We start from the raw sequence: 72,089 nt of genomic DNA, 5'->3' as shown, positions 1-72,089 counted from the left end.
CACTCTTCTCCATACCTCTCTCTTCTGTCTTTTCGTATCTGACTCTAGTGCTCCCTTTAGTATTTCTTGCAGAGCTGGTCTCTTGGTCACAGATTCTCTCAGTGACTTTTTGTCAGAGAATGTCTTAATTTCTCCCTCATTTTTGAAGGACAATTTTGCTGGATATAGGAGTCTTGGTTGGCAGTTTTTCTCTTTTAGTAATTTAAATATGTCATCCCACTGTCTTCTAGCTTCCATGGTTTCTGCTGAGAAATCTCCACATAGTCTTATTGGGTTTCCCTTGTATGTGATGGATTGTTTTTCTCTTGCTGCTTTCAAGATCCTCTCTTTCTCTTTGACCTCTGACATTCTAACTAGTAAGTGTCTTGGAGAACGTCTATTTGGGTCTATTCTCTTTGGGGTGTGCTGTATTTCTTGGATCTGTAATTTTAGGTCTTTCATAAGAGTTGGGAAATTTTCAGTGATAATTTCTTCCATTAGTTTTTCACCTCCTTTTCCCTTCTCTTCTCCTTCTGGGACACCCACAACACGTATATTTGTGTGCTTCATATTGTCATTCAGTTCCCTGATCCCCTGCCCAAGTTTTTCCATTCTTTTCCCTATAGTTTCTGTTTCTTTTTGGAATTCAGATGTTCCATCCTCCAGTTCACTAATTCTAGCTTCTGTCTCTTTAAATCTACCATTGTAGTTATCCATTGTTTTTTCCAGCTTTTCTACTTTGTCCTTCGCTCCCACAAGTTCTGTGATTTGTTTTTTCAGACTTTCTATTTCTTCTTTTTGTTCAGCCCATGTCTTCATGTCCTCCCTCAATTTATCGATTTGGTTTTTGAAGAGGTTTTTCATTTCTGTTTGTATATTCAGCATTAGTTGTCTCAGCTCCTGTATCTCATTTGAACTATTGGTTTGTTCCTTTGACTGGGCCATATCTTCAATTTTCTGAGCGTGATCTGTTATCTTCTGCTGGCGTCTGGGCATTTAATCATATTTCCCTCGGTGTGAGACCCAGCAGGTTGAAAGATTTTTCTGTGAAATCTCTGGGCTCTGTTTTTCTTATCCTGCCCAGTAGGTGGCGCTCGTGGCACTCATCTGTCTGCGGGTCCCACCAGCAAAAGATGCTGTGGCTCCTTTAACTTTGGAAAACTCTCGCTGTGGGGGGGGGTTGCCAGCCGAAGCGGCTTGGGGGAGCGCCTGTCCAAATTTCCCAGCCAGCCCGGGGCGCCAAGTGTGGCGGGGGGGCACCAGCCACCACGGCTTGGGGAAGTGCCTATCCACCATTCCCAGCCGGACCGGGAAGCTACGTGTTTGGTAGGGACCCCGGTCGCCATTCTCCGCGGCTTGGGGATCTCCGATCCAATTCTCCCAGCTGGTCCGTGGGGCTGCACGTGGGGGGGCGGGGAGGGCGCCAGCTGCCGCAGCTTGAGGGGACTGCCTGTCCAATTCTCCCAGCCAGCCCAGGAAGGAGGGAGGGAGTGACTCCGGCCGCCTGCCGCCCCGGCCTGGGGAAGCCCGCGCCCCTCGGTGATCTCACCGGAGTGGGTTTTCCCAGCCAGTCAGCCGTTCCAGAATGGGGTATGCTGTCTTCTTGGTCTCTGTCGTGGCTCCGGGAGCTGTTCTGTATCGTTTCTACTTCCCTAGTAGCTGTTCTGGAGGAGGAACTAAGACCCGCGCATCTTACTAAGCCGCCATCTCTTCCGGAAGTCTCATCAGCCTTCTTGAACCAAGGTATCTTTCCCTGGATGCCTTTGATTGGACATTTCTATAGACTTGTTGTAATTGGGACATTTTCTCAGCCTTAGAACTGTAAACTAGCAACTCATTAAATTCCCCTTTTAAAAAGCCGTTCCATTTCTGGTATACTGCATTCTGGCAGCTAGCAAACTAGAACAGGAAGCTTTCCCCCATTATATCTTCAACTACTCTTCCTAGCCCTTTACTCCTCTCTTCTCCTTCTTGGACACCAATGATTCTTATATTTGTGCGCTTTTTGTCAATCATTTCCTTGAGATCCAATTCAAATTTTTCCATCTTTTTTGCCATTTGCTGTTTTAGTCTTTGAAGTCAGTTATTTTGTCCTCTATATCACTTATTCTTTCTTCTATCTCTTCAAATCTGGTGTTGTGTGCCTCTAGTATGTTTTTTATGTGGTCACCAGAGTCTTTAATTTCTGTGATATCTGCTGTTTTTCTATTTATTCTTTCAAATTCCTCTTTATGTTTTTCTACTGTCTTCTTGATCTCCTTTATGTCATTTGCTATCCCACTTATTTTATTAACTAGAGTTTGTATGAACATCCTTGATTAGTTGTTCCATTGTCTGTGTCTCCTCTAGTGTTTTAATTTGGTCATTGGGCAGGGTTATATCTGTCTGCATTGTGATATGCTTAGTGATCTTTTACTGTTTTCGTGGCATGTAAATATCTTGCCATGGTTGGGGGCAGATGTCACCTGGCTGTTCAGGTCAGCACTTTCTCAGAGCTGGGAAGGGTGGCTGAGAGCCATGTGTATGCATGATTCTAAGACTGTTGTAAACTGGGGTTCCCATACCTGAATGATGTGACTGGGGGCCCATGCACATGCATGTGTCTAGGAGTGCCATAAACTGATGCTCAGAGCTCAAGGGGGCAGGGTGAGGCTGTGCAACACTATGGGCAGGGGTATGGAGGATAGCGCCCACAGCCTTTATGTGCTGGCAAAATCCTGCAGGGAACAAGGAGAGGGAGGTAGTGCTAAGGAGTACTGCAGGAGGGGTGGGTTGGGCTGCACTTGGGGTAGGGGTGTAGGGTAGATATGTGCACTGGGGGCTGGTGTAGTGGGGGCACCTGGAGTGTGAGGAAGGAAAATGGGTGATGGGGTTCAGGTGTGTGGGGTGTGGGGTGAGTTGCTGATGATGGGTCTGTGGTGGTGAGGGTTGTACACCCAAGCAATGAGGCCTGGCTTACTTCCTAGTCCCTGACTCCTGGCCATACACTCCTGCGGGCTCCACGCCTCCATGCCAGGCTCTAGCTTTCCACCTCTCAATTCCTTGGCCTCTGCAACTGCGGCTTCCCAATGTAGTGCTGAAGTCTCTCCCAGGTTAGGTACATTCCTGAATCACTGCCTCAGTCACCCTCCTGTCCCTTCTCTAACTTTTCCGTGGAGCAGGGCTAATCTTGAGCTACTCTATTCAGCCATCTTCCCGGAAGTCCAATGTGGTCATGATTTAAGTCCATGAAATGTCCTCAATTATATTTATTTATATATTTATATATGTATTTATATTTATATTTTCCCCTTCAGATCCTCAAGGGAATCTACCAAAACTTTTAAAAATTTATTTATTAATTAAAAAAATTAACAAATGAAATAAAAATTAACATACATAATCAGTAATTCACAATATCATCACTTAGTTGCATATTCATCATTTCTTAGAAAATGTGCATCAATTCAGAAAAAGAAATAAAAAGACAACAGAAAAAGAAATAAAACGATAACAGAAAAAAAAATTATACCTACCATACCTCTTACCCCTCACTTTCACTGATCACTAGCATTTCAAACTAAATTTATTTTAACATTTGTTTCCCCTATTATTTATTTTTATTCCATATATTCTACTCGTCTGTTGACAAGGTAGATAAAAGGAGCATAAGACAAAGTTTTCACAATCACACAGTCACATTTTGAAAGCTATATCATTGTTCAATCATATTCAAGAAACATGGCTACTGGAACACAGCTCTACATTTTCAGGCAATTCCCTCCAGCCTCTCCATTACATCTTGGATAACAAGGTGATATCTACTCAATGCATTAGAATAACCTCCAGGATAACCTCCCGACTCTGTTTGGAATCTCTCAGCCATTGACACTTTTTCTCATTTTCCTCTTCCCCCTTTTGGTCGAGAACGTTTTCTCAATCCCTTGATGCTAAATCTCAGCTCATTCTAGGGTTTCTCTCAATCCCTTGATGCTGAGTCTCAGCTCATTCTAGGATTTCTGTCCCACATTGCCAGGAAGGTCCACACCCTTGGGAGTCATGACCCACATAGAAAGGGGGAGGATAGTGAGATTGCTTGTTGTGTTGGCTGGAGAGAGAGGCCACATCTGAGCAACAAACGAGGCTCTCTTGGGGGTGACTCTTAGGCCTATTTTTAAGTAGACTTGACCTATCTTTTGTGGGGTTAAGTGTCATATGAACAAACCCCAAGACTGGGGGCTCAGCCTATAGCTTTGGTTGTCCACACCGCTTGTGAGAATATCAAGAATTCAACTTGGGGAAGTTGAATTTCCCCCCATTCTCACCATTCCCCGAAGGGGGCTTTGCAAATACTTTTGCACTCACTGATCGAATCACTCTGGGATTCATCGGGGCATCACTCTGGGCAAACCAACAAAATCTCATGTCCTACCTGAGATTCCAAGTAATTATGGCAAAACTTTTTTTTTTAACTTTTTTTATTTTATAATATAACATATATACAAAGCAAAGAAAGATAAAAGCAATAGTTTTCAAAGCACTCTTCAACAAGTACTTACAGGACAGATCCCAGAGTTTGTCATGGGCTACCATACCATCATCTCAGATTTTTCCTTCTAGCTGCTCCAGAAAATTGAAGGCTAGAAGGAATATATATATTTTTAATCATCTTTTTTTGGTGAAAAATAATGTATACAAAAAAAGCAATAAATTTCAAAGCACAACACAACAATTAATTGTAGAACAGATTTCAGAGTTTGGCACGGGCCACAATTCCACAATTCTAGGTCCCCACTCCCAGCTGCTCCGAGATACTGGAGATCAAAAGAAACACCAATACAATGATTCAGAAGTCACACTCACCTACTTTCCCTGTATAATGCTACCATCACCTCCCAACCTTCTCCCACTCTCCAGGGGCACCCGGGCCATGCCCATTCTACTTCTCCCATGTTGGAAGGGCTGTCAACAATAAGGGGTAGGGAGATGGAATCAGCCAATGCTCTGTAAAGGCTGGCCCCTCTAAGTTTCAGGACTTATCAGGTCCAGGGACCTATCTGGAGGGTCCCTCTGGAAAGTTACCCTAGTGCATGGAACCTTTGTAGAATTTTATCTATCACCCTAGGTGTTTTTTAGGATTGGCTGGAATGGTTTTGTTTGGGGTTTTCTACCAATACTTTGTAATTATCAGATCATCATAGTCTGAGATATAGCCTGGAATTATATTAAGCTATAGAGAAACACAAGGCCTCACTCCCACTCCGGACTCCAGGAGTACAGTTGTTTAAATGAACTATCCAAACAAGTTGATTTAGATTATGTGTTACAGGAAATTTTGGTTCTAGCATAATCAACCTCTTTGCCTTTGATCTCATACAGTAATTGAGGGTCTACAGTATATACACTTTTATCTTTTACTCTGCATTCTAATTTACCTTAGAATCTGCCAGATTGGCTTTGTTTTAATTTCTAATTGAGGACTGATCTCTTTTTTCAGTTCTTTAACTCTTTATTATATACAGCTATGCTAACTTTCAGGTCTGCAGAACTCCATTTCTGGGACCTAGGTGTCACTGAGCTACTCAAAGTTCCCGGGAATTGCCAACTAATGCATATACAGCTCAGTATCTCAGAATCCAGAAATATATCCATAACTTCAGACCAAATGTAACTGCTACACGGGCCCACAATCTAGTCTCCCATTTTTCACAAGTATTTTCTGAGAGAGATCTTAGCATATCTGTTCTTTTGTTTCTGGCTTATTTTGCACAGCTCATTGTCCCCAAGTTTTATTCAGCTCATTGTGTGCCCCTCGACATCCCTCCTTTTTGTAGCCTCACCAAATTCCATCATATAAATGTATCACCCTTCACCATTGTACTTCTCAGTCATTGTATCATTCACTCCTTCCATATATTGAGCATAATGGATAATGTCCAAAATAAATCAATTATTATTATATTTTGAATATCATCAATAAAAAGTTATGGAAATTTTTATCTCTTGTTATATAAGTAGCCACATATCTTTGATTTCACCTCTAGGTAGGCAAAGCCTAAAATATTTACTCTCTGGCTCTTTATAGAAAAAGTATGCTGACTTCTGCCCTACTACATTCAGTGTAGGGGTCAAGCCCTTATGGCCTGAGGCTCAAGAACCTGCATAGCTTTTCCTCAGCCTCTATACATCCTAACCCTTAGCCCCAGCCTCTACCATCACTTACCTATTAACAGCTTTACACTTCCCTGCCTGTGGTCTTTGTGCTCTTCTCTTCCCTGAGAATGTCCTTCCCCTCCAATCTCTTGATAGTCAAGGCCTCCCTTTCCTAAAGGTCTTCCAAAATTCCCATAGTCAGGTTACATATTCTCCATATTTGTTCTCCTACTGCGCAATGTACCTCGAGCACAATCAGTTCTCTACTAATTATGGTGATAGAACTGCGTGTTGGGGTAAGAATGGGGTAGTGATAATGCAGGCTGTCACAAATATGGTTCCAAGTGGATGTAATGTCAACTCATTTGGCCATAATTATATCCAGTGTACACAGAGCCCATTTGTTACTCACCTTTCCAGCAGCCATTCACTCATCTTCTAACCATAGCTATAGAGCCCATACAATCTGAGAGGAACTCTACCTTCAATCTAAAGTGAATTACATGACCTTGGTCTGAGCCAATCAGTGCATTATATTTCCTCTGCCAAAGTGACCAGGGATGGCATAGGACCTAGGCTGGGCCAGAGTGAATCTTAGGACTTTTGCTTGGAATACTTTGAAAATCCAAAGTGGAAACATGAAGCCCCAGGAAGTCATCTTGCAATGAGGATGGAACAACTTGTCTGGAGAATGGGGGCAAAATAAAGGAAGTGGAGTAAGAATTGGAGAGAGAGAAATAGAAACCTGGTAACATCTTTTGGTCCTCCATATCCAGCCACATCTGAAACTAGACCTAACTATGGACTTTTAGTTTGTAATTTAATTCTTTTTATGCAAAAAGTTTGGGTAAGGTTTTCTCTCACTAGCAACCATACCTGATAAAAGAACACAATCATTCTATAAACGTCATTCAAAAACATGGAAAGAATACAAATACTGTGGTCTGGATGGAGCATTATGAGCGCACCATGCAGGTTGCTGGCTCTGCTCCTTAGTACATACGCCATCTATTGCTGCAATTCTCCTCTTCCCTAATAAGCAAACTTGCAATGCCATGCAAATAATTATAAAATTATAAAATAATTTATAAAACAAATTATAAAATGGTTTATATTTTAAATTTTTAAAATAATGTAGCATCCGTATGGTGGGGGTCACATTTCATTCTTTTCTCATATGACTATACTATTATTGCAGCACCATTTGTTGAATTTGGTGGGGGGGGGGGGTGCAGGGAGAGTACTAGCCAGGAACCGAATCCAGTTCTCCTGCATGGCAGGTAAGAATTCTGCCACTGAGCTACCCTTGCACCCCTATGAGTTTTTTCTTTTCTTTTTATTGGCTTTTCTGGAGTGAAGCAAATGTTCTAAAAATGATCATGATGATGAATACTCAACTATGTGATGATATTATGAGCCACTGATTGTATACTTTGGATGAACTCTCTGAGTGTGAAAATATCTCAGTTAAGATATTTAAAATAGTAATAATAATAATAATGTAGAATTAGACCCTGTCTTAGTTTGCCAGGGCTACTATGACAATAGATTGGCTTAAACTACGGGTGTTTATTGTCTCATGGTTTTGAAGGGGGAAAGTCCAAAAATCAAGGTCTTGATAGGCCAGGGTTTCTCCCTCAGTCTATAGCATTCTGTGGTTGTCTTGCTGCAATCCATGGGGTTCCTTGGCTTGCATCTCTGCCTCTTTCATGGTGCTCTGTATCATTCTTTGGCTTCTTCTGATTTCTTCTGACTGACTATCTCTGAATTTCCTCTCTTTATAAGACCTCCAGCTGTATGGATTAAGACCCATCCTGATTCAATTAGGCAACACATTAATCAATAATAATATCTTCAAAAGGTCCTATTGGGGGTGCAAGGTAGTTCAGTGGTAGAATTCTCGCCTGCCAGGTGGGAAACCCGAGTTTGATTCCTGGCCCATGCACTTCCCCCAAAACAAGCAAACAAGCAAACAAAAATTCAAAAAACGGTGCTGCAATAACGGGATGCTCACATGGAAAAAAGAATGAAATGTGACCCCCACCATATAGCATACAAAAAAAAAAAGGTCCTATTTATGAATGGATTCATAACCAAAGGAATTCAGATTAATATTTGAACATGTCTTTTGTGGGACACATGATTCAGTCCCCAATAGACCTCTATTCCACAGGAAATTCAAGATAGCTTTTATCTAAGTATGAATGGAAAGGAGTGGATAGTTACTAAGTTAAGGCAGGCATAATGTGCTAATTTGCAGTTCATAACAATATATGGAGGTTGTCACTAATTCATAATAATTTTTATGCTTCTTAAACTTACATATATTTTTTATCATGTTTGATCTCAAAATTAATTTAATCTACCTAAATATTGAGAACTGATTATGTAGTGTATATCTGAAATGGTCATAGAAGACTGGTACATGGGAATAATAGGAAAATACCCTTAAAACTAGTACTTCTACTGTTCGCTACTTCTGGCCATACTGGGATAATAGAGTTGGATTTACCCTCCCAGCCTAAGTAACTAAAAAACAGGTAAAATGAAAGAAACAATGGTTTTCAGATATTGGATGACAGGTAGCACAGGACGTGATCCCTGAGAGAAGGGAAACTTATGAGGTGAGGCCTGAGTTTCCCAGATCACAGGCCACAGTGCAGGGAGAACACAAAGCCCCATAGTCTCACTGGATTGAGGAAGTGGAGTTGAGTGGCAAAGGAGGCCAAAGCAACCAAAATTTGGGAGAGTATCAGTATATATCTATAAAGATGTTAATAATCAGGTAAACAAATACAGACTCTGTGGGCACCCTTATATTACTGAAGTAATTTTCAAATACCTTTAATACTTTGTGCTGTGATTTAGATATATGAAAATGTCTCTTCCATTTGATTATACGTACATTGAAAGTAAGTACTGCTATTTTGCACCTTTGTAACTTCTCTCATTTTCAGCTGGATCTGCTGCACATAAAAAATGTTCAGTAAGTATTTATTGAATGCTCTGTGGCATAGTCATTGCTTCCTGAATTTCTAGATTTGGCTCTTTCTTACTAACCCAACTTTATTGCTTCCCATATTCCACCATCACAAATACTAGAAAAATATATTATTATATGCCTATGAATATATTGTTTTCTCACTGTTCTAGAGAAAAGGCCTGTCAGAGGCCATTAGGCAGCAGGGTCTGAAGAGACAGACAAATTGAGCAATGAGACAAAGACCAGTTTGTTTTTCCTATGGCACCAAAAGTAATGAATGCAGTACAAAAAAGAGGGAGGAGGGTAGAGGATGGTGGCGTTAAGAACTTATTGCTTTCTTTACGCCAACTCTTCTTTCCCCTTTTCCATTGTATTTTCACTCTAAAAGGAGGAAAATGTAAAGAGAACTGTTTAAACATTTGATTTATGGCACAGTAAAGAAAAAAATAAAATTCTTTCCAGAAAAAAATAATTTTCAGAAAATTAGATGTGAATGGACACATCTAATGCCAATCTGGTATTAAAACAAATGTAGAGAAACCCATAAAAAGCACTTCAAGCATAGTATTGCTCTGACCCAAACTTCTTGAGAAAAATAAAACCAAGAAAATATCTGTTCTATGTAAACTAATTAAAAAATAGAGTATAATTGTGGGGTAAAGTCCTTTGGAACTGAGGTGGAATTAGTTCTGCCACCAAAAACAAACAAAACTTGTCCTGAAGTGGTAAATAGATGAGTCATGTGTCCTAACATTGTCTGAATTTTTATGTAGAATGCTAATGACCTATCTTGATATAAAAATCAGAAATTCTTTGACAATCACTTCCTCTTCTGTTTTAATTTAGCACTTTTCATATACCCTGTCTCTATTAACCCCTTTCCCTTTTCTCCATCCAAAGATAAATAAACTACCTTACTACAAGAATTACCAGAACTTGAAAAATGTTTGTTACCTTTATTAAAGCTGAAGAGAATTAAAAGGAGGGTTGATAAAAGAAAGAAATTTGAAGATCCAATTTATGAGAATTTACTCAAATGCATTAATCCCACATTTGCAGAAATCTTACACCCAGCTCTTCTGCATTTATTCCCAAACCTTCTGGTATTCAAGTTCAGCACACATTGATTACCATCCCTTATCCTCTGGCAGAGTGAAAACGACTAGTATCAGACCGCTTTGCCTTATTTTATCAAATGGGTTTCTGGTCTCTTTCTCCCACATATTTTTTAAGGTGGGGGTGGGGTGGGGTGGAACTCATGGTAAAGTTGTTAAACTTTTGGCAGGATCCTGATTAAAGTGAGGGAAAGAATGGGAAAACTGGTACTACTCTGGCCCATTTCAATAAAGTTTATGTTGAATTGTATTTTCCTTATTTTATTTATAAGAATTTAATCAACTTTCTCATTTCCTGCTTGCCCTGTCCCCCAACACCACCTGCTTTCATTAAATGCCACCTGTTTTACTCATTTACATCACCTGATTAGCCTAGCCCATGTGACATTTGATTTGATTACCACTGCTTTAGGTTTAGACTTTGAACACTGCAATTACCTCTGGGAAAGAACACATGAAGCCATATTAGCCATTTGTACGTCACTGGGGGTATTTCTGATATTTTCCTAAGAACAGGAAGGAAGAGACTGTTAGGGGAATCAACAACTGAAATTAAGGACTAGGGGAATGAGAGACTTGTGATGTCAAATACTAATTCTGCCTTCCTTCACAGTTTTGCCTGGAGCTGATCTAGAAAATAGCATTTCTCTTGTGGAGTAAAGGTGAAGGCCACTTGTCTGTGAAGGCTCATCTCCAGACCTCCTTCTGCTTGGACTGCCCCTCCTGAGTTAGCCACACCTTCAGCTCCACCTCATTCTTTTTAGTAATTTACACTTTTATTAATAGCATCAAAATACTACATTAATAAAATCCCTTACATTTATCACTGTACAATTTTTTTGCCATTTTAAATGTACATTCAGAGGCATTAATTACATTCACAAAGTTGTGCAACCATCACCACTATTTCCAAAAATTTTCATCAGTCCAAACAAAAACTCTGTACCCATTAGGCAATAACTCCCCATTCTCCTCCTTCCCACAGTCCTGGTAACCTCTGACCTACTTTCTGTCCCTGAATTTGCCTGTTCTAGATATTTCAGGTAAGTGGAATCATACAATACTTGTGCTTTTGTGTCTGGCTTATTTCATTTAGCATAATGTTTTCAAGGTTCAGCCATGTTGTAACATGACTCTTCATGTAACTTTACTCCTTTTATGATTGAGTAATATTCTATTGTATGGGTATACCACATTTTGTTTGTCTTTTCACCTATTGATAGACACTTGGGCCATTCCCACTTTTTAGCAGCTGTGAATAATGCTACTGTGAATATTGATGTACAAATATCATTGAGTCCCTGCTTTTAATTCTTTGGGGTATATACCTAGGAGTGGAACTACTGGATCATATGGTAATGGCATGTTTAACTTTTTGTATGTTTTTAACTCTTTGCCATAAATCAAACTGTTTTCTACAGCAGCTGCACCTTTTCACATTCCCTGCAGCAATGTGCAAGGGATCCAATTTCTCGTCCTCATGAACATTTGTTATTTTCCACTTAAAAAACAATAATATACATCCTAGTGGGAAAGAATTCACTTTTTATAATCTTAAAAGAACTTTCGCATACATCAACAGGCAGATATTATTATTCCCCATGTTTTAAACAGGTCTCAGAGATGAAGTAATTTGCCTGAGGTAACACAGCTAGTAAATGACGGAGCTGGGTCTAGAATCAGTCTTTTGGCATGGAACTCTGCTGACCTTTTGCGTTATACTACCTTTTCTTCTCCACCTCCTCTCCGGCACATTAAAAATGATTTTTTCTCTGGGCAGGCCCTGATGGCTCAGCAGGCAGAGTTCTCGCCTGCCATGTCAGAGACCTAGGTTCGATTCCTGGCACATGCCCATGTAAAGAACAAAAAGAAAAGCCATTTTTCTCTTTTAACAACATTAGCCTGGTAGAAATTAATTATACCTATGATGTTCATTTGACCAGTTTTTCAAAATTTTAAACCACTTTCCTCTAACCTCTCATTTAAAAAACTCAACCATGAGACATTTTTCTTGGCTCTGTATGACTTTTCTCAGGTCATCATTCCAAAGATGAAAAGCACTTGTGTTAAATTTTGAAGGTGGTCAGCTACATATTCTAAATAAGATCTATCCAGGTTGTTTCTAGTCTTGTAAAAATTCTGCAGTCGAATTTACTGCACTTAAAATTTTTGAAGTCTGTTTATGTTCTTAAAATCTTTTCTATCTTTCTAAGTAATATTTTTAGATTTGTTCAAATAGAAAAGAGGGACGTAAGTTGACAAAAAAAAAAGCATGCTATGTGATAATGCATCTGAATACAACACAGTTTAATTTCCTTCTGGTTCTTATATGGTGTCTGAGCTATCAGGCTGTTATGGTAAATACCACACAATGGGTTGGTTTGACAACAGAAATTTATTGGTTTCTGCTTTCAAAGTCTGGAAAGCTTACTTTCTCCTGGGGTCAGTAGCATTCTGGCTGGCTAGCAACCCCTGGGGACCTTTCACTTTCCTGTCACATGATGATATCTTCTCCTTTCTCTTCCAGGTTCCTGCTGACTTCCTGCTTCTGGCTTCTCCCCACTGTCTTCTCTTTCTAAGGACTCAAGTAATAGGATTAAGACCCATCTTGATTCAGTTGAGTGCACTTTAACTAAAAATAACATCTTTATAAAGTCTTCTTTTCAGTGGGTTCACACTCACAGCAATGGGATTAAGAACATATTGTATTTTATTTCTGGGGTACATAATTCAATCTGTCACATATGGGAAGGCAAATCAATATACAATGCTCTGTGAAGCTTTGATTCCATTCCACATGACAACCTCATCGAAATGCTAGAAAAATTATATAAACTATGCTATCAGTGGGGAAGTGTGGCTTAAGCATTAGAAATCAGAGCCTGTAGGCATATATTAGAAGGAAAGGTAACATTTTTTCATAGAACATTTTGTACAGAATATGTAGCAAAAGTGTTAAGATGTCACTTAATATAGGGATATAAGTGATATCCGTATGTCTGCAGGAGTTATATTTTAATTTTTCAGCTTGGACTTCTACAATTTAGGAGTATTAGGAAGAAAGTCGCAAGCATAGAGGTTAAAGGAAATACTAAATAAATAGACTCTACAAAGAGACTTAGGAGCTGTAAGTTAGGGAAGATCAAAAGGCAATTTAGATGAATTCAAAATAAATGAAGAATCATTCTGAATAGGAATTCTCACCATGCAAGATTCATATAGTGAGAGATTTGGTCTGTGAACTTCATGACAATAAAAGTGGCTAATTCCTTCATATAAAAATAGTATTCAAACATGGTTTTAAAAATTATGCTCATAGTACTAATCACTGATCAGACTTAGGAACTATAACATCGATGTTGTACCAGTGATACATGGGACATGGGACAAAATTACTTCGCACATTTAAAGAAATATTCAATTATTTTGTCAGCTTTTCCAGAACATCAACTAGTTCCATCCCCCTATTCCATATTATTAACAGCCCTTCTAACATGAGAAGGTCAGAATGGGCATAGCCCAAATACCCCTAAAGAGTGGGAGAAAGATCAACGGTGATGCTGGAGTTATATAGAGAAGGTCGGTTGACAGATGGCTTTGAGTGCTGCATCATTATATTATATTTCTTTTAGTCTCTAGTATCTTAGAGCAACTAGAAGTAAAAACCTAAAATTGTGGAATTATAACCCATACCATATATGAAATCTGTTCTACAACTAATGGTTGCAACATACTTTGAAATTTATTGCTTTTTGTATATATGTTATTTTTCACAATAAAGAAAAAAGAGAAGGAAGAGCATTTAAAAAAGAAATATTCAGTTATTTTACTTTTTATACTAAATTCATAATAAAAAAACCTCTAATTTTACTAAGGAAATCTAATGTTTTAATATTAGAATTATTTAAATTCTTATTTAATATTTAAATAAGCCCACAAAAATGTCCAAATAAAAGCAAGGCTATAAAAATATCCAATCTAAGGAATCTGGGAAAGTTACCTTGGTTCAAGAAGGCCGATGACGTTCAGAGTTTCTCTCTCAAGTGAAGAGGCACATGGCAAATATGGTGCCACATCTGCTAGCTTTCTCTACAGGCATCTTGTTTCATGAAACTCCCCTGGGGGCACTTTCATTCTCCAAAGGTCTCTGGCTGTATTGGGCTTTGGTGGGTCTCATGGCTCTCTTGCTCTCTCCAAATTATTTCTCTTTTAAAGAATTCCAGTAAATTAATCAAAAACCCACCTGGAGGGATCACGATGGCGGCTTGGTGAGATGTGGAATTTAGTTGTCCTCCAGAGCGGCTGGTAAATAGCCAGAAACAGTACAGAACAACTGCTGGGTCCACATCAGTGACCAGACACACAGCAACACCAATTTGGATAAGCTGGACTGGTTGAGAGCCCACCCAGAACTGTGAGTCCCCCAAGTAGCAGAGGCTGGCACCCTCCCCCTCAAGCTGGTTCCCAGAGGGGAAAGGAAAGAGACTTTACTAACAGCAAGGGGCTTAGCTCAACCAAGCTCCAATTGTGGAATTAATTAACAAATTCTGACTACTAAAAATAGGTCCCCAGCTCAGCTGAAACCTCCAGTAAAAGCTAAAGTTGCTAGTTTTTCCCCCAGTGCAGAGGGGGCAGGGCTGATGGAAAAAAAAAGAGAGAGGTTTTTGTTTTGGATTGGAAAGCACAAAATACTTGAAAGGGTCTGGGCCCTGAAGGAAAGGAGGGGGCACATAGGACCTGGAAATACACAGAGTAACATACCAACTTAAGCTCTTGATTGGCAAACCTGAGGAACAGGGGTCCTGCTCTGAAAAGGACTTTTTTTTTTCTTTTCTATTTTGTGGCTGTGTTTCTATGGTTTTGATGCTCTTTTGGATACAACAACAAGGCTTCTCAGGCTCCAACTGCCCCAGGCAAGGGTGTAATCAAGCTTGACTGGAGGCTGTGCCTTCCCCAGGACAGGGGTGGGACCCAGCTCAAGTGGAATCCCTCCCTCAAGGAATTCAGACTCCAGGGTCTGGAAAACTGGAGTGATTAAAGCCAGCCTACAACCTCTCTTCTGTCTCAGCCACACCCCCAGCAGGAAGAGTCTGCTGAAGTTAAAGACATGGCATCACTTTATGCTGGTGGGACCCACAGGCAGACAAGTGCCACATACTGGGAAGGATAGGAAAGACACAGAGTCTAGAGGCTTCATAGGAAAGTCTTTCAACTTGCTGGGTCTAATCCTCAGGGAAAACTGACCAAGATGAGTCTTTCCTCATGAAAGGAGGTCAGTTTAGTCTGAGAAAATCTGTCTGGGGTCTATAATACCTAAGTAGACCCCATAAGGCGTGGGGGGAAGGCACCATACAGACAGGGCAAGAAACGAGAAAACAAGAACTGAAAAATTCTGATCTGTTAAACAAAACCTAAGCTACAGGAATGGAATAAGCTGAATTGAATGTCAAAGAACAGACAGCCAACAAAGTCATCCAGCAAGAAAATCCTAGGTAAAAAAAGTGAAAACAATCTCCAGAATAAATTAATTAAGGAAATTAAATGTCTAGACACTAGCAAAAAATAACGAATCATACTAGGAAAATTGAGGATATGGCCCCGTCAAAGGAACAAACCAACAATTCCAGTGAGATACAGGAGTTGAAACAATTAATTCAGGATGTTTGAACAGACATGGGAAACTTCATCAAAAATCAAATCAATGAATTCAGGGAGGATATAAAGAAGGCAAGGGCAAACAGAAAGAAGAAATTGAAAATCTGAAAAAACAAATCACAGAACTTATGGGAATTAAAAGCACAACAGAACAGATGAAAAAAACAGTGGAAACCTACAATGTTAGATTTCAAGAGGCAGAAGATAGGATTAGTGAACGTGAGGACAGGACATCTGAAATACGATAAGCAAAAGAAAATATAGGGAAAAGAATAGAAAAACATGAGCAGAGACTCAGGGAATTGAATGACAACATGAAGTACATGAACATATGTGTTGTGGGTGTCCCAGAAGGAGAAGAGAAGGAAAAAGGAGGAAAAAAACTAATGGAGGAAATTATCACTGAAAATTTCCCAACTCTTATGAAAGACTTAAAATTATAGATCCAAGAAGTGCAGCATACCCCAAATAGAATAGATCCAAGACACTTACTAATCAGAATGTCAGATGTCAAAGAGAACGAGAGAATTTGAAAGCAACAAGAGAAAAGCAGTCCATTATATACAAGGGAAACCCAATAAGACTATGTGTAGATTTCTCAGCAGAAACCATGAAGATGAGAAGACAGTGGTATGATATATTAAAGGTACTAAAAGTGAAAAACTGCCAACCAAGAATTCTATATCCAGCAAAATTTTCCTTCAAAAGTGAGGGGGAGGGCCACAGTGGCTCAGCAGGCAAGAATGCTTGCCTGCCATGCCAGAGGACCTGGGTTCGATTCCCGGTGCCTGCCCATGTTAAAAAAAAAAGTGAGGGGGAGATTAAAACATCTTCAGACGAAAAAAATCACTGAGAGAATTTGTGACCAAGAGACAAGCACTGCAAGGAATACTAAAGGGAGCACTAGAGACAGCTAGGAAAAGAGAGGAGAGAGAGGTGTGGAGAAGAGTGTAGAAATGAAGACTATCAGTAAAGGTAAAAAGAAGAAAAATTAGGTATGACATATAAGATTCAAAAGGCAAAATGGTAGAAGAAAGTACTGCCCTTACAGTAATACCACTAAATGTTAATGGATTAAACTCCCCAATCAAAAGACATAGACTGGCAGAATGGATTAAAAAACAGGACCCATCTATATGCTGACTATAGGAGATGCATTTTAGACCCAAGGATAAACATAGGTTGGAAGTGAAGGTTGGGAAAAGATATTTCATGCAAACAACAATTAGAAAAGAGCAGGAGAAGCTATAGTAATATCCAACAAATTAGACTTCAAATGTAAAACAATTAAAAGAGACAAAGGAGGACACTATGTATTAATAAAAGGAGCAATTCAATAAGAAGACATAATAAACATAACTATTTTTGCACCAAGCCACAGTGCTCTAAAAATACATGAGGCAAACACTGAAAAGAGATATAGACAAGTTTACCATAATAGTTGGAAACTTCAATTCCCCAATCTCATCAGCAGATAGAACATCTAGACAGAGCATCAATAAAGAACAGAGAATTTCAATAATACAATAAATGAACTAAACTTAACAGACATTTATAGAACATTAAACCCCACAGCAGCAGGATACACCTTTTTCTCAAGTGCTTATGGATCATTCTCAAAGATAGACCATATGCTGGGTCACAAAGCAAGTCTCAATAAATTTAAAAAGATTGAAATCATACAAAAACACTTTCTCAGATCATAAAGGAATGAAGTTGAAAATCAATAGTAGGCAGAGGGCCAGAAAATTCACAAATATATGGAGGCTCTACAACACACTCTTAAACAACCATAGGGTCAAGGAAGAAATTACAAGAGAAATCAGTAAATGTCTCAAGGCAAATGAAAATGAAAACACAACATATCAAATTTATGGGATGCAGCAAAGGCAGTGCTAAGAGGGAAATGTATTGCCCTAAATGCCTATATCAAAAAAGAAGAAAGAGCAAAAATCAAGGAATTAATTGTTCACTTGGAAGAACTAGAGAAAGAACAGCAAACTAACCCCAAAGCAAGCAAAAGGAAAGAAATAATGAAGATTAAAGCAGAAATAAATGAAATTGAGACCATGAAAACAATCAAGAAAATCAATAAATCTAGAAGTTGGTTCTAGGAGAAAATCAATAAGATTGATTGACCCTTAGCAAAGTTGACAAAAAGAAGAAGAGAGAGGATGCAAATAAATAAAATCACAAATGGAAGAGGAGACATAACCACTGACCCTGCAGAAATAAAGGAGGTAATGAGAGGATACTATGAACCACTTTATGCTAATAAACTAGACAATGTAGATGAAATGGACAACTTCCTAGAAAGACATGAACAACCAACATTGACTCAAGAAGAAATAGAAGGTCTCAACAAACCAATCATAACTAAAGAAATTGAATCAGTCATAAAGAAGCTCCCCAAGAAGAAAATTCCAGGACAACATGGCTTCACATGTGAATTCTACCAAACATTCAAGAAAGAATTAGTACCAATTCTGCTCAAACTCTTCAAAAAAATTGAAGAGGAGGGACGGCTACCTAACTCATTCTATGAAGCCAACATCACCATCTTACCAAAGTCAAACAAAGATACTACAAGAAAAGAAAATTGCACACCAATCTCTCTAATGAATATAGATGCAAAAATCCTCAACAAAACTCTTGCAAATTGAATCCAGCAGCACATTAAAATAATTATACACCATAACCAAGTAGGATTCATCCCAGGTATGCAAGGATGGTTCAACATGAGAAAATCAACTAACGTAATGCACCATGTCAAGAAATCAAAGCAGAAAAACCACATGATCATCTTGATTGATGCAGAAAAGGCATTTGACAAAATTCAACATCCTTTCTTGTTGAAACACTTCAAAGGATAATAATAGAAGTGAACTTCATCAACATGATAAAGGAAATATATGAAAACCCACAGCTCACATCATACTCAATGGGGAAAGACTGAAAACTTTCCCCTCAAGATCAGGAACAGGACAAGGATGTCCACTGTCACCACTGTTATTCTACATTGTGTTGAAAGTTCTAGCCACAGCAATTAGTCAAGAAAAAGAAATACAAGCATCAAAATTGGAAAGGAAGAAGTAAAACTCTCACTGTTTGCAGATGACAGGATACTATATGTTGAAAACCCTGAAAAACCCACAGCAAAACTACTAGAGCTAATAAATAAGTACAGCAAAGTAGCCAATTACTAGATGAAAACTCAAAAATCTGTAGTGTTTCTATACACTAGTAATGAGCAATCTGAGGTGGAAATCAGGAAAAAAATTCCATTTACAATTGCAACCAGAGGAATAAAATATTTAGGGACAAATTTAGCTAAGGATACAAAAGACCTATACAAAGAAAACTACAAGAAATTGCTAAAAGAAATCACAGAAGACCTAAATAAATGGAAGGTCATACTGTGTTCATGGATTGGAAACCTAAATATAGTTAAGATATCAATTCTACCTAAATTGATTTATAGATTCAATGCAGTGCCAATTAAAATCCCAAAAGTTTACCTTTCAGAAATACAAAAACCAATATACCCAAATTTATATGGAAAGGCAGGTGCCCCAAATAGCTAACAATATCCTGAGAAAGAAAAATGAAGTCAGAGGTCTCACACTACCTGACTTTAAGTGTATTACAAAGCTAAATGGTCAAAACAGCATGATACTGGCATAAAGATAGATATATTGACCAATGGAATAGAATAGAGTGATCAGATATAGACCCTCTCATCTATGGACAATTGATCTTTATTTTTTTTTTTAAGAATTTTTTTTTTTTTTAACATGGGCAGGCACTGGGAAACTAACCTGGGTTTCCAGCATGGCAGGTGAGAACTTTACCTGCTGAGGGACCATGGTCTGCCCTGGACAACTGATCTTTGATAAGGCAGTCGAGCCAACTCACCTGGGACAGAACAGTCTCTTCAATAAATGGTGCCTGGAGAACTGGATATCCACATGCAAAAGAATGAAAGAGAATCCATATCTCACATCCTATACAAAAATTATCTCAAAATGGATCAAAGACCTAAACATTAGATCTAAGGCCATAAAACTTGTAGAAGAAATTGTTGGGAATTATCTTATAAATCTTATAATGGGAGGTGGTATCCTAGATCTTACACCCGAAGCATGAGTATTGAAGAAAGAAATAGATAAATAGGAACTCCTCAAAATTAAACACTTTTGTACATCAAAGAACTTTGTCAAGAAAGTAAAAAGACAACCTACACAATGGGAGACAGTATTTGGAAACAATATATCAGATAAGGGTCTAGTATCCAGAATATACAAAGAGATTGTTCAACTCAACAACAAAAAGACAACTTTTGGCCAATTACAAAATGGCTAAAAGACATGAACAGACACTTCTCAGAAGAGGAAATACAAATGGCTAAAAGGCACATGAAAAGATGCTTAACTTCCCTGGCTATTAGAGAAATGCAAATCAAAACCACAATGAGATATCATCTCACACCCACCAGAATGGCCATTATCAATAAAACAGAAAACAACAAGTGCTGGAGAGGACATGGAGAAAGAGGCACACTCATCCACTATTGGTGGAAATGTAAAATGGTACAACCGCTGTGGAGGGCAATTTGGCAGTTCCTCAGGAAGCTAAGTATAGAATTGCCATATGATCTGGCAATACCATTGCTAGGTATCTATTCAGAGGACATAAGGGCAAGGACACAGATGGACATTTGCACACCAGTGTTTACAGCAGCATTATTTACAATTGCCACAAGATGGAAACAGCCCAAATGTCCATCAACAGATGATTGGCTAAACAAGCTGTGGTATATACATACAATGGAATATTACACAGTTGTAAGACAGAATAAAGTCATGAAGCATGTAACAACATGGATGGACCTTGAGGACATTATGCTGAGTGAGATTAGCCAGAAACAAAAGGAAAAATACTATGTGGTCTCACTGATATGAATTTACATTAATGAATGAACTTGGAGAATTTCGGTTAAGAACAGAGGCCATCAGAAGATAGAAATAGGGCATATTTTGGGTAATTGGAGCTGAAGGGATACAGATAGTACAACAGCACTGATTGTAAAAATTCAGAAATGGATAGCACAATACTACCTAATTGTAGCACAATAATGTTAGTACACTGAATGAAGCTGAATGTGAGAATGATAAAGGGAGGAGGGCTGGAGGCACAAATGAAACCAGAAAGAAAAACAGATGATTAATTTGAATAGTGAATAAAAAAGTATTTGCAAAGTCTTCTTGGGGGAGCAGTGAGAAAGGGGGAAAATTCAACTTCCCCATCTGGAGAATTCCTAATATTCTCGCAAGCAGTGGGGACAATCAAATCAATAGGCCGAGCCCTCCCTCAATCTTGGGATTTGTTCCTATGAAACATATCCCCTGAAAGGATAGACTAAGCTTACTTAAAGTTAGACCTAAGTGTCACCCCCAGAGAACCTCTTTTGTTGCTCAGATGTGGCCTCTCTCTCAGACAACATGATAAGCAAATTCACTATCCTCTCCCTCTCTATGTGGGACATGACTCCCAGGGGTGTAAACCTTGGCAACGTGGAACAGAAATTCTAAAATGAGCTGGGACTTAGCTTCAAGGGATTGAGAAAACCCTCTCGACCAAAAGGGGGAAGAGCAAAATGAGACAAAATAAAGTGTCAATGACTGAGAGATTCCAAACAGATTTGAGAGGTTATCCTGGAGGTTATTCTTATGCATTAAATAGATATCACCTTTTTAGTTAAGGTGTAATGGAGAGGCTGGAGGGAATTGCCTGAAAATGTGAAGCTGTGTTCCAGTAGCCATATTTCTTGAAGATGATTGTATAATGATATAGCTTTTGCAGTGTGACTGTATAATTGTGAAAACCTTGTGTCTGATGCTCCTTTTATCTACCTTATTGACAGATGAACATAATATATGGATTAAAAATAAATAAATAATAGGGGGAACAAATGTTAAAATAAATTTAATAGATTGAAATTTAGGAGTAAGGTGTATGGTACGTATGAATTTTTTTGTTTTCTTTTTATTTCTTTTTCTGAATTGATGCAAATGTTCTAAGAAATGATCATTATTATGAATATACAACTATGTGATGATATTGTGAGTTATTGATTATATATCAAGAATGGAATGATCATATGGTACGAATGTTTGTGTTTGTATGTTGATATGTTTAATAAATAAAATAAAGTGAAAAAAGATGGAAGTAGAGCCACTGGTAAAGGAAAGAGGTAGCTGCTAGAAGCTGAAAAAGGCAAGAAAACTGATTCTCCTCTGGAGCTTCTAGAAAGGAATGCAATCTTGATGATACCTTGATTTTAGCCCAGTGAGACCAACGTCAGACTTCTGACCTTCGGTACTGTAAGATAATACATTTGTGTTGTTGGAACCCACTAATTTGGTGAATAATTTCTTACAATAGCAATTCAGAATAATACAAACAGTCTTATTACACAGTGCTCTAGTTTGCAAGCTGCTGGAATGCAATATCCCAGAAACGGAATGGCTTTTAAAAGGGGAACTTATTAAGTTACAAGTTTACATGTTCTAAGGCCGTGAAAATGGCTAAATTAAAGCAAGGCTATAGAAATATCCAATCTAAGGCATCCAGGGAAAGAAGCCTTGGTTCAAGAAGGCCAATGACTTTCAGGGTTTCTTCCTCAACTGAAAAGGCACATAGTGAACATGTGCCAGCTTTCTCCCCAGGCTTCTTGTTTCATGAAGCTCTCCTGGGGGTGTTTTCCTTCATCACCGAAGTCTCTGGCTGCATGGGCTCTCATGGCTCATAAGCTTTTTCCAAATGGGTCCCTTTTAAAGGGCTCCAATAAGTTACCCCACCTTGAATGGGTGGAGGCACACCCCCATGGAAACCATCTAATCAAAAGTTACCACCATAATTAGGTGGGTCACCTCTCCATGAATAATCAAAAAGCTCCCACCCAGCAATATTGAATGAAGATTAAAGGACATGGTTTTCCAACATATACCCCAGAATTTTGCAGATATCTTCATTTTTGTATCTTCACTTTTCTGCCAAGAACACTATTCTTCCTCTTTTCCCCCTTACTCCTGTCAGTTTTTGGAACTTAGTTTAAATTTGGAACTTAGTGTAAACCTATGGGAAGCTTTCCCTGTGCCACCTCATAAGGTGAGGTTAGGTAACCTTTGGTAAATTCTTTTGTATTTGTTGTCTCCTATATTAACCTATAAACTTAAAAATATATATATTTTTTTACTGGCAAATCTTCACACACATACATTCCATATATGGTGTTCAATTAATGGCCCACAATATCATCATATAGTTGTGTATTCATCACCAAGCTATAAACTTTTAAAGCCTTACGTCTTGGGGCGTGCAAAGGTAGTTCAGTGGTAGAATTCTCACCTGCCTTGCGGGAGGCAAGGGTTCAATTCCTGTTTCATGCACTTCCCAAAACAAACAAACAAAAATTCAGTTCAACAAATGGTGCTGCAATAACGGGATACTCACATGGAAAAATAATGAAATGTGACCCCACCATAGAGCATACAAAAAGAAAAAAAAGTCTTACATTAAATACCTAGTATAGGGTCTGGCATATTCTGGCACTACATCTGAAAATATTTATTAATGAATGAATATATCTATTACAGTACTCTCTGTGTAGTTTTATAAACTGCATCTCTATCTCTTCAATAGATGTGAACTCCTCACTCTTGTTCATTGCCATAATCCTTGGACATGTAATATAATTCCAAGTAGATAATAGATACTGTATTCTATAATACAGTGAGTGGATAGGTGCTATTTATAGTCATTTTTAGATACCCTAACAAATTTATTAGATGTGACAATCCAGAAAACAGTTAAGCCTTAGCTATTGTACTTTTTTGCTTTTCCAGGACACTGACATTTTAATGGCTTTCTGAAAGCCCCAAATATTTTTTCCTTAATGACTTTGTTTACGGCAAATATGATTTAAATATATAGATATATCAGTAACGTAAATTATCTAATTCATGCATAAGTATTTCATTCTACAGAGAAATGAAACCTGTACAATAATATGCTTAAGTTGATTAAAATTCACACATAGCTAAAATAGTTTAACAATTGAGCATCTTTCCCTAACATACACTGATTCAAAACAGTGTCTTTGTTTGTAGGATATAATTGAATCCCCAGTAGCAAGTAGAAATCTCTGGTCCATTATACTAAAACAAAGGCTATCAGAATGTGCATGCTTGGTGAGTATTGAACACTGACCTTCAGGGGTCAGGTGGAACAGTGATTTATACAATCATTCAGTCTTTATTATAGAAGTAATAACAAATACTTTTACAGAAATAATCTTCTTGCTCATCATATCATAGAGTTTCATATACTTCAAAAGTAAATGACAAAAAAAAAAGTAAATGACTTTTTAGAATACATGGAAGGAAATACTTGAAGCTGTTGAACTGTAATCCAGTAGCCTTGATTTTTGAAGGTGATTGTATAACTATATAGCTTTTACAGTGTGACCATGTGATTGTGAAAATCTTGTGACTGAGACACCATTTATCCAGTGTATGGACAAATGAGTAAGAAAATAAAGACAAAAATTAAATAAATAATGGGGGACATAAAGGATATGAAATATTCTTTTTAATTTTTATTTCTATTTTTTATTCTTATTGTTATTATTTTGGAGTAATGAAAATGTTAAAAAAATTACTGTGGTGATGAATGCACAGCTATATGACAATACTGTGAACTGTTGATTGTACGTTTTGGATGCTTATATGGTATGTGAGTGTATCTCAATAAATTGCATAAAAAAGAAGGTATGCATAGATACATCAAGCTTTTTATAGCTATTGGAGAATTCCCAAAATGTTTTAATCCTGATACATGTGCTTTCAACCTATTTGGAAAATAATATGCTTTCTGGAGATGTTTCTCAATCTTAAGTCTACCAAATAATTTTTTTTTTTGGCATGGGCAGACTCCAGGAATTGAACCCGGGTCTCTGGCATGGCAGGAGAGAATTCTGTCACTGAGCCACCGTTGCCTACCTTATCAAATAGTTTTTAATGAAATTTAAAACTGCAAAGTAAATAAAAAATTAAATGACCATATCTGAATGATCAAGATGTGTCTTCTATATAAGGTAATACAATGTTAATTTTGAATGTATTACAAATGATAGTTGATTCAGGAAGACTTGTGGGGAATAATTGTATATACCCACTTGCAGATGAGGAAACCAAAGCACAAGAAATGCTAAGTGAATTGCTCAAGATTGCAATGATAAAAATGGCAAAATCCAAGCTGGTACCAGAAGGTTCTGACTTTTAATCCAGAATTTTCCCCACTGTATCATGCTACTCGGGATCTTTTCAAGACATACACTAAATCCACAGTCATTGAATTGGGGAGATTATAAAAAGGAGCTGAGGACTCCCTCAAGTCTGTTAATTTAGTGCCTGCCCAATTTTCTCTCTACCTTAGGACCCAAAGTAAGTGGGCAACCCCTAAAATCGGGCCTCATGGACTGAATCAGGCCTCTTTTCCTCCCTGATTGGGCAATGGCTGTGTTCCCAGACACTCAGAGGTCCATGATAGGAGTTAAAAGAAGTGAGGTGTTCTGAAAAACAATTTGTTTTTCCCTGACTCTTTTGACTGGTAAATTCATACCAGTTTTCATGGGACATTTATTAGTTTTTTGAGTACTCTGACCAGTCATCCTAAGTTTTTTACACATTTCATCCTGTTTTGTTTTATTCCCACAATAATTCTGTGAGATATGTACTCTTCTTTTCATTTGCTTTTATACATGAGGAAACTATAATTTAAGGGAGATTAAATAATTTGCTCAAGAGCATGAGGTAACAAGAACTGGATACAGAATTCAAACTGAGAGAGAAGGTTTCCAGAGCCCATGCTCATTACTCTCTTGCCTTTGACACAAAAATTGTGACGGTTGTTTTGTAATGAACTCCCACTTCTATGCCTTCCATCATAGTGCAGGCAGGCTTCCAGGGCCCCAGCACCTAAGACCTCCACAAAGATCCTATATGGTTTCACTACAATAGGTTACAAAACAAACAGCCAAAGTAAAATATATATTTTGGATAAAAAAAAAAAAGTCTCTAAAATTTAACATGTTCATGGACTAGAAGTCTCTGAATCATTAAGCTGTCAATTCTTCCCAAACTAATATAGATTTAACGCAATCCAAAATAAAATTCTAGTAAGTTTTTTGGTAGATATTGAAAAACTGATTCTAAAAATGATGATGATTTATAACAGTCAAAACAATAAATTTTTAAAAGTCAGAGGATTCATACAACCTGATTTCAACACTTAATGTGAAGCTATGATAATCAAGATAGTATGGTATATTGATGAAAAATAGACATCTGGATCAATGAACTAAAATGGAGATTCTAAATATAGACCCACATATATACAGTCAATCCATTTTTTACAAAGAAGCAAAAAGCGATTCAGTAGAGAAAGAATAGTCTTTTCATCAAATGTAGCCAAAACAAATGGATATCCATATGTGTAAAATATGAATCTTAACCCATGCCTTGCATGGTATACAGAAATTAAACTAAAATAGATCATAAACCTAAATGTAAAATTTCAAAGAATAATACTTCTAAGAAAAAAACAGAGGAAAATCTTTGTGATTGGGGTTTGGCAAAGATTTTTTAGATAGGACACCTAAAAGCATGACCCATAAAAGAAAAGCATTGATAAATTGCATTTAAGATAAAAAAATTGTTACTTGAAAGACACTGTTAGGAAATGAAAAGATATGCACTTACTGGGATATAATATTTACAAATTTTCATAAAATCTCCAGAATATATAAAGAACTCTCATTTGTCAATAATAAGAAAATAAGCAATCCAATTAAAAATTGGCAAAATATTTGAACTCTTCACCAAAGAACACGTATAAATGAGAAATAAGCACATGAAAAGTTATTAATATCCATTAAGGAAATTCAAATTGAAACCATCATAAGATACCACTACATATCTATTAGAATGGCAAAAACAAACAAAACAACAACAACAAAATCCTGACAATATCAAATGTTGGCAAGGATGCAGAACAACTGGAATTCTGCATTGCTGATAGGAATGAAAAATGTGCAACCATTTTGGAAAACAGTTTTATGTTTTCTTATAAAGTTAAACATATATTTTATCCTATGACCCATCAATCCCATTCCTAAATCTGAACTGAAGAGAAATTAATACATTTGTCCACACAAAGATCCAGCCAAATATTTTTATAGCAGCTTTATTCATAATCACCAAAAAAAATAAAATAAAAATAACCAAGATCTCCTTCAACAGGGTGAATGGATAAACAAATTGTAGTACATCCAAATAACAGACTATCACTGAGCAATAAAAAGGGACAGACTTATATGCACAACAAAATGGATGAATTTTAAAAGTGCTATGCTAAGTGAAAGAAACCAGACTCAGAGGACCGCATATTGTATGATTTTATTTATAGTTATACTCTGGAAAAGACAAAACTATAGGGACCAAAAACAGATCAGAGGTTAGTAGGAATTTGGGATGGAGGGAAGTGTTGATGATAAAAGGGCATGAAGGAACTTTTTGGGATGATAAAAATATTCTGTATACATTTGTCGAAATTCTTATGATATACACTTAAAAAGGGTGAATTTTGTTTTGTGTAAATTGCATCTCAGAAAACCTGAACCTTAAAACATAAATATATTAATACAGTCTCTAAAGCTGTGTTTTTAAAATCTCCATTGGTGAAATATAAATCAGTGAGTGCAATTCAGTGGGTTGTGATTGGCAAAAAAAAAAATAGAATGGGAAATATTATTTCATGCAATATATGTATGTATGCATGTGTGTAATATATTAATGGTATCACAATGTCAGTGTGTGTTTAGCAGAGGGAATTTAACATATGAAATTGGTCACACAAATGATGAAAACACTGAGAAACCAAACAGGGGAAGGTGAGGTAACCCAGAGATTAGCTATGGTAGAAACCACTAAAATCTTTAGGCTGGAGAGACAAAATTGGCGTTAGTGTTGCTGGATTATCCAGAGACAGGATTATCCAGCAGAAACGGAAACCATGGGGTTCTTTTTGGCTAGAGTTACAGCCAGGGAAGAGTATCAGCCAGCATCAAAGATACATCTTAGGCAGAGAAAGATGGAGAGAATTATCCTGGCTTTTCCATTCTTACAGTCCTCCAGAGTCGTGGCAGGGCCTCATGTTAGATGAATCCAGCGAGAAGTTCGATAACATAACACAGGGGCCTGCAGGGATTAGAATCTCTGTAACACATAGTAGAGCAGAGCAAGGGCAAGGAATGGATTTGAGAGCAAACAGGTCAAAGGCTGGTAAAGTTGCGAAGTAAAAGTATTTCTAATCAATTGAGGATCAGGTTCTAAAAGCTTTAAAAGCCATTGCTTTAGAGGGCAAAGCTACCCTCTCTTATTCTCTTCTTTCCATATACAGAAAGAATAAGATCACACGTTTGACTATTTGAAGATGCTAAATTTTACCCTTTTTTGATGTGCTTGAGGAAGGCAGTTTGAATGAAAGAAGTCTAATTGGGACACTAATCCACTTCTCTCATTAGCTTTGGGATAGACATACTCCCAGTCTCTTAGTTTAGAAACTAAAACTCCTAGCAAATGTAGACGAAATTTAGGTTAGAGACAACAGGGCAGTGTACAAGTAGAAGTACTAGGAAGTGTGCAAGGTGAATCTGTAAGCAAAGGAATCAAATGCTTCTCTCTTTGATAGTGTAAAAGGAAAATGATAGCACTTAAAAATTAGTGAGCTGAAGGGGGTGCGAGGTTAGTCCAGTGGTAGAATTTTCGCCTGCCATGCAGTAGACCTGGGTTCGATTCCCAGTCCATAAAACTTCCCCAAAAACAAACAAACAAACAAAAATTCAACCAAGTGGTGCTGCAATAATGGGATCCTCACATGGAAAAATAATGAAATGTGACCCCTGCCATACAGCATACAAAAAATAATAATAGGGTGCACGGGTGGTTCAGTGGTAGAATGCTCGCCTTCCATGTGGAAGACCTGGGTTTGATTCCCAGACCATGCACCTAAATAAATAAATAAATAAATAATAATAAACATGACTAAAAAATATTAGTGAGCTGAGTACCAAATTTCCTGTGCTATGTGTGTGAAAGATCTATAAAATTGCGTGGAAAAATAAAGAAGCCAGCAGCCAAAATTCATCTCCCTATTCCTGTCTGATGACTGCTTCCTTTAGTTGAAAAGCTTGGACTTTGGACTATTTGGGGTTCTGAGCCAAGAAATAGCTCTCAGCACTCTGTTATTAAGCCATATACTAGTCCCTTATCATGTCCCAGATTTTGGATCAAACTGAACCACTCAATCCCTTGTGCTCAAAAACATCCCAGAACTTACTTTTTTTTTTAAATTGTATATTATAAAACATATACAAAGCAAAGAAAGAAAAAATCAATAGTTTCCAAAGCACTCTTCAACGAGTAGTTACAGGACAGATCCCAGAGTTTTTTATGGGCTACAATACCATTATCCAGCACTTACTTTTTGTGTGTATGTGTGTGTTTTGTTTTGTTTTTTCATTTTTTTTTTAATTTCAATTTTCCAGCACTTACTTTTGAACTTCTTCACCTTCTTTGCTTCTTCAGACTTCATTGTTCATCATGCAGGAAAAATGTACTTCAATCTGTTTCTTTGTTGTCTTGTCTCCTTGAGTTATCTTTAAATGTAGTTTTGGTGGTATTGTTTTAAATCAACTGGTTCATTATCAAAAATTATTTTTAAAGGCAAATAATCTTTGTTTAACGGATGGATGGATGGAGGGATGAATGGATGGATGAAAGAAGGCAATGTAAGTCCGTTCTAAAAAAGTTTCAACCAGGAACCAGTTAGTTTCCTGGTTCCCACTCCATTTGTAGTTTAGAAACCACCATAATGCAATTGCGCTGCCATCTAGTGATAGCACAACCACTGTGTAGGGAAAACAGGTTTGAATGCAAAATGGAAGTAAATAGCACAATTCTCTTTCCAGTTCCAGCAGCTTATAATTCCTGTTCAAACTGAATTCTACTAACTTGGTTATCTTTGACAGTAAAAGCATTTCACCTTGTTTGTTTAATACGTGTACAAAGAACATTAGTGAACGTGTACAAAGAACATTAGTGAACATGTACAAACAACATTAGCAGGAATATATAAATAGATGTCACTAGCCCAGGCACCATATGGTGGGAAGGTCTTCCTTGGAACAATAAACTCCAAATATCTCTGTATATTTTTAGAATGGTCAACAGTTCTGTCATTTTTTTCATGTGATTAACAGCTCGTTTTCATTAAAAACATGATAATTTTATTGCTTCAATGCTTTCGTTTTAACTGGATGACACCTTTAAGGAACATACTTTTTTTTCTGAACATACAAACACTAGTTGGTTAAAAAAAATTATTTCAGGACATAATTATGTAAAGATTAAATGTTTGGAGCAGGCAACCGTAGCTCAGTGGCAGAGTTTTCACCTGCCATGCCGGAGGCCTGGGTTCAATTCCCGGAGCCTGCCCATGCCAAAGAAAGAAAAGGATTAAATGTTTGCAAATTTTATGGAACAGAGAGTATAAAATAAGTACTAGTTCTCTCTGCTGAAGGGAGTTGAGATTGAGTGAGGCTAGTTTGACATGTCAGGAAACACCTCCCTCGAGGACCTTATGTTTGCTTTAGGTGGAATGTTTGGGGACTGTTAAACATATATCCAGGCACATCTCCCTTGTTTTGGGTTCCAGAGTCCTGTGGAAAAGGGGTTGAACACTCTTTACAATGGGACATGTCTGATGGACTTAGGTAGGAAAGCCAGATCCTGAATAAGGAAAAGGCCCTTGCATTAGTTTGTTAAAGCTTCCAGAAAGCAACGTACCAGAAATGGAAGGGCTTTTAAAAGAAAAGTTAATAAGTTACAAGTTTACAGTTGTAAGGCCATAAATATGTCCTAACTAAGGCATCCAAAGAAAGATACCTTGGGTCAAGGAAGGGTGATCTGGGAAGGAACATCGTGGCTGGCGTCTGCTGTTCCTTGTTCCCCGTTTTATGGCTTCCAGCTTCTGATGCCAGTGGTTTTCTCTCTAAGGGTCTACAGAGCCTTCACTTAGCTGCTCCATGACAAAACTCTGCTTTTCATCTCTTAGCTTAGCATCTGCCAAGGCCGGAGATTTCTTCTGTTCGGGTTCTGGCTGTTTCTGTGAGTCCTTGCTTAGCACCCGGGTTATTTCTGTCTCAGCTTCTAAACATCTACAGTAGCACTGCTCTCTCCAGAACATTTCCTCTTTTAAAGGACTCCAGTAAATGAATGAATCAAGACCCACCTGGAATGGATGGAGTCAAATCTCCATCTGATCAAAAGGTCATACCTACAATTGGGCATGCCGTATTTCCATGGAGATAATCTAGTAAAACATTTCCGCCCTACAAGATTAATTCAGGATCAGAACATGGTTTTCTGGGTTACATAACAGCTTCAAACTGGCACAGCCTTAAGTAAATCATCATGAGGGCAGAAGTCTGGAGGGTGGGCCAGACTGTGCAGCAATCTTGGTGTTTTGGACAAGGATTCCAAGTAAAGTGTAAGTCTCTTCTTGAACCACCTAGAGCACCTAACTGTATACTGTGGTAGAGATGAAGGAATGGCATAAGTATACCAAGCATCACAGTGTGGCGTCCTTTTCCCTAAAAGACCTTGACATGAGAAGTGTATTATTGACAATAATACTCATAATATCAATAATACAGAGCTTCCATTGCAGAGCTCTCTTCCCCAGTTATTTCTGGGAATCTCTCAAGTGAATATCCTTTAGGTCTCACCAGGGTCTTAAGTTCACCTTCCAGTCTGTTTCTAGATTTTAATAAAATCTCTATCTCAAGAACATAATCATTTAAAAATAAAATCAAACGTTTGAAGATGTCATGAAACAAGAAATGTAAAATAAGGAGTTTGTGTTAGTTTGGGTCCTCCGTAAGCAGACACTAAGGCAGAATTAGAGATGCATGAGATTAATTGGGGGAAATGCCTGCAAAGAACTAGGGGAGGAAGCAGGAGTTTGCAAGGAGAGCCTCTGTCCTGCAATGCAGTTCTGATGCCCGTGAAAAAAGAGAAGGAAGGAAGGGGGGTTGAGAAAGAAGAGTCTTAGTTCTGAGAAAGTTTCGTTCAGGTCAATAAGGAGCCCTCAAGTCAAAGTCACCCATTGACAGGGCATCCTGCAGGAATGGACCTAAACCACTACACCCTGCCATGCTCAGTCCTTGGCTGGGAGCAGTCAGATGAAGTATGTAGCCTTTACGTGATGTGGTAGGGAATTGGGCAGCAGCTCCTAGTGTTTTCAACCGTTTTCCCTGCATTAGGAGATCCAAGTGGTGCATTTTCATGCCCTCTACAGAGTCCATATAGCATAACAGGCTGCAATAGACAATAAGGTTATCTCCGCTAAATGGAGCTGAGGTTCTGCAGGTCTTCCACGTGTTAAGTGGCCTTCCTCTTCTGGTGCCTCTCTAGAAATTTGGAGCAAGGAGTGTCTTCAATATAATCAGATCTGCTGCCTTCATCTCAATCATCACTCTGCTTCATGGCCACTTCCCTTGCTGCCCTGCTGGTCTCTGCCTAAGGTAAAGTTACAATCTTTTGAAGCCTGTTCTCTGTGCTGCCCATGCTATACCCCATACACTACCCATCACCTCCTGGAATTCCAGGATCAGCTGCCCAGAAAGTGTGAGATTCTCTGCCTCCACCTACCTCTAGGTTTCAGATGCTTGCTTCTCAATTTGTGCCCAAAAGGAAATACCATCTTATGACAGTCAACATGTTCTCAGTTTCTTGATATCCTTCCAGTAATATATGCAGTACGTAAGCATCTGTTCATATATATTTTTCTTTTTCTCTTTTTCCACAAATAATAGTGACTTATATATACTACTCTGTATCTTGTTGTTGTTTTTCATTTAACTACATATCTTGGAAATCTTTCTGTCATTACATACAGGGTCTTATTTTTTATGGTTGAATAATATACTGAATTGTATAGATGTACTACTCATTATTTAACCAGTCCCTATTGATGGACTCTTTTTTTAAAAAAATATTTTAATTGATAAATCTTAATATACAAACACTCTTAACATACAAACATTCCATACAAGGTGTACAATCAGTGGATCACAATATCATCACATAGTTGTGTATTCTTCACCATAATCATTTTTAGAACATTTGCATCACTCCAGAAAAAGAAATAAAAAGAAAAAATTCATACATACCATACCCCTTACACCTCCTGCTCATTGATCACTAGTTTTTCCATCTACCCAATTCATTTTAACCTATTATTTGTTTAGTATTTATGCATATTTTTTATTCATCTGTCCATACCCTAGATAAAAGAAGCATCAGACACATGGTTTTTACAGTCACATTGTAAAAGCTGTATCATTATACAAGATTGATGAACTCTTACCAATTAATCAGAAGTTGTTATCAGACTCTCTCAAACAATGCTGCAGTGAATGACTTTGTTCACATTACATTTTATAAGTGTGGATAGATCTGTAACAGAAATTCTAAAAGTTCAATCACACGGTCAAATTGCTTTCTTTAGAGGTAACAGCAATTTATGCTCCTTCCCAAATGGATGAAAATATTCTTCACTTTCCCTCCAACCAACATCAAGTCTTATCACTTTCTTTTTTCAAGAAGAAAATAAGAATATCTTTATATAAAAAATGTGATTTACATTCAACTTTTTAAAAAACACAATCATTTTTCAAAGTATGTTACTCACAGAGGGTGATTGTAAAGAACAGAGGAAAAAGATCTAAATACAGAGCATAGAAAAGGTTTTTTAGAGAAAAGTACAAGATAAACTCCAAGCATATGTATGAAAAGGTATTTATTATAAGAGAAATAGCAAATTTTATCCTTTCCTTGGCTGAGTTAAACTGAAAACCTAGTAAACAGGTTGCAAATCTAGGGGAAGGAGAAAAAAAAGTGGTCCATAAGGTCTACAGATTAAGAAGAGATAGTAAATGTTCAAAAAACATAAAGAAAAACCCAGGATACAGGATATAATCATCACATCCTCTGAACAAATGCCCAGCTGGTGTCAATTATTCAGAGCTGACCATTGATTTGCCGCACTTAGAATAGGGTACAGCCTTATATTATCAGTGTAAGCACTGCATGGAATCTGTTCTAGTTTGCTAGCTGCTGGAATGCAATATACCAGAAATGGAATGGCTTTTAAAGGGGGAATTTAATAAGCTGTTAGTTTAAAGTTCTAAGGCCAAGAAAATGTCCCAATTAAAACAAGTCTATTGAAATGTCCAATCAAAGGCATCCATCCCGAGAAAGATACCTTGGTTCAAAAAGGCCAATGAAGTTCAGGGTTTCTCTTTCAAGTGAGAAGGCACATGGTGAACACGGCCAACACAGCTTCTATCTCAGCTGGAAGGGCACATGGTGAACGCGGCGTCATCTGCTAGCTTTCTCTCCTGGTTTCCGATTTCATGAAGCTCCCCGGGAAACGTTTTCCTTCTTCACCTCCAAAGGTCACTGGCTCGTGGATTATCTGCTTCGTGGTGCTGCAGTATTCTCTGCTCTCTCTGAATCTCCTTCATTCTCCAGAATGTTTCCTCTTTTATAGGACTCTAGAAACTTCTCAAGACCCACCCAAATGGGTGGAAACATGTCATCACCTAATCCAGTTTAACTACCACTCATGATTAAATCACATCTCCAGGGAGATGATCTGATTACAGTTTCAAACATACAGGATTGAATAGGGATTATTCTGCCTTTATGAAATGGGATTTAGATTAAAACATGGTTTTTCTGGGGGACATACATCCTTTTAAACCAGCACATACCTTTATTACAGATCTTTATTTCTTTTGCTGCTTTCAATCACTGTGATTGTCCTTTTCTTTCAGCTTGAAGAATTTCCTTCAGTATTGCTTGCAGGGTAGGTCTAATGGTGATGAACTCCCTCAGCTTTTATTTATTGAGAATATCTTAATATCTCCCTCATTTTTAAAAAGTGCCTCACTGGATATAAAGTTCCTGGTAGGCAGTTGTTTTCTTTCAGCAATTTAAGTATTTAAAACCCCAGCCATCTTGTCTCCGTGAATTCTGATGAAAAATCAGGACTCAATAATTGGGACTCTCTTGTATGGAATACATTACTTTTCTCTTGAGGTTTTCAGAACTCTCTCCTTGTTCTTTGCATTTAATAGAATGATCAGTATAGGATGGGGTGTGTTTTTCTTCATGTTCATCCTGTTGGTGTACTCTGAGCTTCTTGGATGTACGTATTCATGTCTTTTGCTAAGTTTGAGGAGTTCTCTGCCATTATTTCTTTGACTATTCCTTCTGCCCCTTTCTCTCTTTCATCTCCTTCTGGTACTTCCATAGTCATACATTGATATGCTTGATGGTGTCCCAGAGATGTCCTAGGCTATTTTTGCTTTCTTAGAATTCCTTTTTCTTTCTGCTTCTCAGCCTTACTCATTTCAAGCATCTTTTCTTTGAGTGCACTGATACTTTCTTCTGCCAGCTCCAAAGTGCTCTTTTTCTTTTTAATTTTATTTTTTTAAATACCAAAAAAACACCAAACAAATGCAACCATTCCTATTTTGATCATTCCGTTCTACATATATAATCAATAATTCACAACATCATCACGTAGTTGCATCATCATGATCATTTCTTGGAATATTTGCATCTATTCAGAAAAAGAAATAAAGCGAAAACAAAAAAAAATTTATACAGACGATAGCCCTTACCCCTCCCTTTCATTGATCACTAGCATTTCAGACTAAATTTATTTTAGCATTTGTTCCCCCTATTATTTATTTTTATTCCATATGTTCTACTCTTCTGTTGATGAGGTAGATAAAAGGAGCATCAGACACAAGTTTTTCACAATCACACAGTCACATTGTGAAAGCTATATCATTATTCAATCATCTTCAGGAAATATGGCTTCTGGGACACAGCTCTACATTTTCAGGCAGTTCCCTCCAGCCTCTCCATTACATCTTGAATAACAAGGTGATATCTACTTAATGCGTAAGAATAACCTCCAGGATAACCTCTCGACTCTGTTTGGAATCTCTCAGCCATTGACACGTTGTCTTATTTCACTCTTCCCCATTTTGTTCCAGAATGTTTTCTCAATCCCTTGATGCTAAGTCTCAGCTCATTCTAGGGTTTTTCTCAATTCCTTGATGCTGAGTCTCAGCTCATTCTAGAATATCTGTCCCACATTGCCAGGGAGGTCCACGCCCCTAGGAGTCATGTCCCACGCAGAGAGGGGGAGGGTGGTGAGTTTGCTTGTTGTGTTGGCTGAGGAGAGAGGCCACATCTGAGCAATAAAAGAGGCTCACTTGGGGGTGACTCTTAGGCCTAATTTTAAGTAGGCTTGACCTATCCTTTGTGGGGTTAAGTTTCATATGAACAACCCCCAAGACTGGGGGCTCAGCCTATAGCTTTGGTTGTCCCCACTGCTTGTGAGAATATCAAGAATTCAACTTGGGGAAGTTGAATTTTCCCCCATTCTCACCATTCCCCAAAGGAGACTTTGCAAATTCGTTTTTATTCACGGTTCAAATCACTCTGGGATTTATTGGGGCATCACTTGAGACAAACCCAAAAAATCTCATGTCCTACTCAAGGTTCCATGTACTTATGATGTTCAATTAAGCGGTCTACATAAGTTATATTAGGAAATGCACTAGTCAAAATATAAATTTTATACCAAATAAACGTTTTTTGCTTTAGTCTCACACATAAGGTGAAATTTTAAAATATTAATTACCATCTATTTTCAGCACCCTGCAGTAATGACATTCCTTTGTTCTTCCTTGTGCTAAAACATTTTTAAAATTTGTACATTTAGTCACTATCATTATACACTCTAGGCATTCCTAGATTATACCATTTCAATCTTTATCATTTATCTTTCTTTCTGATTTCATTTAAGCCCCCAGCACTCCTCCCTCTATCATTTTCACATTCAGCTTCATTCAGTGTACTAACATAATTGTATTACAGTTAGGCAGTGTTGTGCTGTCCATTTCTGAGTCTTTACATCTAGTCCTGTTGCACAATCTATATCCCTTCAGCTCCAATTACCCAATATCTTACCCTATTTCTATCTCCTGATGGTCGTATGTATATACCACAGTTTGTTTAGCCACTCGTCTGTTGATGGACATTTTGGCTGTTTCCATCTTTTTGCAATTGTAAATAATGATGCTATAAACATTGGTGTGCAAATGTCCACTTGTGTCTTTGCCCTTATGTCCTCTGAGTAGATACCTAGCAATGGTATTGCTGGGTCATATGGCAATTCTATATTCAGCTTTTTTGAGGAACCGCCAAACTGCCTTCCACAGCGGTTGCACCATTTGACATTCCCACCAACGGTAAATAAGTGTGCCTCTTTCTCCACATCCTCTCCAGCACTTGTCATTTTCTGTTTTGTTGATAATGGCCATTCTGGTGGGTGTGAAATGATATCTCATTGTGGTTTTGATTTGCATATGACCCAGCAATACCATTGCTAGGTATCTACTCAGAGGACATAAGGGCAAAGACACAAACGGACATTTGCACACCAATGTTTATAGCAAAAAGATGGAAACAGCCAAAATGTCCATCAACAGACGAGTGGCTAAACAAACTGTGGTATATACATATGATGGAATATTATGCAGCTTTAAGACAGAATAAACTTATGAAGTTTGTAACAACATGGATGGACCTTGAGAACATTATGCTGAGTGAGACTAGCCAAAAACTAAAGGACAAATACTGTATGGTCTCACTGATATGAACTGACATTAGTGAATAAACTTGGAATATTTCGTTGATAACAGAGACCATCAGGAGATAGAAATAGGGTAAGATATTGGGTAATTGGAGCTGAAGGGATACAGACTGTGCAACAGGACTGGATACAGAAACTCAGAAATGGACAGCACAATACTACCTAACTGTAATGTTATTATGTTAAAACACTGAATGAAGCTACATGTGAGAATGATAGAGGGAGAAGGGCTGGGGACATAAATGAAATCAGAAAGAAAGGTAGATGTTAAAAATTGAGATGGTATAATCTAAGAATGACTAGAGTGTATAATAATAGTGAAATGTACAATGTACAAATTTTAAAAATGTTTTTGCATGAGGAAGAACAAAGGAATGTCATTATTGCAGGGTGCTGAAAATAGACGGTAATTAATATTTTAAAATGTCACCTTATGTGTGAGACTAAAGCAAAAAATGTTTATTTAGTACAAAATTTATATCTCAACTAGTGCATTTCCTAATATAACTTATGTAGATAGTTTGATTGAACGCTATAAGTACTTGGAGTCTCAGGTAGGACATGAGATTTTGTTGGTTTGTCCACAGCGATGCCTCGATGAATCCCAGAGTGATTCGATCAGTGAGTGCAAAAGTATTTGCAAAGCCCCCTTCGGGGAATGGGGAGAAATGCAACTTCCCCAAGTTGAATTCTTGATATTCTCACAAGCAGTGTGGACAACCAAAGCTATAGGCTAAGCCCCCAGTCTTGGGGTTTGTTCACATGAAACTTAACCCCACAGGGGATAGGTCAAGTCTACTTAAAATCTAGGCCTAAGAGTCACCCCCAAGTGAGCCTCTTTTGTTGCTCAGATGTGGCCTCTCTCCTCAGCCAACACAACAAGCAAACTCACCACCCTCCCCCTCTCTGCGTGGGACATGACTCCCAGGGGTGTGGACCTTCCTGGCAATGTGGGACAGAAATCCTGGAATGAGCTAAGACTCAGCATCAAGGGATTGAGAAAAACCCTAGAATGAGCTGAGAATTAACATCAAGGGATTGAGAGAACCTTCTCGACCAAAAGGGGGAAGAGTGAAATAAGACAACGTGTCAATGGCTGAGAGATTCCAAACAGAGTCAAGAGGTTATCCTGGAGGTTATTCTTACGCATTAAGTAGATATCACCTTGTTGTTCAAGATGTAGTGGAGAGGCTGGAGGTAACTGCCTGAAAATGTAGAGCTGTGTTCCAGTAGCCATGTTGCTTGATGATGATTGAGCAATGATACAGCTTTCACAATGTGACTGTGTGATTGTGAAGACCTTGTGTCTGGTGCTCCTTTTATCTACCATATCAACAGACGAGTAGAACATATGGAATAAAAATAAATAATAGGGGGAACAAATGTTAAAATAAATTTAGTTTGAAATGCTAGTGATAAATGAAAGTGAGGGGTAAGGGGTATGGTATGTATACTCTTTTTTTTCTGTTATCGTTTTATTTCTTTTTCTGTTGTCTTTTTATATCTTTTTCTAAATCGATGCAAATGCTCTAAGAAATGATGAATATGCAACTATGTGATGATATTAAGAATTACTGATTATATATGTAGAATGGAATGATATATTAATATTTTTGTATGTTTGTTGCTAATTTTTTTTAATTAATAAAAAAAAGAGAGAATGTATTTGCCATTCATCTATCTGACAAAAACCACTGGCATCAGAAACTGGAAGCAACAAACCAGGAACAAGGACCAATAGATGCCAGCCACATGCCTTCCCGGATCAGCCTTCCTTGAATGAAAGGTGTCTTTGTCTGGATGCCATAGCTTGGACATATTTATGGCCTTAGAACTATAAACTTGTAACTTATTAAATTCTCTGTTTAAAAGCCATTCCATTTCTGGTATATTGCTTTCCGGCAGCATTAACAAACTAATACAGAAAGAATCAACAAAAATAAAGTTTGTTCTTTGAGAAAAACAATAAAATTGATAACTCCTGGCTATCCTGACTAAGTAAAAAAAAGAGAGGGTACAAACAAACAAAATTAGAAATGAGAAAGGAGTCATTACTATGGATCCTGAAGAAACTTTTAAAGTCATAAGAAGAAATTATGAACAACTATATGTGAACAAACTAGATAACTTAGATGAAACGAATAAATTTCTAGAAACATGAATTGTGAACATTGTCTCAAGAAGAAATAGAAGATCTTAACAAACCAATTACGAGTGAAGATATTCAATTAGTTATTAAAAATCTTCCTACAAAGAAAAGTTCAGGGCTGGATGACTTCACAGAGGAATTTTTTTTATTTTTTGTATTAATTTTTAAATTATTTTAAATACAACAACAAAAAAAGCAAAGATTCTTAACTTATAATCATTCCATTCTACATATATAATCAGTATCACAATATCATCACATAGTTGCATATTCATCATCACGATCATTTCTTAGAACATTTGCATCAATTCAGAAAAAGAAATAAAAAGAAAACAGAAAAAATTAATACATACCATACCCTTTACCCCTCCCTTTCATTGATCACTAGCATTTCAATCTAAGTTTATTTTAACATTTGTTCCCCCTATTATTTATTTTTATTCCATATGTTTCACTCGTCTGTTGATGAGGTGGATAAAAGGAGCATTGGACACAAGGTTTTCACAATTACACAGTCACATTGCAAAAGCTATATCATTATACAATCATCTTCAAGAAACATGACTACTGGAACACAGCTCTACATTTTCAGGCAGTTCCCTCCAGCCTCATCATTACACCTTAACTAAAAAGGTGATATCTATTTAATGCATAAGAATAACCTCCAGGATAACCTCTCAACTCTGTTTGGAATCTCTCAGCCATTGACACTTTATTTTGTCTCATTTTGCTCTTCCCCCTTTTGGTCGAGAAGGTTTTCTCAATCCCTTGATGCTGAGTCTCAGCTCTTGATTAAATCACATCCCAGGGAGATGATCTGATTACAGTTTCAAACATACAGTATTGAACAGGGATTTTTCTGCCTTTACAAAATGGGATTTTGATTAAAACGTGGCTTTTCTAGAGTCCATATGTCCTTTCAAACCAGCACATGATCTGAGACAAGTAATGACATCAAGGAAAGGAGAGGCAAGCTCGGCGGCATCCTGAATCCCAAGGGCACTGAACAGAATGAAGAAAGAAGATTTTGTGGTTGCTGTTTTGGTTTTTGTTTTTCCAGGATAGAAGTTTTAAAAAGTCTCATGCCTTAGCAGGATTCCCAGATTGAAACCCTCTCCAGAGAGGGCTTCTTACTTGAACTCTCATCTGAGTGTCTATCCAAATACAGAAGTTTGCTGTATTAAAAGTTGTATCAACTTACCCAGGGTGGACAGACACAGTGACCAAGAGCTGAGATCTAGCTGAAGATGTCATAAAATAATCCAAAACATTACATGGAAAACCATGTCTTAAACAGGTATTCATTTTCCAATAATAATTATTTCAGTCTTTTCCATATAAATACTTCCATAAAGTATTCTTAATTTATCAAAGAGATTCTTTCCAATAGTTAATAAAGTCAAATCTTTTCCAATTCAGCACTTTTGTTAAGCAGACACTACGATTCTATTTCCTTCTTCTCTATAAATCCATCAGATTTATGTCCAAACATAAAAGTGCTTTCTTTCCTTGTCATGGTAGCAAAAAGTATATCCATCATCCCCAAGGTTTTTAGTAGTTCTCTTTGGTAATCAATCTCTATTTCTACAAGTCCCTGAAATAACAAAAACTTTTTGTCATCTACAGGCAATTAACCAATCACAGGCAGATAGATGTCAATAATTATTTCAGTAGCATTTATCAAAACAGGGGCAAATCTGAGTTAAGTAAGATTCTTCTTAAAAAAATTAAGAACACAGTTGATTTCCTCTTCATCCAGATAAGCAAAAGCATTCACAAGGACTCCTCTTCAATTTAGCTGCTTTATAATAGAAACTATAACTTCAGGTGTCTTCATTGAACAATCAGGCTCAAGGACTCTGTTGAGCACCTTAGAGATCCTAACATTTTTCAGATACCTGCCATAAAATTCTACATGTTTTTTTGATGGCCTATTGATCAAAATGTCATCCCATTGCTTTGTGTAATTTTTTCCTCTAATAAAGGTTCCATATGAAGAGCTTCATCTCTGGGAAAAGGATCCTTCTTTGCTTCAGATTTGCGATGTTTAACATTCAATATTCCATTGGCGATTCCTACAACTGTTGTCTCATCTTCATGTGCAAGTGCAAGACTCAAAATCAAAGCTGCATAATCAGAACTGCAGACTACTTTGTAGGAAGTTGTGCTATATACTTTAACTTCCTATCCAGTGAACCAGAGAGTAACCTCTGTCCAGAGCAGCTCAGACATAAACATGTCACAGTTTGGTGATGATTTTTCAAAGCCACTAGCAGCTATTCTGTTTTTAATATAACGACCTCCTGCTGACACTAGAAGACCTCCAGAGGGAAAAAGCAGGACACTGTCCATGCTCAACAGAAATAACACTCTTATTTGTTGATGCATCAAATATCTTCACAGTGTGATTGTATGACCCTGTTACAAAGAGATCTGAGTTCAGTCTGCTAGCACATTCATGCCTCACATAACCAGAAACACTCTCTGAACATCACTGTTTCTTTGGAGTTTGGTATATCCCATAGTTTAACTGAATAATCATCAGCCCCAAAGACCACACAGTATTTGTCAGTTGTAAAACCTACTGTATGAACTGCTTTTGAAGGGCCTTCAAGCTGTCTGAGAGGACCCCTCCCAGTTACGTCAAAAAGTTCAACTCTCCCAACTTCATTGCCAGTAACTAGCAGTCTATCATCCTGTAGAAAAGGAGAGCTGTACACCATGCCTTTAAATCGGGACAACGTTTTAGAGGTTCTTGGGAGTATCTACCATAAATGTGAATCCTTGAGAAAGCTGTGACAGCACAATTATATGGAGGTTGCAGAGAAAAGTCTATTTTTGACCCTGTACCAAACTCTTACTCCGAACAGGGATCTTACAGTTGTTCCAGTATAATGTATCTTGGGTAATTTTTTCACAAGTATAGGATATGTCAGAATAACTACAGGCTTATAACCAGCCATGATTTCATATCATTGGACTGTTGTCCAAGGGCCAATAATTTTGAATTGATATTAGAAATAATTGTAGTAACTTTGCCTTAAGACTCAGCAGGTCCTCAAGGGTCTGTGGAGGCACCCCAGCTCCAAGGATAGTTTCTTGGACTCTGCCTGGATCTCTCTAACTCACTTAAGGAAAATCACACGGACTCTCCTAGGAGCTACCATGACACATCGCGTATGGAATGACCAACAAGTGTTACCACTTTTAATCTTAGCGAATGTAATAGATAAAACACCGTATCTCATAGTTTCAATTTCACTTTTATTATTAAAAGTGAAATTGAACATCTTTTCATATGACTAAAACCATTTGTATTTTGTTTTCTGTGAACTCTATAGCCACATTTTTTTGCCTGGCTTTAGATTGCATCGTTGGTATTTTTAAAAAATGATTTTAGTAGTTCTTTACATATTAAGAAAACAATCCATTTCCTTGTGATATATAAAATTTTCCTCATTTTATATTTAGTCTTTTGACTTTGTATAAAGTATTTTCTAGTTATGATATTTAAAAAAAAATTTTTATGTGCCAAATTTGCCAGTTTTTTCCTTCTATAGAGTTTGTGTCTTAGAAAGACATTATTTACTCTGACATTACTTTTTTTAAATCTCCAGTAGATTTCTCTACTACTTTTATGTTTTTAATATTTGGTCAATTTGGCACTCATCCTAATGTGAGTTATGACTCCAACTTATTATTTTTCCAAATGTCCAAGCATTTCTTCTATCACCATATTTGATATACTGTCTTTTCCCCTTTGATTTAAAATACCACCTTTGTCATATCTTAGAAATTTTCAAATTTTATTTTTATCAAAGTATGCATACAAATATTTTAAAGAGTCAAATGTTTCTGCTAACTTTGTTACCCACCCCACCCCCAAACAGTAATTTTCACCTCTCTCTCCACATTTTTCCTTACCCTGGGCAATCAGTTTTACCTTTTAGATCATTATTTTGGAGTTTACTTGCAAGTCTCCAAATAAAACCTATTTATATTACTTGATTTTTTAAAAACTTTTTAATTGTAAAATGTAATATATATACAAAGCAAAGAAAGAAAAAACTATAATTTTCAAACCACACTTTAACAAGTAGTTAACAGAATGGATCCCAGAATTTGACATGTGCTACCATTCCACCATCTCAGAATTTTTCTTCTAGCTGCTCCAAAACACTGGAGGCTAGAAGGAATATTAATATAGTGATTCAGCAGTCATATTCATTTGTTAAATCCTATTTTCTCTGTTATAACTCTTCCTTTGCCTCTGATCCATCTCCCATTCTATAGGAATCTTTAGGCAATTCCTGTTCCGACTTTTTTTCTTCTTTTTTTGTATGCTATATGGTCAGGAATTGAACCCAGGTCTCCCACATGGCAGGTGAGAATTTTACCACTGAACTACACTCGCAACCCCAAAGGGTTGTGTGTGTGTGTGTGTGTGTGTGTGTGTGTGTGTGTGTGTGTGTGTAAGTGCAGGATCCAGGAACTGTTCCGATTTTTTCATGTTGAGAAGTGGTGTCAACACTCCTGTACAGGGGGGTGTAATCAGTTGATAATCTTGGAGAGGCGGGTGCCTCTGGATTTCAAGATTTATCTGACCCAGGAACCCTTCAGGAATTATAAGTCCCAAGAAAGCAAACTTAGTGCATGAAACCTTTATAGAGTCTCAGTTTCAGCCTTAGGTGTTCTTAAGTGTCAACAGTAGTGATATTAGTTGGGGTTTAGCAAACCATGGCAATTAGCCTTAAACAACTGAAGCTTGCCTAAGAGTAGTCTCCAGAATAGCCTCTTAATTGTATTTGATCTCTCTTGGCCACTGATGCCTTACTTTATTATATTTCTTTTCCCCCTTTTGGTTCAGAGGACATTGTTGATCCCACAGAGCCAGGACCAGACTCATCCCCAGAAGTCACTTCCCACATTGTCAGGGAGCTTTTCACCCCTGAATATCATATCCACGTAGGGGGGGAGGGTAATGATTTTCCTTTCAGAGTTGGGTTTAGAGAGAGAGGGGCCACATTTGAACAACAAAAGAGGATTCCTGGAAACAACTCTTAGGTCTCATTATAAGTAGTCTTAGCTTCTCCCCAACAGAAATAAGTTTCATATGAGCAACCCTTAAACTCAAGGGCTTGGCCTAATTTCTTGGGGGTACCCAATGGTTGAGAGGGTATCTGTGATTGCCCAGATGGGAGTTTGATAGTTATATATATGTGTATATATTTATATTTTCCTCTTCGGATCCTCAAGGGACTCTACCAATGCTTTTTTTTTTTAATTTTTTATTAATTAAAAAAAATTACAAGAAACACAAACATTCCCAATATATACACTCAGCAATTCACAATGTCATCACATAGTTGCATATTCATCATCATGATTATTTCCCAGAACATTAGCATCAATTCAGAAAAAGAAATAAAAAGACAACAGAAAAATATAACGAACAGAAAAAAAAAATTTTACAGGCCATACCCCTTACTGATCCCTTTCAGTGATCACTAGCATTTCAAAATAAATCTGCTTTAACATTTGTTCCCCCTATTATTTATTTTTATTCCATATGTTCCTCTCATCTGTTGACAAGGTAGATAAAAGGAGCATCAGACACAAGGTTTTCACAATCACACAGTCACATTGTGAAAGCTATATCATTATTCAATCATCTTCAGGAAACATGGCTACTGGAACATAGCTCTACATTTTCAGGCAGTTCCATCCAGCCTCTCCATTACATCTTGGATAACAAGGTGATATCTACTCAATGCATAAGAATAACCTCCAGGATAACCTCTCGACTCTGTTTGGAATCTCTCAACCATTGACACTTTGTCTCATTTCACTCTTCCCCCTTTTGGTCCAGAAGGTTTTCTCAATCCCTTGATGCTGGGTCTCTGCTCATTCTAGAGTTTTTCTCAATCCCTTGATGCTGAATCTCAGCTCATCTGAGATTTCTGTCCCACGCTGCCAGGAAGATCCACACCCCTGGGAGTCATGTCCCACGTAGACAGGGGGAGGGTGGTGAGTCTGCTTGCTGTGTTGGCTGGAGAGGGAGGCCACATCTGAGCAGCAAAAGAGGTTCTCTTGGGGGTGGCTCTTAGGCTTAATTTTAAGTAGGCTTGACCTATCCCCTGTGGGGTTAAGTCTCATATGAACAAACCCCAAGACTGGGGGCTCAGCCTATAGCTTTGGTTGTCCACACTGCTTGTGAGAATATCAAGAATTCAACTTGGGGAAGTTGAGTTTTCCCCCATTCTCACCATTCCCCGAAGGGGACTTTGCAAATACTTTTCCACTCACTAATCAAATCACTCTGGGATTCATCAGGGCATCACCTGGACAAACCAACAAAATCTCATGTCCTATACAAACTTCCATGTACTTAAGGTGTTCAATCAACTGTCTACGTAAGTTATATTAGGAGATGCACAAGTCAAAGTATAGATTTGTACCAAATAAACATTTTTTGCTTTAGTCTCACACATTAGTTGAAATTTTAAAATATTAAGTACCATCTATTTTCAGCACTCTGCAGTAATGACATTCTTTTGTTCTTCCTCATGCAAAAACATTTTTTAAATTTGTACATTTAGTCACTATCATTATACACTCTAGGCATTCCTAGATTGTACCATCTCAATCTTTATCATCTATCTTTCTTTATGATTTCATTTATCCCCCAGCCCTCCTCCCTCTATCATTCTCATATGCAGCTTCATTCAGTGTTTTTACATAATTGTATTACAGTTAGGTAATATTATGCCGTCTATTTCTGAGATTTTATATTCAGTCCTATGCACAATCTGTATCCCTTCAGCTCCAATTACCCAATATCTTACCTTATTTCTATCTCCTGATGGTCTCTGTTACCAAGGAAATATTCCAAGTTTATTCACTAATGTCAGTTCATATCAGTGAGACCATACAGTATTTGTCCTTTTGTTTCTGGCTAATCACACTCAGCATAATGTCCTTAAGGTCCATTCATGTTGTTACATACTTCATAACTTTATTCTGTCTTACAGCTGCATAATATTCCATCGTATGTATATACCACAGTTTGTTTAGGCACCCATCTGTTGATGGACATTTTGGCTGTTTCCATCTCTTGGTAATTCTTAAAAATGCTGCTATAAACATTGGTGTGTAAATGTCCATTTGTGTCCTTGGCCTCGTGTCCTTTCAGTAGAGACAGCATATAGATGGGTCCTGTTTTTTAATCCATTCTGCCAGACTATGTCTTTTGATTGGAGAGTTTAATCCATTATCATTCAGTGTTATTACTGCATGGGTAGTACTTTCTTCTACTATTTTGCCTTCTGGATTTTATATGTCACATCTAGTTTTCCTTCTTTCTACCTTTACTCATAGTCTTCCTTTCTACACTCTTCTCCACACCTCTCTCTTCTGTCTTCATATCTGTCTCTAGTGTTCCCTTTAGTATTTCTTGCAGAGCTGGTCTCTTGGTCACAAATTCTCTCAGTGATTTTTTGTCTGAAAATGTTTTAATTTCTCCCCCATTTTTGAAGGACAATTGTGCTGGATATAGAATTCCTGGTTGGCAGTTTTTCTCTTTTAATAATTTAAATATGTTATCCCACTGTCTTCTTGCCTCCATGGTTTCTGCTGAGAGATCTGCACATAGTCTTATTGGGCTTCCCTTGTATGTGATGGATTGCTTTTCTCTTGCTGCTTTCAAGATCCTCTCTTTCTCTTTGACCTCTGACATTCTGATTATTAAATGTCTTGGAGTATGTCTATTTGGATATATCCTCTTTGGGGTACGCTGCACTTCTTGGATCTGTAATTTTAAGTCTTTCCTAAGAGTTGGGAAATTTTCAGTGATAATTTCCTCCATTAGTTTTTCTCCTCCTTTTGCCTTCTCTTCTCCTTCTGGGACCCCCACAACACGTATATTCATGCGCTTCATATTGTCTTTCAATTCCCTGAGTCCCTGCTCATATTTTTTCATTTTTTCTTCCTATAGTTTCTGTTTCTTGTCGGATTTCAGATGTTTCATCCTCCAGTTCAGAAATCCTATGTTCTGTCTCTCAAAATCTACCATTGTAGGTTTCCATTGTTTTTTTCATCTCTTCTACTGTATCTTTCATTCCCATAAGTTCTGTGATTTGTTTTTTCAGACTTTCAGTTTCTTCTTTTTGTTCTTTCCTTGCCTTCTTTATATCCTCCCTCAATTCATTGATTTGGTTTTTGACGAGGTTTTCCATGTCTCTTCGTACATTCTGAATTAATTGTTTCAGCTCCTATATGTAATTTGAATTGTTGGTTTGTTCCTTTGACTGGGCCATATCTTCAATTTTCCTAGTGTGATTTGTTATTTTTTGCTGGTGTCTAGGCATTTAATTACCTTAATTAGTTTATTCTGGAGATTGCTTTCATTTCTTTTATCTAGGATTTTCTTGCTGGATGAATTTGTTGTCTATCTGTTCTTTGACATTCCGTTCAGCTTTATCTGGACCTTAAGCTTAAGTTTTGTTTAAAAGAGGAGAATTTTTCAGTTCTTGTTTTCTTGTTTCTTGCCCTGCTTGTATGGTGCCTTTCCCCCCCACACTTAGGAGGGTCTATGTAGGTATTATAGACCCCAGCCAGATTTTCCCAGACCAAACTGGCCTCCTCTCAGGAGGAAAGAGTCACCTGCGTCGGTTTTCCCTGAGGGTGAGACCCAGCAGGTTGAAAGACTTTCCTGTGAAGTCTCTGGACTCTGTTTTTCTTATCCTGCCCAGTATGTGGTGCTTGTCTGACTGCAGGTCCCACCAGCATAAGATGATGCGGTACCTTTAACTTTGGCAGACTCTCCCTGCTGGGGGCATGGTGGAAACAGAGGAGAGGTTGTAGGCTAGTTTTAATGGCTTCAAATTACCAAGCCCTGGTGTCTGAATTCCTTGATGGAGGGATTCCACCTGGGTGGGGCTTCACCCCTCCCCTGGGGAAGGTACAAGCTCCAGATAAGCCCCCAAAAGAGCTCACTTCTGCCTATGCCTGGGGCAGTTGCAGCCTGAAAAGTCCTGCTGCTGTATCCAGAGGCAGTCAAGCCTTTGTAGATACACAGCCACAAAAACCTGTTTCCTTCTTCACCCTTCCCCCCTTTTTCTGTCAGTCCTGCCTCCTTGGCGCCGGGGCAAAAATGAGCAACCTCTGCTTTGATCAGTTTCACCTAAGCTGTGTGTCTGGTCACTGACGTTGCCCCAGGAGCTGTTCTGTACTGTTTCTCGTTATTTAGTAGTTGTTCTGGAGGACGAACTAATATGTGCACGTTGTTAAGCCACCATTTTGACCTGGAAGAAGTCTCTACCAATACTTTTTAATTATCAGCCCGCCATAGTCTAAGATGTATCCTGGTATTACATTAAGGTGTACAGAATTTCAAGGCCCCAATCGCGTTCTGGGCTCTATGTGCTTAGAATTGTTTAAATGAGTATCAGACAGATTGAGCTAGATTATGTGTTACAGAAAATTTAGGTTCTAGACATAATAAACCTCTCTGCCTTTGGTCTCATATAGTAGGTGAAGGTCTAGAGTATATACACTATCATCTTTTACCCTGTATTCTGATTTACCTTAGACCCAGCCAGATTGGCTTTGTTTTTAACTCTGAGGTCTGATATCTTTTTCAGCTACTTTAACTGTCATTCCATATAGCTATGCTGGATGTCAGGGCTGAAATCCCCTATAGTCCCCTGCATGTAGCACTCCATTTCTTGGGTCTTAGGTGTGACGGAATTATACAAAGTTCCAAGGAAATACCAGCTGGTACACATATAGCACAGTGTTTCAGAATCTAGAAATACATTTGTAACTTCAGACTAAATGTGGCTGTTATAAGAGTTTACAATCAAGGCTCCAATTTTCTTATAAGTATTTTCTGAAAGAGACCTTAGCATATCTGTTCTTTAGTTTCTGGCTTATTTTGCACAACTCATTGTCCCCAAGGTTTATTCAGTTTGTTGCATGCCTCTTGACGTCCTTCCTTTTAGTAGCCACACCATAGTCCGTCATATAAATATATCATGGTTCAGCATTCTGCTTCTCAGTCATTGTACATTATGAATAATGTCCAAAATAAACAAACCATGTCTTACAGTATCCTCACTCGGTTGTACAATCAGCAGCATTCTCAATTTTAGACAATTTTCATTGGTCCATAGCGACAAAGAGCCAATAAACACAGCGTCACAAAATATCAAATCAAAACTATCCCTTATCAGTTGTCTCTCACCCCCAATTAGTTGCCCATGGGTACTGTTGATGTCTTTCTAGTAACTCTTGGCCATAGTATGCATTCTTAATTTCCCCCCATACCGCTCTACTATTGACTCTTTGTCTACTATCGAACTTTTGAAATAGTTCATTCAAGAACTTAATTACAATTGAAGATTTAATCAATGGGGTACATGGCACTATAATCCCCTTTCAATCATATTCACCTCAGTGTGGTAATGTTACTTATAACCCCACTAATTAGTTACTATCACTTCTATCATTTCCTTGCATTTAGGTCCAACCTCGTTTTCCTCCATCACTAACTTTTGTTTAACTCCAGGTCTGCTATATTCTACAGTGTAATCTCTGAGATTACTGTTACCAGAGTCATAATAGAGAAATCATACAGTATCTTTCCTTTTGTGTCTGACTTATTTCATTCAGCATTATGTCCTCAAGTTTCATCCATGTCATCACATGCTTTGGAACTTCATTTTGTCTTACTGCCGCATAATAATATATATATATATATATACCACATTTTGTTTATCCACTCATCTTTTGATGGGCATTTGGATTGTTTCTATCTTTTGGCAATTGTGAATAGTGCCACTATGAACATCAGTGTGCACATATCTATTCGTTTCACTGTTTTCTGCTCTTCTGGTTATATACTGAGTATTGGTATTGTCAGGTCATGGGACAACTCAATATTTAGTTTTCTAGGACTCACCAAACTGCTTTCCATGGCAGATGCACCATTATACATTGCCGCCAATGGTGAATAAGTGCTCCAATTTCTCCACATCCTCTCCAAAATTTGTAGTTTTCTGTTTGTTTAATAGCAGCCATTCTTATAGGTATGAAGTGATGTCTCATTGTAGTCTTGATTTGCATTTCCCTTATAGCTAATGAAAATGAACATCTCTTCATATGCTTTTTAGCTGTCTGTGTTTGCTCTTCAGAAAAGTATCTATACATATCTATCTCTGCTCATTTTATGTTTGGATTGTTTCTTCTTTGTTGTTGAGCTGTATAATTTCTTTATGTACACAGGATAACAAGTCTTTATCCGATATATGGTTTCCAAATATTTTCTCTCATTGACTTGGCTGCCTCTTCACCTTTTTGACAAATTTCTTTGAGGCACAAAAGCTTTTGATATTAAGGAGTTCCCATTTGTCTATTTTTTCTTTCACTGCTTTTTGCTTTAAGTGCAAAGTTTATGAAGCTACTTCCTGTTACTAGATCTTGACTATGTTTCCCTGCATTTTCTTCTAGAAACTTTATGGCACTGGCTCTTACATTTAAGTCTTTAATCCATTTTGAACTAATTTTTGCGTAGGATGTCCATTGGCTATTGATATCCAATTCTTCCATGCCCATCTATTGAAAACTATCTGTCCCAGTTCAGTGACTTTATTGAAGATCAATTGCCTATAGATTTGGTGGTCTATCTCCACACTCTTGATTCAAAACCATTGATCAATACTTCTGTCTTTGTGCCAATACATGCTGTTTTGACTACTGTGGCTTTATTACAAGCTTTTAAATCAGGAAGTAATAGTCCTCCCACTTTGCTTTTCTTTTTTAAAGATATCTTTAGCTATTCAGTGTCTCTTTCCCTTCCAAACAAATTTGATAAGCTTTTCCAAGTATTCAAAGTAAGATGTTGGGATTTTGATTGGTATTGCATTGAATCTGTAGATCGATTTTGGGAGAATTGACATCTTAATGACATTCAACTTTCCTATTCATGTGCATGGAATGTCTTTCCATCTATTTAGGTAATTTTTTATTTCTTTTAGCAATGTTTTGTAGTTTTCTATGTACAAGTTCTCGACATCCCTGGTTAGGCCTATTCCTAAATATCTGTTTCTTTTGGTCATTATTTTGAATGGAATTTTCTCCTTAATTGTCTCCTTAGTTCAGTCATTGCTTATGTATAGAAACATTACTGATTTTTGTACATGACTCTTGTATCCCACCACTTGGCTGAATTTATTAGCTCAAGTAGCTTTGTCATAGATTTCTCAGGGTTTTCTAAGTACAAGATCATGCCATCTGCAAATAATGGAAGTTTTACTTCTTCCTTTCCAATTTGGATGCCTTTTATTTCTTCTGCTAATCACTCCAACTAAGATTTATGGTACCATGCTGAATAATAGTGGTGACAATGGGCATCCTTGTCGTATTCCCAATCTTAGGGAGAATGCTTTCAGTCTCTCACTGTTAAGTATGATGCTGGCTATGGGGTTTTCGTATATGCCCTTTATGATATTGAAGAAGTTAACCTTTGATTCTTAACTTTTGAAGTGTTTTTTTCAGGTAAGGATCAGCATCAATTGATATGATCATGTAATTTTTCCATTCTGATTTGTTAATGTGCTATAATACATTTTTTAATTTTCTTGTGTGAACCACCCTTGCATTCCTGGTATAAACCCCTCTTGGTCATGATATATAATTCTTTTAATGTGTCATTGGATTTGGTTTGCTAGTATTTTGTTGAGAATTTCTGCATTTATGTTCACTAGGGAGATTGGTCCGTAGTTTTCTGTTCTTCTGGCATCTTCATTTGGTTTTGGTATTACAGTGATGTTAGCTTCATAAAATGAGTTAGGTAGCATTCCTTTTTCCTTAATTTTTGAAAGAGTTTGAGCAGTATTCGTGTTATTTCTTTTTGGAATGCTTGATAAAATTCTCCTGTGTGTGGTCCTGGGTTTTTCTTTGCTGGAAGATTTTTGATGACCCTGATTCAATCTCTTTACTTGTAATTGGTTTGTTGAGATATTCCAGTTCTTCCTGAGTCAATATAGTTAGTTTGTGTGTTTCTAGGAATTTGTTCATTTCATCTAAGTTGTCTTGTTTGTTGGCATGTAGCTGTTCATAGTATTCTCTTATGATTTTAAAAAAAAATTTCTTCAGGATCTATGGTAATGACCCCCCCTCATTTCTGATTTTGTTTATTTGCATCCTCTTTTTTTCCTTTGTTAGTCTAGTTAGGGGATCCATCAATTTTATTGATTTTCGCAAAGAAACAACTTTTGATTTTGTTGATTCATTCTGTTTTATTATTTTTCATTTTGTTTATTTCTGCTTTGTTCTGTGTTATTTCTCTTTTTTTACTTACTTTGGGGTTAGTTTGCTTTTTTCTCTAAATTCTCCAGGTGAGCAGATAAATCCACAATTTTTGCTCATTCTTGTTTTTTAACATAGACATTTATGGCAATAAATTTCTCTCTCAGCGCTGCCTTTGCTGCATCTCAAAAGTTCTGATATGTTGTATTCTCATTATCATTTGTCTCCAGATATTTACAGACTTCTCCAACAATTTCCTCTTTGACCCGATTATTTAAGAGTGTGTTGTTTAATCTCCATGTATTTGTTAAAGCTCTGGTTCTTCGGTGATTATTAATTTTCAGTTTCATTCGGTCGTGATCAGAAAAAGTGCTTTGGATAACTTCAATCTTATTATATTTATAAAGACTCATTTTGTGTCCCAGCATATGATCTACCCTGGAGAACGTTCCATCTGGTTCTAAAGAAGAATGTATATAGCCTGGTGTTTTGGGGTATAATGATCTATATATGTCTTTTACGTCTAATTCATGTATCACATTGTTTAGGTTCTCTATTTCCTTGTTGATCTTCTGTCTGGTTATTCTCTCTATAGTGGAGAATGTGTGCTGAAGTCTCCCTGCATTATTGCTGAAACACTGATAGCTCCCTTCAATTTTGCTGTTTGCCTCATGTACTTTGGAGTTCCTTGATTGAGAGTGTAAGCATTTATGATTGTTATTTCTTCTGGGTGAATTGACCCTTTTAATATGTAGTGTCCTTCCTTGTCTCCAGTGACATCTTTACGTTCAAAGTCTATTTTATCTGATATTACTATAGCTACATCTGCTTTCTTTTGGTTACAGCTTGCATAGAACATCTTTTTCCATCCTTCCACTTTCAATCTACTTGTGTCCTTGAGACTAAGATGTGTCTCTTATAAACAGTGTAGAAATGGATCTTTTTTTTAACCCATTCTGCCCATCTGTATTTTTTAATTGGTGAGTTTAGTCTGTTAACATTAACAGTAAAAATTATTACTAAAAGCAGTTCTTTAATCTTCCATCTTATCTTTTAATTTTTATTTGTCAGATCTATATATTCTTTTCCATCTCTCTTTTTATCCTTTAAATTACCCTTTCTTGTACTATTCAATTCTGTGCCCTCCTCCAGATCTCCCTCTCTTTTTTTTTTTTTTCAGCTGACAGGAGTCCCTTTAGTATTTCTTGTAGGGCAAGTCTCTTACTGACTAATTCTCTCAGTCTTTGTCTTTGAAGATTTTAATCTCCCCCTCAATTTTAGAGAACAACTTGGCTGAGTAAAGAATTCTTGGCTAGAAGTGTTTCTCATTCAGGATCTCAAATATATCATACCACTGCCTTCTTGCTTCATTGGTGCCTGTTGAGTAGTCGAATTCAGTCTTATGTGTTTTCCCTGTATGTAGTAGATCATTTTTCTTGTGCTGCTTTTGGGACTTTCTGTTTCTCTTCAACATTTGACTATTTGATTAGTATGTGTCCTGCAGTAGGCCTATTTAGAGTGTTTTGGGCCTCTTCAATTAGCATATGTCCTTTACAAGGGTTGAGAAGGTTTCCCTGATTATATTTAAACTAACTTTCCCAGACCTTTACTCTTCACTTTTCTTTCTGAGACACCCAGTGATTCTTATATTTGTGCACCCCGTTATTGTCCATCATTTCCCTAAGTTCCAGTTCCATTTTTTCCATCTTTTTTGCCATTTGTCTTCTTTTATGCACTCTAGTTCAATTGTTCTGTCTTCTAGTGCACTTATTCTTCCCTCTGCTTATTTGAATCTATATTTCTTATTTGGTCTACTGTATCTTTCATCTCTGTGAGAGCTGCCATTTTCTATTTAATCTTTAGAATTCTTCTTTATGCTCTTCTAGTGTCTTCCTGATATCCTTTATTTCTCTATAAAATATTCTTGAGTAGGTGTTCCATATTCTGTATCCCCTCTGGAGTTTTGATTTGGTGATTTGGCTGACTGAGTCATTTCTGTTTGGATCGTCACATGCTTTGTGATTTTCCATTGTGTTTGGGGCATTTGATTATCTTAATGATTTTATCTGCAAGTTGGTTTCCCTCACTTGTCTAAAGTTTTGCATTTACTTGGTTTTGTATTGAATGTTTCTTTTTGCACTTGGTTTATCAGTAATTCCCCGCCAAACCAAGGTCTGGAGCTCATGTAAGGGGTACAGTTCTACTGAAGGTCTATTAAAGGCTAGGCAGGGTTTCATGGGTATTTCAGTGGCAGAATGCTCACCTACCTCGTGAAAGACCCAGGCTCGATTCCTGGCCCATACACCCCAAAAAATGTATATATAAAAATAAGATTAAGTTAAAAAATAAAATATAACAAAAATATGAAAGAAAAAAACACACACCTCAACTGTAGAAGTCGCAAAGGTCAGAAGGAGATTCCCCAAGATATATTGGGAATGAATATAGACTGGTGCCCATAAAAGGGAGAGAAAATAATTTAAAGTAAAATAACAAAAAATAATAAAATATAAAAAATGGAAATAGTACTGCTGATAAAAATATAGAGAGGAATATGTATTTTAAAAAGCAGAAAAAATAGAAAAGAGGAAAAAAAAAAACCTAAGCAGATAGGGAGTTTGCCAGCCTGCACTTATGCTTCTCCTCAGCAGGTGGCACTCCTGAGGCACCTCCTCTTCACAGGTCCACCCTTCCCAACTGCAGCATCAGGCTAAGCTGGCATGTTGGTGGGGGAGCTGCTCCCAGCCTGCAGTGGCAGGACAACTGGTCCTGGTGCGGGACTGGAGAGCCGACAGCAGTGCCTGAGGGAATAGCCAACTCCTCGTGTCTGGCAAATCCACCACACACTGTGTCCGATGGGCTGGCCACTCACGGCACCCAGCCAGGAGATCATCTCCAGCACCCGATAGCCTGGCTCTTCATGGTGAATGGCCAGGTCCACCTCTCGGCTCCCTGCAGGCACCACTGGCCACAGAGCCTCCTGGGGAGGTTTCCCCAATCACCAGCTGGGGCAGGCTATAGTGGCCTCTGATCTGCACCTCCCTGCACACTGCTGTCCACCCCAGCAATCATGGCCAATCCGACCCACCCTGCTCTCCCATCCTGATCCCCCCTGCCTCTCTCCTCCCCAAGAATCACTGAAGACCCCCCATGATCACTCAACTACCCTGGGACCGCAGTCTCGATCATTCTCTCCCTGTCCCCTATCTTATGCCACAGAGCAGAGCTAAACTCAACTCACCCTACTCCGCCCTCTTCCCGGAAGTGCCCTATTGCTTGATTTTTAAACATTCCTTATTGAATTCCATCCTACTCTGCAACATGAAAATTTAGCTCTTTTTTTTTTCTCCCTCAATCTCACCACAGATAAAGACTCTTTTCAACATCCCTCCAATATAGTTCATATTGTACTTTTGGTTACAGCATTATGTAGTGTTAATAACTGTTAGGACTATATAAATGCTACTCACAGTTGAGCCATGTAGGAAACTAATTACTTCTCCCTTCTTTGTTACTCAAGAGTTTATAATTGTTTAAATTTTGTTTACTTAGTTTTCTTCCTACTAATTCAGCTCCAAACTCTCCACCAAATGTCTACCCACCCTCTTGAGCTGTTCAGATGCATCAGGTGTTGGGGTTCCGTGATGCATCTTGGTGAGTCTCATTTTGTTCATTGTGCTGTGCTCTAAATGAACTGTATTCATCTGCAGACTCATGAACTTCAGTTCTGAGACATTTTAAAAAATTATTTGGACACCCATGCATTTTCTTCATTTTCTATTTCTGGAGCATTTATTATTAGGATTTAGACCTTCTAGCTGGCCCTCAAATATTCCAATCAACTTCTGTTTTCCCTGTGCTTGTCGTTTACCTTGGTATCTGGAAGATTTCCTTAATGTTTTCTTTCAACCCTTTTATTTCCTATCATTAAAATTTTCTAATAGCGTCTTCCCCCTTTCTGAAAGAACTCGTTCCCCTCCTTCCCTCTTTTATTCTTGGTTTTTTTTTTTATTGTCTCTCTGAGGGTATTGACAGCGTTTTAACCTTTTTTTTTTTTTTCAAGTTTTCTTCTCTCTTGCAAGGTTTGTTTCTCCCAAGTTGCTTTCCTTCTGCTTATTTCTTTGGTTTCTAGTTTTCATATTGGAGACTTACCTCAGATGTCTGGAAATCCTTGGTTATCTTCAAATCTCAAGTGTAGAGAACTGAAAAGCTGCTTGCAAGCTCTGAGTAGGGAAGAGAGACAGGACACGTTGAATATGAGCTCCACAGTGGAATGATCTGGCCAGATTGCTTAGTTGCCTAACTTCACTGTCAGTATCTTTAGATCTCTTTTATTGGGCTGGTCAAATTCCTTAGAGAAAATACTTCAGATCTCCTTCCTTATAGACAGGGGCCTGAATGCCAGCCTGGTTGTTTATTGGGAGGAGCCTCAGTACCCTGATGCGTATGTTTCCTTGACTTGGTACTGTATACCCCACTCTCAATCATGCCCTGTGTCCTCCAATCCAGAATCCCAGTAAACCTCCAGGATCTCACCAAAGTTGGGGTAGAGCAGCAGCCCAGCTGTAGAGTTGGGAGAACCAGGGCACCCAATTACTTTTTAAGGACATGTTCAATCAATCATCCTATTTTTAGCTTCTCTCCTCATCCCCTCTTCCAGGGGTACCAGATGCTTCCAATACCTGAGCTTTTGAAGACTCTGCAAAGTAAATTGGGATGGGTCTCAGCTTCTTCTGCTGCTGACTTAAAATTCCATTTTGGAGGGTTTGCTGAGCCATTTACCACAGCATTGTTTTCTATCTTAAAATTTTTGCTTCTATAGCCTTCTTTCCCTCTCTCTCCATCCTTGTGGGTTTATGCCTTATATGAAGTACTTAACTAGAGTTTTAGAGGTGTTTGGAGAAGTTGCAAAAGCTTATGCCTGTGTTTTTTCCAATCTCTTTACCTGGAAGGCCTTCTGTGAGATTTCTGAAAATTATTTATTTTTATAAAGTTTTATTTACTTGTTAATTCTTTAAATATTTTTGAAGTAGAGAAGTTAAAACTTTTATTTGATAGTCAATTATAATTAACTTTGAGTGAATGATTTCTTTCATTGTTTCAAACAAGTTTTATTTTTCTTATGTTGAGATAAAGTCAATATTTGCTTGGAGCTGTCTTAAGTAAAGTTGCCAAGTAAGCTCGGTTTTGGGGCACCAGCCCCCAATCTTCTTTTGGTAGTATCCACCCACCATGTGTCTTAGCCCTCCTCCTGGGTGTCTCCAATGCTTTTCAGAATCCCCATGTGACACCTGTTCACTAACATGCCCTGTCAAGACCTTCTCTTTCCTTCTGTGGTAGCTCCCCATGCTCCAGGCCTTTCCTAACCCCTTCCTCCACATCAAAACTTACCTGTCCATAATGGATGCTGTTGATGGTCGAAAAGCATTGTGAATGTAATTACCACTACTGAATTATATATCTGAATATGGTTAAAAGGGAAATTTTAGGCTGTGTATATGTTATTAAAATAAAAAGTTTTTTAAAAGAGAGAGAATGATAACTAAATGCAATACTTGATCCTGGATTAGAGCTAATAACAAAGGAGTAAAGGTCCAAAAAGACTTTATTGGAACATATGGGAATATAGACTGTAAGCTTTAGATCAGTGTTACATTGTTTGAACTTGATAACTGCATTTACGGTGGTTACATAAATGAATATCTTTGTTCTAAGGAAATGTAAGTGTTTAAGAAGCATGATATATGAAATATACTCTCGAATGTTTGGAGAATTGATAGGTAAATAAATAGACAGCAGATAGGGATGATGGATAGATAGGATGATATGGCAAAATGTTAAAAGCTGGTGTATCTGAGTGTCTGGATGGCAGATATGTTGGAGTTTCTGTGTGTGAATTTGTACCATTTTTGCAACTGTCCTGTACATTTGAAACTATTTCAAATTAAAAATAAAAAAACTTACCTGTCCAGGATCTTATTTCATTATATGTTGTTCTTTATCAGCTAATAATAGTTTATATTCATCATTGAATCATATACAACAACTCAGTGTGGTAGACATTACTAGTCCTATATCATAGGATAAATTGAGGCTTAGAGATGTTAAATAATTTGTCCAAGATGACAAGACTGGAGAGTCATAGAAGGTTTACTGGACAAAAAGGTTGTAACCACTGCATACACAGTCTCCCTAGAGTAGATAATATTTAGTGCGCAATCTCATTCTACCAGACAGTTTTAATTTTAATGGATATTTTTAAAACAACACTTTAAGCTGAATAGTAAGTCTAATAGTGAGTGTTTCAAATACAACAAAAGTTTTAGGCAGCTAGGCTTTTCACTACCATTTAGAGTTACCTCTCTTCTCCCCTACACCACTGCAGAATGCAGCAACAATTTTGAATTTTAATAACATTGTAGTTAAAGATTATAGAAATAAACCATCTATGACCATGGATAAAGCTCTGTGGGAGCAATAGTATAAACTATAGCACTCAGCCAAGAAAGATGAGTTTTTAAGCAGTGTATTTAGATATGTCGGCAATTTATTAGACACATACTTGAGCCCATTTCCCACTTTATCCCTGTGTTTTTCAATTCGAAGAAGGATTTTTATCTTTTATGAAAACAAATGATATCAAAATTACAAGGCATCTCCTCTGAGAATTTCCATCTAAGGTTATATAAACACACGGTATTTATAATTTAATATAATTTTTTATCCTTGCTGGAGCTCTTAAATTAGATTCCAAGAAAGAATAGCAGAGGATTCTAGATCTCAGAGACTCAGTGTCATCTTTTCTGTATCTGAGAATACTCAGTTCTTTGCCTCTGACACCAAATTGATCAAATCCTCAATTTTATACAGACACACATTTTCACACACACACACACACACACAAACTTTCACACATTTATTAAGGGATTATTGTGTGCAGTGTATATGACATCAAAATGAATAAGACAATGACCCTCTCTTCGAAGAGCTCATGGTTTAGAGAAGAAAGATGCAAACACTACATTACAGTAAACAGTAAAAATATGTTTTTTTACTGTAGGGAGAATATGAACTTTCTCTTTTATACTCTCAGACAAAGAATGGCCGTTTTCAAACTCCTTGCCCCCCAAAAGAACTCCTCAATCTGCTCATCCCCCTGTCTTTCCCTCTCAGAGAGTGAAATTCAGTCGGTTGCTCAAGTCATTCATCATTTCGCTCTTTCTCTCTCTTTTTTTAAGAAATATTTTTTTAAGGAGGGAAGAAAAAGATAAATGGAGAGAGGCAGAGAAAGGAAGGAAAAGAGAGAAAAAGAAGGGAGAAAGGAGAGAGAGAGAAGCAGGGGGAAGAAGGAAGGGTAACGTGGGCAAGAGAACAGTCCATTCCCATCTGTCCTCAAAATCTTCATCCAGATTGTACTAGAGCAAAATATTAGAGGAAGTTGCATTGATTTTCCATCTGGGAGCTGATCACTTCTTGGCCTGTTATTCAGAGCAACTCAGTTGGCTCACCTGAGCCTTGACAATGTCATCTTAACAGAGTCATAACATTGAGATTATACAGTATCTATCCTTTTGTGTTTGGTTTATTTCAAAGAGGATTATACCCTCAAGTTTCATCCACATTGTTATATGCTTTGAGACCTCATTTCATGTATTGCTGCATAATATTCCATTGAATGTATATACCACATTTTGTTTATCCACTCATCTATTAATGGGTGCTTGGATTATTTCCACCTTTTAGCAATTGTGAATAGTGCTGCTATGACCAACAATGTGCGAATGTCTTTTCGTGTCACTGCTTTCAGATGTTATGGGCATATACCAAGTAGTGGTACTGCTGGGTCATATGGCAACTCGATGTTTGGTTTTTTGAGAAATTGCTATACTGTCTTCCATAGTGGCTATTATACAGTCCCACTAGCAGTGAATAAATGTTCCGGTTTCTCCACATCCTCTCCAACATTTGTAGTTTCCAGATTGTTTAATGACAGCCATTCTTACAGGTGTAAGATGATATATCATTGTAATTCAAATTTGTATTTCCCTTATACTAAAGAAGATGATGAGCAATTCTTCATGTGCTTTTTAGCCATTTGTATTTGCTCTTCAGAAAAATGTCTGTTCATATCTTTTGCCCATTTAATATTTGGATTATTTATTCTTTTGTCGTTGAATTGTATAATTTCTTTATGTACATAAGATATCAATCCTTTATCTCATGTGTGGTTCCCAGTTTTTTTTTCCATTCAGTTGGCTGCCTCTTCACCTTTTTGACAAAATCCTTTAAGGCACAGAAGCTTTCGATTCTGAGGAGCTTGTGCTTTGGGTGTAAATTTCAGGAAACTAGCTCCTATTACTAGATCTTGAAGATGTTTCCCTATGTTTTCTTCCAGGAGTTTTATAGTACTGGCTCTTATATTTAGGTCTTTAATCCATTTGGAGTTAATTCTTGCCTAAGATGTAAGATATGGGTCCTCTTTCATTCTTTTGCCTATTGATATCAGTTTTCCCAAGCCCATTTATTGAAAAGATTATTCTGTCCTGTTCTAGTTTGCTAGCTGCCGGAATGCAATATACCAAAAACAGAATGGCTTTTAACAAGGGGAATTTAATAAGTTGCAAGTTTACAGTTCTAAGAGCGAGAAAATGTCCCAATTAAAACAAGTCTATAGAAATGTCCAGTCAAAAGCATCCAGGGAAAGCTACCTTGGTTCAAGAAGGCCAAGGAAGTTCAGGGTTTCTCTCTCAGGTTGAGAAGGCACATGGCGAACACAGTCAGGTCTTCTCTCTCAGCTGGAAGGGCACATGGCAAACATGGCATCATCTGCTAGCTTGCTCTCCTGGCTTCTGGTTTCATGAAGCTCCCCGGGAGGCGTTTTCCTTCTTCATCTCCAATGGACTCTCTGCTTCGTGGTGCTGCAGCATTCTCTGCTCTTTCTGAATCGCCCTGAATCTCTCATTCTCCAAAATGTTTCCTCTTTTATAGGACTTCAGAAACTAATCAAGACCCACTCAAATGGGTGGAGACATGTCATCCCCTAATCCAGTTTAACAACCATTCTTAACTAAATCACATCAGCCAAGGAGATGATCTCATTACAGTTTCAAACATACAGTATTGAATAGAGATTATTCTACCTTTATGAACTTGGATTTATATTAAAACATGGCTTTTCTTAGGGGGCATATATCCTTTCAAACCAGCCAATTCAGTAGATTTGGGAGTCTTGTCAAAGATCAACTGACTATAGATTTGGTGGTCAATCTCCACACTCTCAAGTCAATACTCAAGCAATACTTCTATCTTTGTGCTGATACCATGCTGTTTTGACAATTATGACTTTGTAATAGGTTTTAAAGTCGGGAAGTATTAATCTTCCCACTTTGCTCTTATTTTTTAGAATATCTTTAGCTATTCAAATTTTCTTTCCCTTCCAAATGAATTTTGATAATTAGCTTTTCCAAGCCTTCAAAATAGGTTGTTGGAATTTTGATTGGTATTGCATTGAATCTATAGAATGATTTAGGTAAGACCAACATCTTAACAACAGTCAACCTTTTATCCGTAAGCACAGAATATCTTTCCATCTGTTTAGATCTTTAATTTCTTTAAACAATATTTTGTAGTGTTCTGTGTACAGGTCCTTTACTTCTCTGGTTAAGCTTATTCCTAAATACTTGATTCTTTTAATTGCCTTAATTGTCTCCTTCATTAGGTCATCACTTATATATAGAAACATTACTGATTTTTGTACATTAATCTTATCCTACCATTAATACTAAATTTGTTTATTGACTTGAGTAGCTTTGTCATGGATTTCTCAGGATTTTCCAAGTATAGAATCATGTCATCTGTGAGCAATGAAATTTTCACTTCTTCCTTACCTATTTGGATGCTTTTTATTTTTTTCACCTGCCTAATCACTCTAGCTAGGAATTCTAGTACAATGTTGAATAATAGAGGTGACAATGGGCATCTTTGTCTCATTCCTGATCTTAAGTGGAATGCTTTCAGCTCCTCACCATTGAGAATGATGCTGGCTATGCATTTTTCATATATTCCCTTTATGATATATGAGTTACCTATGATTCTTGCCTTTTGTAGTATGTTTATTAGAAAAGGATGCCGAATTCTGTCAAACGCTTTTTGGCATCAATCAATATGATCATGTGATTTTTCCCATTGAATTCATTAATATGTTGTGTTATAGTAATTGATTTTCTATGTTGAACTACCCTCGAATTCCTGGTATAAATCCCACTTGGTCATGATATATAATTATTTTAATGTGTCATTGGATTGGATTTGCTAGAATTTTACTGAGAATTTTTTCCACTATATTCATTAAAAAATTATTCTTTAATTTTCCTTTCTTATACTCTCTATCTGGTTTTAGTGTTAAAATGATACTAGCTTCATAAAATGAGTTAGGTAATGATGATTTTCCTTACATTTTAAAAAGAGTTTGAGCAGAATTGGTGTTACTTCTTTTTAGAATGTTTGATAAAATTCCTCTGTGAAGCCATCCAGCCCTGAACTTTTCTTTGTAGGAAGATTTTTAATAACTAATTGAATATCCTCACTTGTAATTGGTTTGTTAAGATCTTCTATTTCTTCTTGAGACAGTGTTCACAGTCACGTTCCTAGAAATTTGTTCATTTCATCTAAGTTATCTAGTTTCTTCACACATAGTTGTTCATAATTTCTTCTTATGATTTTAAAAATTTCTTCCATAGTAACAACTCCCTTCCCATTTCTAATTTTGTTTGTTTGTACCCTCTTTTTTTTTCTTAGTCAACATAGCTAGGAGTTATCAATTTATTGTTTTGCTCATAGAACCAACTTTATTTTTGTTGATTCTTTCTGTATTAGTTTGTTAATGCTGCCAGGAAGCAATATACCAGAAATGGAATGGCTTTTAAAAAGAGAATTTAATAAGTTACAAGTTTATAGTTCTAAGGCCATAAATATGTCCAAGCTAAGGCATCCAGACAAAGACACCTTTCACTCAAGGAAGGCTGATCTGGGAAGGCATGTGGCTGGCATCTATTGGTCCTTGTTCCTGGTTTATTGCTTCCAGCTTGTGATGCCAGTGGTTTTTGTCAGATAGTTGAATGGCAAATACATTCTCTTTATGGTTTGCCTTTTTATTTTTAGATGAGCAGAAGGTCTTAATTTTGATAAACTCCAGCTTAAGAATTTTTTATTTTATGACTAGTGCTTTTTGTACCCTAAGAAATCTTTCTCTACTCCAGGTCATGAAGGTGTTCTCCTATTTTATTCCTCAGAAGCTTTACAGTTTTAGCTTTTATGCTTACAATGAATTTCCATCCATTAATTTTTGTGTGTAATGTGATGTAGTGGTTTTGAAATTCACTTACCCGTATTTTTTTTCCCCTGTATATTTATCCAGTTGTTACCACACCATTTTTTGAAGACTTTTCTTTCCACATTGAATTGCCTTGTGTCCTGTGTTATAAATTAACTGACTATATAAGTGCGGATCTATTTCTCAACTCTGCTTCAGTTCCATTCATCTATTTATCTATCATTACATCAGTACAATACTGCCTAAATTATTATAGCATCAAGTCTTGTAATACAACAGTGTAGGTCTTCCAGCTTTGTTCTTCTTCTTCAAAATTGTTTTGGCTGTTCTGGGCCTTTTTTTTTCTTTTAAAACAGTTTTATTCACACACCATACCATCTATCCAAAGTGTACAGTCAATGGCTCTCAGTATAACCACAGAATTATGCATTTATCACCAAAATCATTTTGAGAACATTCTCATTTCTTCAAAAAGAAAAATTCTATGCCACTTATGCTCCATATTATTGACACTGAGCATTGATATAGTACCTTTGTTACAATTTATGAAAGAATATTACAATATTACTGTTAACATAGTCCATGGTTCATATTAGTTATATTTTCCCATACATCACCCTATTATTAACACCCTGAAATAGTGATGTGCGTTTGTTGTAGTTCATGTAAGAACATTCTTGTATTTGTACAATTAGTCACAGTCGTCATCCACAACAGGTTCGCTATGTTATACAACCCCATGTTCCATCCTCTGCCTTTCCTTCCAATGATATACACAACCTTAAACTTCCCCTTTCAACCTAATAACATCTATAATTCAGTGCTGCTAATTACACTCACAGTAATGAGTGTACTATTCTGAATCTTTTCCATTTCCATAAAATTTTCAGAGTCAGCCTGTCAACTTCCAGGAAAAAAAAAACCCTGATAGATGAAATTGCACTGAATCTACAGATCACTTGTGAGAGTCTAAGTGAGGAGAAAACATTTAAAAAGGAACAAAACAGAACTACTGGAGCTGAAGACCACAACGACTGAAATGATAAATGTCCAGGAGGGTTTCAAGAGCACTTTGGAGCTGGCAGAAGAAAGTATCAGTGCACTCAAAGACAAGACACTTGAAATGAGTCAGGCTGAGAAGCAGAAAGAAAAAAGAATTCTAAGAAAGCAAAAATAGCCTAGGACATCTCTGGGACACCATCAAGCATATCGATGTATGACTATGGAAGTACCAGAAGGAGATGAAAGAGAGAAAGGGGCAGAAGGAATAGTCAAAGAAATAATGGCAGAGAACTCCTCAAATTTAGCAAAAGACATGAATACGTACATCCAAGAAGCTCAGAGTACACCAACAGGATGAACATGAAGAAAAGCACACCCCATCCTATACTGATCATTCTATTGAACGCAAAGAACAAGGAGAGAGTTCTGAAAACCTCAAGAGAAAAGTAATGTATTCCATACAAGAGAGTCCCAATTATTGAGTCCTGATTTTTCATCAGAATTCACGGAGACAAGATGGCTGGGGTTTTAAATACTTAAATTGCTGAAAGAAAACAACTGCCTACCAGGAACTTTATATCCAGTGAGGCACTTTTTAAAAATGAGGGAGATATTAAGATATTCTCAATAAATAAAAGCTGAGGGAGTTCATCACCATTAGACCTACCCTGCAAGCAATACTGAAGGAAGTTCTTCAAGCTGAAAGGAAAGGACAATCACAGTGATTGAAAGCAGCAAAAGAAATAAAGATCTGTAATAAAGGTATGTGCTGGTTTAAAAGGATGTATGTCCCCCAGAAAAACCATGTTTTAATCTAAATCCCATTTCATAAAGGCAGAATAATCCCTATTCAGTCCTGTATGTTTGAAACTGTAATCAGATCATCTCCCTGGAGATGTGATTTAATCATGAGTGGTAGTTAAACTGGATTAGGTGATGACATGTTTCCACCCATTTGGGTGGGTCTTGAGAAGTTTCTGGAGTCCTATAAAAGAGAAAACATTTTGGAGAATGAAGGAGATTCAGAGAGAGCAGAAAATGCTGCAGCACCATGAAGCAGAGAGTCCATCAGCCAGCACTTTGGAGATGAAGAAGGAAGATGCCTTCCAGGGAGCTTCATGGAACAGGAAGCCAGGAGAGAAAGCTAGCAGATGATGCTGTGCTCGCCATGTGCCCTTCCAGCTGAGGGAGAAACCATGACTGTGTTCACCATGTGCCTTTTCAGATGAGAGAGAGACCCTGAACTTCCTTGGCCTCCTTGAACCAAGGTATCTTTCCCTTGATAACTTTGATTGGACATTTCAATAGACTTGTTTTAATTGAAACATTATCTCGGCCTTAGAACTGTCAACTAGCAACTTATTAAATTCCCCTTTTTAAGAGTCACTCCATTTCTGGTATATTGCATTCAGGCAGCTAGCAAACCAGAACAAAAGGTAACCATATGGGTAATTATAAATGCCAGTATTATTGTGTATGGTTTGGTATGTAACTACATTTCCTACTTCCTACAGATGCTAAAATGCAAATGCATAAAAGGTAATTATAATTATATATTTTCGGGCATATAATGTACAAAATTATAAGTGGTAACATAGAAAAAATGGTAGGAAGACAGAGGAGTAAAGAAAAATATACTCAGAAGAACGTAAAGCAGAGATGTGAACAGATTTTTGCCGATGCTCATAGCAGCATAATTCACAATTGCCAAAAGATGGAAGCAACCCAAGTGTCCATCAACCAATGAATGGATAAATATAATGTGATATATACATATATTGGAATATTACTCAGCTGTGTGGTGGTTTGAAGCTGCTATGTACCCTAGAAAAAGCCATGTTATTTTGGTCCATTCCTGTAGGGGTAGATTTATTGTGGGTGGGACATTTTGATTCATTTATTTCAATTGATGTGTGACCCACCCCATTCAAGGTGAGTTTTAATCCCCTTACTGGAGTTGTTATAAGAGGATAAAATGTATATAGAAGCTGAGAGATGAAACGCTTATAGGGAAAAGCCCTGAAAAAGCTGAGAGACACTGAAGAAGATCAGAGAGGAAGCCACTGGAACCAGAAGCTGAAAGCAGTGAAACCTGAGAGTGAAGGATCAGCAGACAGCAGCTATGTGCCTTCCCACGTGACAGAGGTGTCCTACGTGTGTCAGCAGCCTGTCATCAGAGTCCAGGTATTATCCTAATGATGCCTTGGTGGGACATTTTCACAGCCTAAGAACTGTAAATTGTAAGTTAATAAATTTCCACTGTAAAAGCCAACCCATTTTTGGTATGTTGCATTCTGGCATCTTTAGAAAACCAAAACAAGCGAAAATAAAAGAACGAAGTTCTGATACATGTACCATCAGGATGAACCTTGAAAAACCTTCAGGTTGAGTGAAATAAACCAGACATCAAAGCATAAATATTGTATGATCTCACTGAGGTAAAATAATGAGAATAAGCAAATTCATAGCATCAGAATTTGGAGTATAGGCTACTAAGGAATGGGGTTAGGGATAGGGAATGGGAAGTTAAGTTTTAACATGTACAGGTTTGTTTTTGGAATTATGGAAAATGTTTTGGTAATGGATGGTGGTAATGGTACAATAAAATTGAAACCACAACTAACAACACTGAATAATATATCTGAATATGATTAAAAGAAAAACGTTAGATTGTATATATGGTAACAGAATAAATATATATTTTTAAATCCATGGAACCACACAACACAAACAGTGACCCCTAAGTTAAACCATGGACTATAGGTTAATAGTCCAATTATAAGAATGTGCTATTATCACTTGTGTAAAATATACCACACCAATGCAAGTTATTGTTGGTAGGGTGGTATATGGGAATACTGTATTTTATGCATGATTGTTCTGTAAACCCACAACTTCTCTAAGAAAGAAAATTTTTTTTTAAATTTCCATTATTTAGCTAGACCATTTCATGGTATTTGCTTAAGCAGCCTAGGAAACTAAAACACTGGTTAATTGGTAATCTTTTTAACTTTCTGAAAAAGTGCCAGAGTTTTCCACTGTTTGTACCATTTTTACATTCCTGCCAACAAAGAATGTGTGTTCCCATTTCTCCATATCCTCTCCTACTTAATTCTCATTTTTATAAAGTGGCTATTCTAGTGGGTGTGAAATACTATCTCATTGTGGTATTGATTTGCATTTTCCTAATGGCATCTTTCTTGTGCTTTATTGGCCATTTGTATATTTTCTTTGTAAAAATGTCTATTTAAGTATTTGTGCACTGTTTAATTGGGTTGTTTGTCTTTCTGTTATTGAGTTGTGAGCTCTCTTTATATATTCTAAATATTAAACACTTATCAAATGAGTGATTTCCAATTTTTCTCCTATTCTTTAGGCTGTCTTTTTACATTCATGATGAACTCCTTTGACGTAACAGCATATAGTTGGGTCAAGCTCTTTTTTTAATCCTTCTGCTAATCCCTGCCTTTTGACTGGAGAGTTTAATTCATTCACATTTAAAATAACTACTGACAATGCAGAACTTTCTTTTTTCATTTTGCTATTTGGTCTTTGTAAATCTTATACATTTTTCCCCTCAATTCTTCTGTTAATGTCTACTTTCATACTTATTTTATTTTTTGTTGTCTACAATTTGGAGTCTCTTCTCATTTTTTTTTGCATGTAATTTTCAGATATATTCTTTGTGGATATTATAGGGCTTAAACTTAACATCTTAATTCTATAAAAATCACTTTTGATTTGATACCAATTTAACTCAACAGTGCTGTTCCTATACTCTCAGTCCCCCCACCTTTTTATTGTAGTTGTTACAAATTATATCTTTTATATCTTTGTACAATTTATGTCCAAAACCATAGATCTATCACTAGTTTTTTTCACTTGTATATTGGAACCTGTAAGAAGTAGAAAGTGGAGTTACATTAAAAATATACAATAAAATAGTTTGGTGTTTATAATTGCCTAAATGGTTGCCTTACCAGAGATTTTTATTTCTTTATGCTTTTTGATCTCCTGTCTAGTATCATTTCCTTTCAGTCTGAAGAATTCCTTTTAGCATTACTTGTAGGGCAGGTGTGGCAGTGGCAAACTCCTTCAGCTTTTGTTTATCTCTCTCACTTTTGAATAATAGTCTTGCCAAGTATAAAATTCTTTATTGGCAATTCTTCTATTTCAGACTTTAAATGTTTGTCCCCATGCCTTTTTTTTTTTTTTTTTACTTTTTATTGCTTTTTTTTTTTTTTTTTTTGGTCTCTGTGCCTTTTTACCTCCATGGTTCTGATGAGAAATTGGCACTTGATCTGAATTAGACCCTCTAGACATAGTGTACTGGTTTGCTAAAGCTGCTAGAATGCAATATACCAGAAATTAAATGGCTTTTTTATTTTTATTTTTATTTTTTGGTGATATATACAGAGGGCTTTCATTTGCAATAAATAGTAAGACTGTTGATCTATTTAAAACATTAGTTCCATGTATTAAAGACTAATGTAAAGCACGGCCCTAGATAAGTTCTTCACACAGGTTTATGAAATGGCTTTTAAAAAATTAAGTTGCAAATTTACAGTTCTAAGTTCAGAAAAATGTCCAAACTAAGACGTTCAGAGAAAGATACCTTGACTCAAGTAAGTCCAATGGGTCCAGAACACCTTTGTCAGTTGGGAAAGCACATGGCAGGCATCTGCTAGTCCTTTGGCTTCTCATTTCAAAAAGCTTCCCTGGCAGCATTTTCTTTCTGCAGCTCCAAAAATCTGTGTCTTGTGTTGGCTTGTTGTTTCTGTCAGCTCTTTCCAAAATGGTTCCAACTTGAAGAACTTCAGTAGGTGGATTAAGACTCATCTTGATTTGGTGTAGATACATCTCCATAGAAACCACCTAATCAAAAGTTCCCCCCCCCCCAGAAAAAGGTTCCACCCACATGGGTGGGTTACATCTCCATGGAAACAACTTCACCAAAATATCCCACCCAACAATATTGAATGAGAACTAAAAAACATGGCTTTTCTGGGGTACACAACAGTTTCAAACTGGCACACATAACATAGCTTTCTCTTAAAGCTTTCAGAACCTTTCTTGTCCCTGGCATTCAGCAGTTTGACTTCTGTGTGTCTGGACATGGTTCTCTTTGAGTTTATCCTATTCCGCGATTATTGCGATTCTTTTTTTTTTTTTTAATTTTTTATTAATTGAAAAAAATTACAAGAAACACAAACATTCCCAACACATACACTCAGCAATTCACAATATCATCACATAGTTGCATATTCATCATCATGATCATTTCCCAGAACATTAGCATCAATTCAGAAAAAGAAATAAAAAGACAACAGAAAAATATAACAAACAGGAAAAAAAAATTTTACAGGCCATACCCCTTACTGATCCCTTTCAGTGATCACTAGCATTTCAAAATAAATCTGCTTTAACATTTGTTCCCCCTATTATTTATTTTTATTCCATATGTTCCTCTCATCTGTTGACAAGGTAGATAAAAGGAGCATCAGACACAAGGTTTTCACAATCACACAGTCACATTGTGAAAGCTATATCATTATTCAATCATCTTCAGGAAACATGGCTACTGGAACATAGCTCTACATTTTCAGGCAGTTCCATCCAGCCTCTCCATTACATCTTGGATAACAAGGTGATATCTACTCAATGCATAAGAATAACCTCCAAGATAACCTCTCGACTCTGTTTGGAATCTCTCAGCCATTGACACTTTGTCTCATTTCACTCTTCCCCCTTTTGGTCTAGAAGGTTTTCTCAATTCCTTGATGCTGGGTCTCTGCTCATTCTAGAGTTTTTCTCAATCCCTTGATGCTGAATCTCAGCTCATCTGGGATTTCTGTCCCACGGTGCCAGGAAGATCCACACCCCTGGGAGTCATGTCCCACGTAGACAGGGGGAGGGTGGTGAGTCTGCTTGCTGTGTTGGCTGGAGAGGGAGGCCACATCTGAGCAGCAAAAGAGGTTCTCTTGGGGGTGGCTCTTAGGCTTAATTTTAAGTAGGCTTGACCTATCCCCTGTGGGGTTAAGTCTCATATGAACAAACCCCAAGACTGGGGGCTCAGCCTATAGCTTTGGTTGTCCACACTGCTTGTGAGAATATCAAGAATTCAATTTGGGGAAGTTGAGTTTTCCCCCCGTTCTCACCATTCCCCAAAGGGGACTTTGCAAATACTTTTCCACTCACTGATCAAATCACTCTGGGATTCATCAGGGCATCACCTGGACAAACCAACAAAATCACATGTCCTATACAAAGTTCCATGTACTTAAGGTGTTCAATCAACTATCTACGTAAGTTATATTAGGAGATGCACTAGTCAAAGTATAGATTTGTACCAAATAAACATTTTTTGCTTTAGTCTCACACATTAGTTGAAATTTTAAAATATTTTCAGCACACTGCAGTAATGACATTTTTTTGTTCTTCCTCATGCAATAATATTTTTTAAATTTGTACATTTAGTCACTATCCTTATACACTCTGGGCATTCCTAGA

The 72,089-nt window shown here is 37.3% G+C and overlaps 1 long non-coding RNA gene and 1 pseudogene across 1 annotated transcript; one reads left to right on the top strand and one right to left on the bottom strand.

The window, feature by feature from the left end:
• The first annotated feature begins 12,756 nt into the window (after positions 1–12,756).
• On the top strand, positions 12,757–65,929 carry LOC143662679 (uncharacterized). The gene is made up of 3 exons (XR_013165537.1): positions 12,757–12,825; positions 32,463–32,572; positions 65,468–65,929. It is a non-coding gene; the product is annotated as an uncharacterized LOC143662679 (long non-coding RNA).
• On the bottom strand, positions 41,361–42,900 carry LOC143662678 (U3 small nucleolar RNA-associated protein 15 homolog pseudogene; annotated as a pseudogene).
• Positions 65,930–72,089: the final 6,160 nt, after the last annotated feature.

This window comes from Tamandua tetradactyla, chromosome 18 (genome assembly GCF_023851605.1).
Source record: "Tamandua tetradactyla isolate mTamTet1 chromosome 18, mTamTet1.pri, whole genome shotgun sequence".
NCBI lineage: Eukaryota > Metazoa > Chordata > Mammalia > Pilosa > Myrmecophagidae > Tamandua > Tamandua tetradactyla.
This window is presented reverse-complemented; position numbering and strand designations above follow the sequence as displayed.